Source organism: Eschscholzia californica, unplaced genomic scaffold (genome assembly GCF_041429995.1).
Source record: "Eschscholzia californica isolate CP2 unplaced genomic scaffold, dmEscCali1.0.p SCAF_3, whole genome shotgun sequence".
Taxonomy (NCBI): Eukaryota; Viridiplantae; Streptophyta; class Magnoliopsida; order Ranunculales; family Papaveraceae; genus Eschscholzia; species Eschscholzia californica.
This window is the reverse complement of record NW_028238420.1, coordinates 21,084,012-21,156,100: the sequence shown is the minus strand read 5'-3', so window position 1 is coordinate 21,156,100 and position 72,089 is coordinate 21,084,012. Positions and strand designations below refer to the sequence as shown.

Below are 72,089 nucleotides of genomic sequence, written 5' to 3'. Positions count from 1 at the left end.
GAGAGTTTAAGTCATCCGATTAAATTGGAGTGATGAAAACTTGAGTCAAATACTAAATAACCATCAAAGGAGTTGAGAAAACGTTTCCCAACTCGCTCCATGGAACACATCTGAGGGATGGTGGATTCAGTGGGAGTAATCGAACATTGCTATGCATAATTCGATCAAAGATGGGTTTAAGCCAGTCTTCCGAATATTTTGGGACATATTCTATAAACGATTGTTTTCACACTTACCAAAGTCCGTCTAACAGCTAAGCTTGTAAAAGCATTACAAAACTAGCTAATATCTGACGCAATTTCTTTTGAAAGAAATTTGGGCTTCTTCCACAACCAATTAAGAGAACAAAGTGTTTGTTGCTCATGATAGTATTCTTCTAATAATTAGCACACCTGGTCGTCTGGGAGAAAAACACTAATTATTACAAGAATAAGTGGGAGAAAAGTACAAGTCGATTTAATTCGATCATGAGAAAAATCATGGAGGGTCATGAAGAACAATCATGAAACTTGTACAAGACGATTAAAGTCGACCAAGAGCAACAAACTGCGGCTCCTCAGAAAAGGAGAGGTTAAAGACATGATCTTATAAACCCACCGCACAAAAGTGAATGTCATTCGCCGGAGAACTCTCAAAACAAGTGAAAGTGTCTCTAAAGGAATATCTTAAAGTAATTGAGAAAATTCCAAATTGTTATTCAAAAGCCCTAAAAGGTCAAATCTCAAAGACACAGAAAATAAAGGTTATTTCTAAAGAGATAAAAGACCTGCGCAGAAACGGAAACTGACTCTAGATTTTGGCTAGAACCCAAAATCATCGTGGAATCCATATCTCGTCGAGACATGAAGCTTGATAATTTAAGTCAACAAAAGACCTAAATTGGTTTTCCAAAATAGAAAACTGAGAAGGATGGAAACATTCGTGTTTCCCGAAACGAGACAAGAAGAATAAAGATTCTTCCAATCAAGTTATGTCCACAAGCATGCTTCAGAAATCTATCGACGGATTAAAAGCACGCAAGAGTTAGAATCTTCGATTCAAAAGGCAATCAGAGAAATTTGATTCCTGGAGAATGAAGAAAATCTTGAATCACGAGTTTCAAGAAGGTAAGTGGGAGTAAACAAACCTTCCGGGTCCGTATGCAGAGTACATACAAAAGATTGAGTACGACATAAGGTGTTGTATAACAGTAACGAACTGACTCAATAAAGGACCACACACAAAAGGATAAAATGCCATTTTGGGCATCTGAAGATCTATAAGCATAGATCAAAAGGATGATAGGATTAGAGAGACTCAGTACGCTGAGATGCTTGAGATCCGAAACAGAAAATCTAAGACTCGGAAAGTCTAAAAGAATTTCGACCCAAAAACTCATGACAGAGGGCGTTGCAAAACTCGGAGTCTAAAAGACACCGATGAGCTAGCACGCATGAGAGAGACATTTATGTTCGAAAACATAAAGTCAATCATATTGGACATGATTAGCATTTAAACATCCGAATTCGGATTGGAAAACCGAAACACTACTTAGTACATCCTAGAAGGCTAAAGGATGAAGTAGTACAAAGTTGAACATGTCATCGTAGCAAACTTCCAGACATGGAAGGAAAGTAGGCTAAAAGTGTTTTAAGCCGGGAACTGTTGCAAATACTACACAAAGAATTAAAGGCCTTAACTCTAGTAAAGATTACTAGATATTATCAAGGTTGAAGATAGTAATCTTCAAATTAATTGATAATAAGCAAAGTTTAAAACCGACTACCACGGTAGTCAAACTAAACTGTCACCTAAGACATAGTATGAGATTCATACACAGTCTAAGGCATGAGGTGTAATTTTAAACCTCGACAAGTAAAACTGAGTGGGTAAAAGGAGTTTTACGGAAGAGGCTCAGATTTACAACTCTCGTTATCAGAAATAATAAGAATTATTTCACCAGTCGTCTAAACTTGGTTTAGTGTTTAAACGACAGTCCATCGATAATAAAACATTCCGAATAGGTTTGTCAGATACGTGATCTGATGAATGAAACCCTATTAAGTGAACTTGGAATATTTATTATCAAAAATCCCTGGTCCAGGTCATTGCATGGACAACAATGACTCACGAAGACTAGCACGGGAGTCGATGGGTTAGCGCAGTTTCATGGGCTATAGGAATAGTATATTCTATTCGACTACGTGGGTGTATAAAAGGTTTATACACTGGATAACCCTCAAATGAGAAGTACATCATTCGTGATGAACGTCAATACTTCTCATAAAGACAATTGGAGAGATTCCTCAAAACATGAGTGCTCCACTCATCTTATGTAAGGAATGCCCGACTTTGGTTCCGTTAAACGCCGCGCCGTAAAAGGAGGTTATAAAGACGGATACTGGGAAGGACAGGATAGACATGAAGTTAAGTGGGAGCGCAAGAATGGATTGTGTCACTCTAATCACATTAGGTACAAAGTGTCTCAAGGCCACTTGATGAGTAGCAACTGAAAATGCGTGGCCGCGCTCAAACGGATTAAAAGTTAATCGTTTGTCCTTTACAGTTGTACTCGGATATCAAGAAAGTCTGAATGATGTGACGTATCAGATGGGATACTAAATTGACACGGGAATCGAGGCATTGCACTTGTTCTAAGTCCAAGTGGGAGTCTGAAGGAGTTGAAGGAGATGTCCTTCGACCAAGGTGACAATGCGAACAATTTGTCGGATAGGACAATTGATGTGGAAGATCATCAAGTCCGATTGATTTAGGGATCGTAGAGTTGTAGCTAGAGACCAACTACGATCGTGGAATTACGAAGTAATTCGCGGCTAACTTCGATCGGATCCTACAACGGGTTACACATAAGAGTGACAAATTGATCTAGGATATGACTAGTGGGAGTGAGATATAATCATGGGAGTGTCCCATAAACATATCTCATAGGCCTAAAAAGGAATTAGGCAAAGATAGTACAAAAAGGCCAAAAACAGGGTTTTTGGGCCTAGGCCGATTCGGGCACTTTTAGCGCTCGGATTGGGCTGATTTTTGGAGGGACGTTTCCTTATGTTATGAACATTAAATCTGCAAATTTTGGCTGGGTTTGGACGTCATATCCTTAGGGAATTGAGAAAATACCAATAGTTGCTATTTTCGACTATTTCCCTAAATCTTATTCTAAAGGGTGTTTTAGGAAACCTAAAAGGAGGTGGATTCTTATTAGGGTTCTATATAAACACTCTTAGGGCAGAGAATAAGGTGTGGAATTTCTCTCTAAGCTTTCTTACTCTACCACATCAAGTAGAGAGGAGAAAGTGAGCTAATTCCCATTACTATCAATCTAGTCAAAGAAGAAGGTGTTCTTCTTTTCCAACCACCATTGGTGTGCTAGCTATACAACAAGGTGGGAGATCAAATTGATTGCTCGTGTCCCAAGTAGAGGAGCTACACTTGAAGCTCTTGGTCTTCTTCAATCAATTCAACTAGTTCGAGGGAAAAACGATTAAGGTAATCTACTATCTCCATTAGATTAATTACTAGTTTTGCATGTGATCCTGGGAATACTAGTGTAGACATTAGATGTCATATTTCCGCTATAAACACTAGTAGAAGGGTGTAAATCCCAACATTGTCTTCGAGGTTAGGACTGACGAGTAAAGGCATGGTCAGCAGGTGCGACTTAAGGTCTTGGAAGGCTCGTTGGACTGGTCGTCCACTCGAATTGCAACACATTTCCGAGAGTTTAGAAGAAAGGCAAGGCTTTGTCTCCCATCTTGCTCAAAAAGCGGGAAACAAAGGCTAACCTTCATGTCAGTCTTTGGGACTCTTTAGGCTTTCTAGGGATGGGCATATCAATCAAGGTTGTGATTTTGGCCGGACTCGCCTCTATTCCCCGATGATTGACCATAAACCCCAGGAATTTTCCTAATGTTACTCCGAACGCACATTTTTCTTGGTTCAGATTCATATTGTAGGCCTGGAGCCTGTCGAAGGTTAGTTTGAAGTTGGGTACCAGGTTTCTTCTGACCTTGCCTTTTACGATCATGTCATCAACATAGCATTCCACAGTCTTTCTGAGTTGCTCCTCAAAAATTTTGTTTACTAGCTGCTAATACGTCGCCCCGTCGTTCTTTAAGCTGAAAGGCATTTGTTGATAACAATACAAACCTTGATTTATTAAGAAGGCGGTGTGCTCATAATCCGTCCAATGCAAGGCTATTTGGCGTTATCCCCCAAACGCATCCATCAAGCTGAGTAACTCGAGCCCTGGCGTAGAGTCTACTAGTTGGTCGATGGATGGTAAAGGAAAACTGTCTTTGTGGCAGGCCTTACTCAAGCTAGTGTAATTCACGCACATCCTCCATGTGTTGTTCTTCTTGGGCACGAGTACCGCATTGGCGAGGCAATTAGGATAGTGTGCTTCTCGTATTACTCCAGAAACTAGAAGCTTGTCAACCTATTTGGCAATCCGCTTGCTTTTCCGATGCAAAATTCCTGTTCTTTTGTTTGACAGGCATGCAACCGTCCCTAATATTCAATATATGATTGATAGACGGTGTGGATGAACCGGTTTAGATCCACCCCTCAGGGTTAAGACTACTCTTCGGTAGTTGGAAGATTTAGGGTTTCCTTTTCGTGTTTATCTTATATCTCGGATGTTTAGAAGTTCCTATTTTCAAGGACTTTTCGTAGATATCCTGTCGAGTTGATAGATTTTCTAGGAGATGTCTACTCATTTGAGCCTCTTGAAGCCCAAGTTAAGTAAATACTTAAGATCTTGGTCGACTGAGATCTTTGGGAAGATCTGATATTACGTCGGTAAGCATGTGGCACGCTTTTGCCTTTCCATGTTTAGGCTTAAGCTGTCGGCCTTGCTTACGCAGACCACGCAGCTCTTCTCACAAATCTCAGAGCAGACTTGGTTGTATTTGAGGTAGGAGTGGAGCTCCTTAGATGGTCTTGCCGGCCTCCCGATTCTAGACTTAGGTGGCGGACTTCTTCGAGCTCAGCGATCCTATTGCCTTCAGACGGGTTGACCCGTTGGCCTTTCTGGTCTTTCCTTGACTTACTGATGATAGTCAACATGTGGCCATTTTACGTATCATCACGACCAAAGGGAAGAAGCGGTCCCCAAACTTAGAAGATGTAAAGGCCACTATGTTTGACAAAGTAGCACAGAGATTAACATCTCACGTAGAGTGCCTATATGTATGTATGAGATTGTGGGTGAGATGTCAAACTAAAACCTAAGGATTTTGCAATTTATAGTCTTTATGTGAGTAACGACTCCAGATGGTGGAACATTATTTCGATTCCCACGTATTCGCCTCTCTCAGACTGACCAGAGCCCGACATGGCGATGTCACATCTGGAGACCTCCCTACTATGCCAATCTAGTCAAAGTAAGGCGTAGAAACGTGATGACTTAAACCAACCTCTTCGCTTGCCTCGAGGGAAAAGCAAAGTTCTAGGTATCTAAGAGACCCGTATTGACTTCCAACAATCTATGAGGTAAGGGTTGTGCTTTGGTGGAAAGCTCTTTTGGATCCACCCTGCGAGTATTGAGTGCTTGATCATGGCCATGTGAGGCTTTGCACATGCCTCTCAGGTCAACACGTTAGCTCCTTGTTTAGTCAAAAAATCTGCAGAGCCCTTGGACAGTTATCAAAAAACCTGCGGAGCCCAGCAACATTTGATTCAGCTACCCGATCCAACGGTCAGGTAGCTGAATGATCAGCTAAAAACCCACCGGTCCAACGATCACCCCTTACTTAATTATCAAAAAACCTGCGGAGCCAAGCGACATTTGGTTCAACTAAAGACCCACTAGTTTGGTTTGGTTGGTTTGATTAGTTGAGCTTCTTTCACTCAACCCTAGCTATTTTATGTAATATGTTTTTTGCTATGGATTAGCAACGTTGTACTAGATGAGAGACTCTAATAAATCAGATATGGATATCAGGTACTGTGTATCCGTAATGTTAACTTCTCGATATCACTCTATCGGTATTGAAATTTTATCGGTTTAATTAAATAAATATTGGTCGAGACTAGATTCTTAAGGGTTCGTAATGTGAAATCGAAGGCATACAAAATTCTCAATTTACCTTTATGTAATTGTGTTTGGAGGAGTCTGGTCCTAATGGTGTTTTATTTTATTGGCCACAATTTTGTGGCATCCAAAATATTCACAAAAACTTAAAAGACTTTGGTCAAGAGATTTACCACAAAGTGACTTAGGGAGGCAACCTTATTTTTTCCCTAATCTTCATCTAACACCGGCCTGGCCACTAGCACTGGGGACAACAACCACCACCACCACTTTCAGCCACAACCCTCATTATCTTCATCTCTCTTCTCCACTTTCTCTGTCTCCTTCCTTCTTTCTCTCTCTACAACCAACAAAAGACCCTTTGTCGTCTAAATCCTTTCGTCAATGAAGGGGATTACTATCATCAAATAAGGTGAAAATCGCACAGAGAAGGAAGAAAGGAGAGCACAAAGAGGTAAGGTATGAAAATAATTATGGTTGTGGGTGGATTTGGTGGTAGTGGTTGCGAACAGTGGTTGTGAACAGTGGCAGTGGCCAGTAGCAGTGGTCGTGAGGGTGAAGATGAAGATTAAAAGTCGAAAACCAAAATAAATTTTGTGACTCAAAATAAAATTACCTTCTAACTAGATTAAAAGTCAAATGTGATTGGCCGGCCAAAAAGTCCTTACGCCCAAAGAATATATTGGTTGCCGCAAAGCAGCGGCCCTGTTATTCGATATCTAAGACATAGGACAACCGAATTCTTAACCATTGGATTCGGACATAAATAGCTTGCCTTTTGACTTACATGACAAGTGATTTTCCTTGAGATTTTTAACTGTATTAGGTGAACATGTAACGAACCAAAAATGTAAAACCCTTAAAGAGAGAAGATTCATCTCTTCAACTTTCGTTTAGTCATCAGAGAAAAACAGGTGGTTGTGGTTGTCAACTTGATCAAGAAGAAGCTGAATCAGCAGCTGCCGCTGCTTGGGCTGCTCTCTTTTTGGCAAAATACTCGTCAGCTCGAGCAAGGTTTTTAGAGACTGATGGTTTGACCCATTTCTTTCGGCCTGGTAGTACTGTAAGTGAACAACCAGCAGCTTCGAGCTTTTCTTTCGCAGATGCCGAAAAGGACCGAGCTTTAATGTTCAGCTTCACTCTCAATTCGCCAGTTCCAAGAATCTGTAATGTGCAACTAAGATTAGCGAAATTTGCATAAAATACAGAAGATTCTTTCTTGCATACTATATCAAGTAGTTTGTTGACAAACATGGACAACAAATTCACAACAGAAATAATGAAATATCACTAGTGAAATGGAAAGCTTTTGTCAAGTACATCATCAACTGACAGAGACTTTGGGACAAACATAATTATAGTTTGCAGTGTAGGTGATGCAACTCAATATCTGAAAGCAACTACGGGGTTAACCATAATGAATAAAACAACAGAGTTCAAATAAACCTTCAAATGATTGAATATGACTTGAATAAACTAGTCCTTAATCTTTGAAATCAAATAAACTCCAAATCCAGAAAAACAAAGAACAATTACCAACAATGTATCTGATGGGGTTAAATCAGCTTGTAGCTTCCATTTATGGGACTCTTTCCCTCTTCTCTACTGACTTTGGAAATCCTTTTCTTAGTCAAATGAAATAGAAACTACCAAAGCATAAACCTAAGTTTTAGGATGTCAGCAACAAACGAAAGTAGCATAAATTCAATAAATAGCTAAAAGATTTTTAACTAGACGGAAACTCTTTGGCTATTGGTCGGCTGGGCAAGTGGTTTGGGCGTGGGATCCTTGGAGGCAGTTCTTGTTATCATCCCACTCCTTCAGGAATTTCATGCTATTTATTGGAAAGATTATTTTTAATAGCCAAAATGGCGTTGGTTCAATTGTAATTAAGAAAATCGAACCAAGACTAAGTGATTCTATATTTCTTTAGAATCACCTCCATCTTTACTTTTCACCTTAATTCTTCAAGGGTGGTTAGGATGCTTAGATTTGACGTTTTACGCTATTAGTGTATTCTAAAGAAAGAAGTGGGCTCCCTTGTGCGCGAGGACTTGCAGTATCAGTAATTTTTTGTTATGTTTTTCAACAGCTGCTGTATTTATTCTTCTCAATAAGATCTTCTTTCGTCGGTTGTGAATGACCCTATGATGAACCATTGGACAGCCTTTTTCTGTTAAACCTTGCATGACATTTGATTCCACAATGGGTTCTTGATGGAATTCCTCTTCAGTCTTGTCTTCCATGTGGTCAAAAGCGTTGGACAGACCCACTGAAGTGCAGACTAGTTGACGGTTGAAGGTGGTCAACTCACTTCAGAGTTCAGTTGTGCTTCCTCTAGTTTCCTCAGGTGTAGTAAACTAGGCGCGCCTAGTCGACCACTTCAGCTTGACTAGGGGGAACCCCTTGTCGAGTTGAATTGAGCTTATTTTTCTTTTTCTCCAAACCCAGGTCCACAACACTCGGACTATTGTTGTCAAAATACAGACTCTGGAGAACAAAATCACTAGATACCACTAACTTGCGACTAAAAGAGAAGCAAAGGAAGAAGGGTCTGTACAACTACTACTTGATCACCCAAGCAGGTTAATGTTTTCTGTTTTTCATTTTTTTGCGTTCCATTCTCCTCCTGCTTAGTATCGCCATGAATACTTGAATGTGTCTTGTATTACAATATCAATAATTAGAACTTAGAAATATAAAAGATAAATATGATCAATAATTATAGAAAAAAAACATAAAATAAGTAGTGGACGAAGGGATGAAGGTATCGGCGTCCCTTCCCCCATGCTAAGAGGCTCTCGCCTAGGCGATCTAAGGCAAGACAAGAGGCTCATTAAATAATTTTGAAAGATCACCATACTTGAGCATATCCGATATAGCAGCCCGTAATGTGGCTAAATTGATCAGTAATCAGACCTTTAATTCAAAAAGGCACTTGCTAATCTTTATATATATTTAATTCAAAACCAATTTCTAGAAAAAAAAAAACTGTGACTAATTAAGTCATCTACAAACAAATTCGCTATTTTCTCCTAACAATGTTAAGCGGGTTTCCATATATTTGATCGACAACCAACAATATCTTTGTTCTGTTCGTTAGGCATAATGTCAGACACTTTTCTCCGCCTTCCCAAGTATATATCTTTGTTCTTTGAAAAATCGAAGTATAGGTTAACCTTAAGGAAAAATTTAATTTAATTTACATAAAGTAGCCATTTTACTTCACCACAAAGGTGACTGCAGATAAAAGCCAGATCTGTGTAGAGTTCAAACAGTTGGAAACCATCCCTTGTTTACGGATAACTTAATTCGATTAATTCCCTGTCCAAGTCTAGTTTTTAAGCAATGAAAATCAAGTATATTTTGCTCATTATCTACCATACTCTTTTTCTCTCCGAAAAAAATTACTTACAGCTGAAGATTGGTAATAGAAAAACATCATTAGGAAATTAGAAGTTAAGTTGAGCTAGGAAATTGGCAATTCATCATGTTGTTGTTTAATTCCTGTACTTCGGGAGGTGGTCGGAAAACATTTTTTTAATCGAGAAGTGACTTAGAGAACAACAAAATATGTTTTGGACTTCGTAAGAAATTAAATAAACACATCTATAAAATACGTACCTTTAAAGGGAGCTTTCTTTCTCTTCCAGATGGATTAATCAAACCCTTCTTTTTCAAGGACTCGAGTGATACCTCTTCACCTTCTTTAAATCCAGCAGTTTCTATGTCTTTTAAGTTCACAGGAACATACTTAGGTAGCCCCGCGCTCATACCTTAATAGCAAACAGATAACAATTAGTGCATAATTTCTTCATCAATTAGTGAAACAAGTAATCCACTTAAACGGCCAGTTTCATCACCCAAAAACTGTTCATAGTAAAAAAAATTGTAAACTTGAATTATAATAGCTCTATACTTGAAATTAAAATTGACAAGCTTACGGAACCATGGTTGGGTTTCCTGTCCTAGCATTTAATACTTTCAGATATACATTAGTTTCCATATGCTTCTAGTTTTGAATTGTGATATATAAAGTACTTAGAAATTTTTTATCCTAGTGCCATAAAATACATACAATTTTGTGTGCTTGACACTCCTTACATCTGGACAAACACAACTACACGAGTGAGCTTGAGCAACCATTTTTATTCATCAATCGAATTTGTTTCAATCTCTACTTTTTCTATCTTCAAACTACAAATAGACAGTATGCTGCAGGTGGAAAAGTCTAGCAAAGTCAAGGATTGACTACTACAACGACAGCGGGATAATCGAGCAAACTGGCTTCTAAGTTGAAATCCATATAGCTCATCATTTACTAACTCAAAACCCAAAACTAACTAATAATGCAACCCTAGAACTCGTTCCAAACCAATGTCACATTTCTGAGCAATCCAGTTTAGTTCAGTCTTATCAAACTACCCATAATTATAATTCTTGAATCCAAGATTGAACAATCCAGCAATTATTTGTAAATGTGAGAATGAAAGATATGGAAGAAGTACAATTACCTCCAGCAATACCCCTCAATTTGGGTAACCGACGGTAAAGAGGCATTTGACCACCCTCAAATCCTCTCATAATACCAGGACCTGACCTTGATTTCTGACCTCTCATACCAAATCCACAACTGTTACCTTGTCCAGCTGAAATACCCCTTCCTTTTCTCTTTTGCCTCTTTCTTGAACCAGGTTGAGGTCCAAGATTATCCAGTCGAAGCCGGACATTTGAACCTTCTACACTAACAGCAGATGAAGATGAAGACGTAGCTGTTACCAGTAGTACTGATTTTTGCTGTTTGTTTCTGAGAGACGGCAATCGAGATGAACTGGTCTTAAGGGTAACCACATTTCCCTGCAAAGAAACAAAGGTGCATGATTATTTGTTTGTTAGAATAGAGCGAGAAAAATATAAATTCTGTGGGAGAGAGTACCTTGAATGGTGAGGAAGGGAGAAAACGAAGGGCTGTGAGTTTAGAGGGTGATAATGAGGTCGATGAAAGAGAAAGAAGAACTGAAGGACTAGCCATGGGTGTAAATGGCTATAGCTGAAGGAAGAGAGAATAAGTTTCTATCTATCGACTTTCAGAATGGAAATGGATAGGGTAGTGTTTATCTATCTACTCTCAGAATGGAAATGGATAGGGTAGTGTGAATGAGGACGACTGTCCGTCTCTTCTCTCTTAAGAATTGAAAAGCTTGGGGCAAGCCCTTATAGAAATTTGCTCAAATATGCCAATTTGCGGGACTTTGAGCAATTTTGTCCCAAACTAAGGAATTTTTTTGCAAAAACACTGTTTTTCAAAGTTTCAAACTTTTGCTTTCCTCTTTAACCCTTAAACGAAAGGAAATTTAGAATTTCTAGATTTCAATACTTTTATCCCCAATTCCCCCAAAATCAGATTTTAACGGAGTTCTTCATTTCTCTCTCTTCAATCCCTCTAGTAGCTCGAAATCTCTCAATTGAAGAACCATTTTTCTTGCACCAAATCATTCTATCTAGTCCAACTAACTCGATTTATCTCCATTTTTCTATCTATCTATCTTCTTGAAGATACCCAAGGTTTGATCCAAAAGATTGAGAAGTTCCCACTCTCTCTCTCTTTAGGCCAAAATCTATAAATTCTCTTCTATATCAATTTGAAACAAGTATTTCAACTCTAACTCTACACAATGTTGTATGTTTAAGTTTAATTTTGTGTTGTGTGAATGGATTAAAGCCTATCTTTTGGTTTTTTTTTTTTTTACCAAAATCTATGGTTTATACTATAAACAAATCAGTGTGTTTAATTGTGTTTTTGATATTGAATGAAAGAAATGATACTTGATGAAATTAGGTTGGATTTTGGTTAGAATATTTTGGTGAGAATCAGTCGGACCAGTTCGATTTTATTTGAAGGCAATCGACATTCAGTGACCAAAATTGACTCCAGTAAGCTGTTATTCCTTCTGGAGATCAAATCTATGGGTAAATGTTGTTGTGTTTGAGTCAGAACGACACGATCGCACCGATTTGATGCCCAGAAGTTTGTGGAGTAAATTTCGGTTAGTCCATGTCGAAATTATTTGTAAGACGTCGATATTGTGAGATCGAACAGTGGTTAAGGTCTCTGTCATCAATTTACATGCGTAGTAAGCTTAGGCAGAATGCTAGAATAAGTCTTACTTCCTTTATTTTTTGCAGAAGCGATCATTCAGAGCATGCGTAGTAAGCTTAGGCAGAATGCATTAGTAAGCTAGGCTCTATGTTAACAATAATAACTAATCAATTTTTTAGGACAATCGAAAACGAGAAGAGCAAACAGGAAAACAACTCAACAGTCAGAAATAGAAAGGGCACGACGGTTCAGAGAAATAAGGGAAAAATCCAATTCATAAGAAGGGTCTATTACAGAAGAAATTGCAATCAAAATACATCAAAGAGTATGATCATTCGAACTTACTACAGAAGAAATTGCTAAAAATTAAAAGAAGTTGAAGGTAAGGAAGTGCCTAGAGGATCAAGGTCACCCCTATCTTGTAGATCCTCTGGGAACAGGAACGCCGTGACTGGCACCTGGGTAAACAACCATTTTTGGGGTTGGACCCAAATTGGTATTCCGGGTAACTATCTCCATTGTCGGAAAAGTTACCTTTAACTATTTCCATCGTCGGAAAAACACCCTCCAAGCAGGAAGCTAGTATGAAGTCAAATAGAGGCCTCATCTCGAATCTCCAATGAAAACAGAAGGAAGGGAACAAGGTTGAAATATATCTGCGAACGAAGGACCTGATCTTCTCTAAACTTTTGATGATGAGGAGTTAAGAGAACCAAAGTATGTTATTTATACTAGAAAAGAATAGCCAAAAGACTTCTCGAAAACAGACGAAGACCAAATGCGCCTTGGGAACACGCAAGGGAATGATGACCGATGGATACACACAGCTTAAGACCGATCGGCAGATGGCATATCAGCGGATTTCAAGGAGACGTGATAGTCTCACCACTAGCAAGACACCACGTGTCCACGCATGCCAAAAGATCAGCGCCGAAAATGGGCAGTCAGAAAATCAAATACGCGACATCACAGAATCACGTATGGAAAGGAAATTAATTACTCGGGCAAAAGTTATAACGTGCTTCGAAAAGACGAACCACGCGTCAAACAGTCTAAGGCAGACACGACTCAAGTCAGTTTTGGAAAATATGGTTGTAGGGGAAGAAAGATTTACTACCCGCAACCCCCATAAGCTCAGTGCAAATTAGCTCAGGAACGCGCAGCTCTGGAAAATTAGAAGAAAGGCCAAGCTTCACGAAATAGCTCTGGCTCAGGTAAAATCCTCGACTTCAGGATCTTCAAATGTTTAAAACACACGAGTTACTTCTACTCCCCAGTCTCATTACTTTCGAATAAGGAGTGGCGAGACTCACGATGATGCATAAAATGTCCAGACGTTGACTAACGTCTGAAGAGTCAAGATCAGACCTGAAGTGTACTGGGTCAACCCGGCTTAAGGTAGCTGGACCGCTGAGCCCCTGATGGTCCACCAAATATTCCCCTAACTGGGAGGTCGACCAGAAGAAACCAGCCCTGCAAAATGCCCTTGGCATGGACAGATCAGCCCTGGGGTCTTTAGAGGAGTAAGGGGGTTCCACACAGATCCGACCAATGTCTTACGCCTAGAACTGGGGAGGTAGCAGCGCTAGGAGGCTACCGACTTAATCCCGAATCTTCCAGAAAGATCTCAGCCGGCTACACATCTCAAAGTGTTTAAGTCAGTTTGAACTCCACGTAACTAAAGGAGGAAACTTCTCCTCTAGGATCTATCACATCGGCAAGATATCTACGAAGGATCCTTGAATTTAGGAACTTCCAATTATCAGAGATCCGAGATAGACCCTAAGAGAAACCCTAGATACTCAAGAGAGGAAACTTCCTCTTTGGTCTGAAGGCAACCGCCTCACGGCTGCAGCTAATCATAGTCAGCCTACACATCGCCTATAAAAGGCCCCCCACATCGTCCTTCAAAGGAAACGATCTCTTTACCCTAAAGGATCACCCAGAACTCAGAGTTCTCATAACTCGCCCCGAAAAGGATCAACCAATATTCATTCTTTTACTGCAAAGAACACCCTGACTGGCTTGAGCGTCGGAGCGGTTTTCGAATCCTTTGCAGGTTTTCCCCCCTTTGGGAGCAGACGAACAGAAGCAAGGAGCAAAGAGCAGGAGCAAGGAGCAGGGAAAAGGAGGCTGAGCAGAAAGCAGAGCAGGAGTCAGGAACTCTAAGCCGAGCAACACCCAGCTTAACAGACTAATCAAACATAACGGAGGCTGTCATGCATCAACTCCCGATTTCATGCTGATCTAACGGAAAGCCATTTTTTGACATCAGCAGTTTATGTGATGGCGAAATACGAGATAGAGAAGTTTGATGGAAGTAACGATTTTAATCTTTGGAAGATTAAGACGCGAGCAGTATTAGTTCAACAGGGTCTGCTGAAGATGTTGAATGAGAAGGATGCACTCGCTGAATCACTTTCAGAAGCAGAGAAGGAAGATCTCATGGAGAGAGCTCATGGTCAGATTTCTACTCTGTTTGAGCAATGAGGTCTTGCGGGAAGTAGCGACGGAAACTACAGCCGATGGGCTATGGAGTAAGCTGAAGACAAGGTATATCACGAAATCTCTAACTAATAGTTTGTATCTAAAGAAGAAATTATTTAATTTACATATGTTAGAAGGAGAATCTTTGAAATACCATATGGATGAACTCAACCGAGTACTCTTAAATTTGACAAATATAGATGTCAAATTTGTAGAAGAAGAAGAAGATAAGGCAGTACTATTGCTAGCATCCTTGCCACCATCATATGAAAGCTTTGTTGACTCTTTTATATATGGTAAAACAACTACAACCTTTGAGGATGTTAAAGCAGCATTGAACTCAAAGGAGTTGAGATGAAGGTCAATTGAAGAAAGCAGTTCAGGTGATGGTTTGGTGGTAAGGGGAAGGACGCAGTATTTAGGCGATGGGAAGGGTCGGTCTAGGTCTAAATCGAAACCTAGAAAGTACAGGTGCTTTAACTGTAAGAAGGAGAGACACTTCAAGAAGAATTGTCCTGAGCTTAGGAAGAAGCTAGGTGAGGCAGCCATCATAGAAGAAGATGATGGCAGTGTCTTGGCAATCATTGAAGAATGTGATGAAGCTATGGTTTTGGCAATCAATGCCTGTTTCGCTGAAGATAGGTGGTTTTTGGATACTGGTTGTACATTCCATGTATGTCCTCATAAGAAATGGTTTTCCACTTACACAGCCATTAATGGCGGTAAGGTGTTAATGGGAAACGACGCTCCTTGTAAGGTGGTTGGAATTGGTACAACTCAGATCAAGATGCACGATGGTGTTGTGAGGACTATAACAGACATCAGACATGTTCCAGATTTGAAGAAGAATCTAATCTCTTTGGAATTCTGGATGATAATGGTTTGCAAGTATACTGGTGAAGGTGGTGTTCTTCGGTTTTCTAAGGGGAGTCTTACAGTTATGAAGGGGTTGAAAAACAATGGTCTATATGTGCTACAAGGTCACATTGTTACCGGATCTGTAGCGGTATCATCATCAGACAAGGAAGTTGAGACTACCAAGCTATGGCATATGCGGTTAGGGCATACCAGTGAAAGGGGAATGGCTATACTGAGCAAACAGGGTTTACTCTGTGGGCAAAAGGTTGGAAAATGGAATTCTGTGAACATTCCTTCTTCGAGAAGCAGTGTCGGGTAAAGTTCAGTACAACGGTTCATACTACCAAAGGAACTCTGGATTACATCCATTCAGAGCTTTGAGGTCCCACCTGGGTTAGCTCACGTGGTGGGGTAGATACATGTTAACCTTGATAGATGATTTTTCCAGGAAAGTATGGGTCTACATACTGAAACGTAAAGATGAGGCATTCGTCAAGTTCAAGCAGTAGAATACCTTGATTGAGAAGCAGACTGGGAAATCGATCAAACGCTTGAGGACTGACAATGGCATGGAATTTTACAGAAACGAGTTTAATAGGTTCTGTGTAGACCAAGGATTGTAAGACACCATACGGTCAAAAAGACACCACAGCAGAATGTGAAGGAGTTGAAGGAGATGTCCTTCGACCAAGGTGACAATGCGAACAATTTGTCGGATAGGAGAATTGATGTGGAAGATCATCAAGTCCGATTGATTTAGGGATCGTAGAGTTGTAGCTAGAGACCAACTACGATCGTCGAATTACGAAGTAATTCGCGGCTAACTTCGATCGGATCCTACAACGGGTTACACATAAGAGTGACAAATTGATCTAGGATATGACTAGTGGGAGTGAGATATAATCATGGGAGTGTCCCATAAACATATCTCATAGGCCTAAAAAGGAATTAGGCAAAGATAGTACAAAAAGGTCAAAAACAGGGTTTTTGGGCCTAGGCCGATTCGGGCACTTTTAGCGCTCGGATTGGGCTGATTTTTGGAGGGACGTTTCCTTATGTTATGAACATTAAATCTGCCAATTTTGGCTGGGTTTGGACGTCATATCCTTAGGGAATTGAGAAAATACCAATAGTTGCTATTTTCGACTATTTCCCTAAATCTTATTCTAAAGGGTGTTTTAGGAAACCTAAAAGGAGGTGGATTCTTATTAGGGTTCTATATAAACACTCTTAGGGCAGAGAATAAGGTGTGGAATTTCTCTCTAAGCTTTCTTACTCTACCACATCAAGTAGAGAGGAGAAAGTGAGCTAATTCCCATTACTATCAATCTAGTCAAAGAAGAAGGTGTTCTTCTTTTCCAACCACCATTGGTGTGCTAGCTATACAACAAGGTGGGAGATCAAATTGATTGCTCGTGTCCCAAGTAGAGGAGCTACACTTGAAGCTCTTGGTCTTCTTCAATCAATTCAACTAGTTCGAGGGAAAAGCGATTAAGGTAATCTACTATCTCCATTAGATTAATTACTAGTTTTGCATGTGATCCTGGGAATACTAGTGTAGACATTAGATGTCATATTTCCGCTATAAACACTAGTAGAAGGGTGTAAATCCCTACAGTGGCGTCAGAGCCTCTTGCTATTAACTAGTTTTTGCTAAGAATCGAACTAATTCATATGTTTGATAGTTTGAAAATTGAGTTTATAAAAGTATTTTAAAAGGTGTTTTAAAAGGTATTTTTAACTCATAATTTGATAGGATTCAATAAATTTTCAAATTGAGAATCACATTGATGATTAAAAGTGTTTTAAAAGTCTCAATTTGATTGAATTTCAAACTAATCCATGCTTGATTAAATTGATAGTTATGTTTAAAAAGATTTTAAAACATAAAATTTGATTAATTTTGAATTGGATTCAAAGATTTTTCAAAATTGATTTCAAAATTGTTCTTTGAAAAATTTCAAAAACCTAGATTTTGATCCAAAATTGGTTTGATTAAGAGTTGTTTTTAAGTTTTGGAAACTTTTGAAAAACAAAATTTTGGAATTTTAGAATTTTAGAAGTGTTCTAAAAAGAGTAGTTTTGACTTTAGGAAGCTCTCAAAACAAATTTGGAAAAATTTAAAAGTTTCTAAAAGTTTTAAAATTTTTTTTAGAAGTGTTCTAAAAGGAATTTCAAAAATTTAAGAAAAGTTTTAAAATTGGAAAATAGCAACTTAGAGTTGCATAAGAAAAAAAAAAAAAAAAAATTTTCTTTTTGGAAACTAGGGTTTTGAAAAACCCTAGTGTCCGGCCAGGAAGCTTCCTGGCCGGACCAGAAGCTCCTGGATGCGTCCTCTGGACGCGTCCAGAGCAGCTGCTGAGACGAATCTTGAAGACGCGACCAGCAGCTGCGACAGAAGCTTCTGGACGCGTCTTTGAGACGCGTCCAGAGCAGCTACTAAGGACGCGTCTAGAAGACGCGTCCAGGTCGCGTCTAAGACGCGACCAGCAGCTGCGAAGGAGCTTCCTGGACGCGTCTAGGACGCGTCCAGAGCACTCGACCAGACGCGTCTTGGAGACGCGTCTGGGAGGTTCTGGGTGTCTCGGACTAGTCCGAGACACCTAGTGCTGGTCCGGTCCAGTACCAGACACGTCTAGGACGCGTCTGGTACATGGACTAGCGTCCTGGCTCCGGCCAGGACGAGACCAGGCCTTGATAGGCCTCGGCCAGGACATGCCGGCCCTATGGGCCGTGCTATGTCCGGACCTTGTCCGAGCCCTTTTTGGGCTTGGGCCGGGACTTGTCTAGGACTTGTCCCGGGCTTTTTTCGAGGCTTTTCGGACCACGAAAAGGGACCATCATTCGAGTGGGAGTTTTTGCCAAAATTTTTTCCGATTCCAACCAAATAATTCCAAAATCAATCCGGGCCATCCAATAGCCCAAAACGGATTTCTCTTTAAATTGATTTATGAAATCATTAAGAATCGAACCAATATTTTTTCCGAAATTGACCCGGGCTTTCTCGAGCCCAAAACGGAGTTTTTCTTAAAGATGAGTTTAGAAATCATAAAAGATAAAACCGGAAAGCACCATTAGTAGAATTCCTCGAATTTAGACTTAAGGTCCGTAATGTGACATGTGATGTCAACAAAAGTATCTCCCAAGATAATCATGCATATATAATTCTTAGCCTTGATATATATTATATGATTGCATGTGATGTGAATGCGGGAAACTAGTATGGCCATAGATTTATTTCTTTATTCTTGTTTTAAGCACGGATGGGTGCATGCTTTGTAATTAATTTTAATTTCAAGTTTATACGATCTGCGAATCGTTAGAGTCTTGTAATTAGAGTTTAGGGTCTATGAGTCCATTGAAGAAACTCGAGGATGAAATCCAAAGGCGAGTGGGAGAAATCAATGGAGGTTCAAAGATGGCGATCTAAGACGAACCAAAAGGCGAAACAAGAAGAAAACCAAGGGTGATTAGATCTTCTAGGTTAGGGGCCATACTAGGATCCATGTCTGCTTGATTTACTTTCTCGCGCGCATTTACTTACTTATTTACGCTTTATGTCGTGGATGTTAGTTAGGCTAAATAGTTCACTATAACAAACGCCAGACTAGCGTAAAAGTCCCCAAAAGTAATCTTGAGTAATCGCCTATCCAGATTAAGACACTCGTTGCGCCCTTGTTCGAGGAAGGTGGGTCGGCCTTCGCAGAGTACCTCCTCTACCTTGGGACAATGCGGGTAGGTCTATAGAAGAGGCCTACACGTCTAAATGGTTCTACTCAACGAGATCAGCAAGAGAGTCTTGGATACTCGAGGCAAAAGGATAGATTAGTCATTCATTAATGAAATCTATCAACCAAGAGTCATAAGGTATGATCAGTGAAGTAGTTCGCTCACCCGGAACGACGGAGTCAAAGGGTAGGGCCTTCGTCCGCTTTACTTCGAAGAACTGGGGTCTTGGAATCACTTATTCAATCGGGGACGATTTTATATTGAATAATGTGGGAAAACTAATGTTTTTCAAAAACGATAACGAGTTTTAAAACTTTGCCATTACTTTATGTAGTTTTAAAGATGACACAAGGAAACAAGTTCGACCTTGGAACATACCTAAGGAAGGTGTTAAACGAAAACATCCATGAAGGAAGGAATCGGGAGATACTTCAAATATTGGATGGAGAGTTTAAAAACAAGCTAAATGTCTCAGACTATCCATTTTTGGATTTTTTTTGACTGCTAAGGAAATAGAGCATCAAGAGGATGATCAAAAGAGGGCAGAACCAGAATCAATGACTTCTCGATTGTTATCAGCCATGGAGGCTACTCTTAACGAGAAACCTCTGAACATGGAAGTCCCCTCCATCACTCCGAAAACTGAGGATTCAATCCGAAGCAAAGCGAGAGTGGAGAGGTTTGATACAACCAGTAAATTATTGCGTCTGCGCCTCGAGAAAGGAAAACCAGTAGGTCCTCATGTTCGGCAAATGATAGAACTCTTTGCTAAACTAGAAGAGCTGGGTTCTCCTGTTAGCCAATCGGCGGCTAATGACATGATCCTCTATTCACTTCATGAAGGGTTCAATCTATTTAAGATGGAATATGCGATGAATGGATGGAACAAGCCTTTAGATGTAACGTCCCGTGCTTTCGATTCAGAAAATATAAGACTAAGGTTAGGCAAAGGGCCATTTGAAGTTTAGAGAAAGTTAGGACAAGGAGTAAATAAACAACTGGTGCAGAATTTAGGATGTTTTCTGCGACCAGGAAATATTTAGGGGCTGCTTTGCAACTTGATAGAAATTGAGGGACTAAACTGTAAATTCGAGTGGATAAGTTTTTTTTTTTTTTTTTTTGAAACCGAGTGGATAAGTTGTAAACCAAAAAAAATCAGATTTTCTTTCTCTCTTTAAACCGACTGAGATTAGGGCTTAAGCTCAAGGGAAGAAATTGAGTAAGATTGAGAGTTTGGGTGAATTTTAAAGAGAAATTTTGAGTTCAATCAAGAAGTAAGTGTTGTTCTTAAGCTTTTTTGTTTAGGTTTTTGATGGAAACTTAATTTTCTCTCTCTATGATGTTGAATTGAGTTTTAATGGTAGTTTTCTTCATGATTTGAAGAACTTGGTGAATTGAGGAGGAATTACAAGAGACTAATCAAGAGGAAACTATCTAAATCAATTTTATTGGAATCAAGGTAAGGAATTTTGATCCCTATGGTTGTATAATGAATTTTTAAGGGTATTTCCTTACCTTTATGTGTGATTCTATGATGTTAGTTAACTTAAAGAGTTATGAAGTTATGTATGAAGAATCAAGTGGATGAATAGGTCAAGACTTGATGAAAAACAGTAGGTTTAAGAACAAAACTGCTACTGTTTTTGGGTGTTTAGACAGTCCTAAAGGCTTCGGAAGAATTTCGAGTCTTCATAGATATTATAGCTCGTCTCGTTCCGATTCCAGAAACATATTATAATGATTATTCGGAGTTCGGATGAGGATGATATAATGGTTAGAGTATGCAGCATACGAGCAGTAAAACTGATGCACTGCTGCGTATCTTTTACGTTTTTCCGGTATGTTTTAGTCGTAATTAGGAGAAGACACCTGAGAGTGAAACGCTAGGAGTGAAGTTAACTTTCCGAAAACTTAAGAATCAGTTGAATCGGATTAAGGACTAAAGAGTATTGTTTGTTTGAGTGCGCAGTGCGCAATTAAGACTACTTTGTGTGTTTATGCATTTTGGATACGGTTCATTCGGATTTTAGCAAAGAGAACCGATAGAACATGTTAAGGGCATAAATATACTTTAAGCGATATATGATTCAACTTAATTGAGTATGACAACGAAAGTTTTTAAATGGTCGAAAGTACTCGGTATAGTCGATTTCGTTACAAGGAACAACTTCGGAATAGTTTGGTTTATAACGGAACCTAATATAGGTTGGATTTGTATATTGAGGGTGTGAATAAGGTATTCGTGTTGTCAGAGTGAAGGTGACTCTTGTGACCTCGGAATCACATAATAGACTTTATGGAATCGTCCAATGGTTTAGGACGCAAGCTAAGTAATGAATGTTATATCGTTTATGGGTTCTTCAGATATATTGTCTTCTTAGTTTGCAAGATCTCCTCAGACAGTTTTCTGACTGTCAATTGACCGTCTTGTTCCTTGTACTTTCAGCAGGAGGCGAATACTACGTAGAAGAGAGACCCGAGGAGTCCGAATCTCAGGTGGACGACAACGAACCGGAAGTGTACTACATCTGAGGTAGGATCTTATGAATCTTACTTGGAGCACGGGTATTCCCCGTTACACCATTTTATATATATATTTAGTTTTTATCTTTTTATTTTGGGATATTTAGTAAACGCCCCCCACTTATTTAGCAATATTAGGACTTCACCCCTAAAAAAATTATCGTTCAGGCGTTAACCCCCATTGCTCCTTTTTCCGTCAAAATCTCGTTATTTAGTGGGCGTGCGAGTCACGTGCTTGTCATCGGACCAAAATACCCCCGTCCTAACTTTTAGTATATGACCCCCATTTATTTAGCGATATTAGGATTACACCCCCAACCAAAATAGTTTGGTTAGTTGTTGAAGGACGATCTGAAAATCGATTTAACATGAATGAATTTCTTCCTTAATTTTTTTTCTTTGATTGATTCTCCTTCTCCTTCTTCAATTTCTTCTACATTTATTCTAGATTTCAATTCTTCTCTAGCAAAATCTTCTAAGATTTCATCTTTTTTTTGAAACCCATGTCTAAGCAATGGACAACTCCTTAAAATAGGACTAGAAGATTCAATATCAGATTTTTGTGAAAAACAATTATAAAACAGAGACTTTTGAAACCAATTACACCATTTTTGGGTACAACTACTACTAGTTGTTCTTCCATTCTTTTTCGGGTTCTGTTTGGTGGATATTATAACTTGAACTTGACCCATACAAGTAATTTTAGGGTACAACTACCTCGGACTGGTAAAGACACGATCCACCCTACCATCGGAAGGTATTAGCTCGGGATAAACTATTCTAATGGACAAGGTATTTTGGTCGGGGGTGTAGTCCTAATATAGCTAAATAAATGGTGGGTCATATACTAAAAATTAGGACAGGGGTATTTTGGTCCGATAACAAACACACAACTCGCACGCCCACTACATAACGAGATTTTGACGGAAAAAGAGGCAATGGGGGTTAACGCCTGAACGATAATGTTTTTAGGGGTGAAGTCCTAATATTGCTAAATAAGTGAGGGGCATTTACTAAATATCCCTTTTATTTTTCTTTTCCGTTCTTTAGTTAAAATTATGACATAATATGCTATGGTGGGAATGTATGTGGTGTGGTGTGTGTTATGGATGTTTATCTTTTAAAAACAAATTGGTTTTTCTGAAAACTAATCACGTGGTGGCGGAATCGCTTGAACTGCGTGATCTTTTTGTATGAATTGTGAACACGTGGTGGCGGAATCGCTTGAGCTGCGTGTATAACATGGTGGCGGAATCGCCTGGACCGTGTTACGTGTAATGATTGTTTGACGCCGGGCATTGGTTGGTCCCCTTGTTTATTTTTCTGTTATGGATTAGCCATGAATTCATGTCAAGGGTTACACTCGGTGCATGCGCAGCCGTTTGGTAACGACCATTCCAGTTTACTCAGAATGGGGTCCGAGAGAGATTGGGAGTTGGGGTATTCCGACCCTTGGAGTGATTAGGGGACTGACCAGTGCCATGTTTGTTTATTTATTCTGCTAAGCCACTGGTGTTTGTGGTTTGAATTCTGTATGATATGTGATTGATACTTACAACATTTTCACCGAAATGAAATAGGGTGCTTACCCGAGTTTTCGTAATAAGAAAATACTTAATCCCTGAAAGTGGAAACTTGTAAAAGCTTGGCTTTAAACAGGGTTTACCCTACCTTGAGATGCGAGAACGTTCTTCTCCTTTGGTGGATGTTACCTGTTAGGAGAGCTCTGTTCTTGTAGCTTTGGGAGTCACTCAGATCATTTAATATTATTATAGGTTCATGCATATGTTTGGGTATTCTTCGAATGGTTAATGAGTTACCTTGCGAGGGAGCGTCAGATCTGGCCGGAGGTAGGACGCGCCTCAAGACGAGATAATTGTATCGCCGTGGGTATATGGCTCTACTTCACGACGATACTCTTATAGTCGTCTGGGTAAGTCATAGCATATTCTAAGCGTATTGTTGTTTGAGTGGGATTTATTATTCGATGCGTATTGAGATCACAAGTTAGCCCGATGGGCGATGATGACGAAGGGAGAGTTACGGAAGCTCTTACCGGGGTATTACGTGGATCCATGTGTACACTGCAGTAGTCAACTGTTCGATAAGGCGCCGCCTGCCTACGTACTAACAAAGGCCTAACGGTTCTTCCTAGCCGAATAGTAGGTGACCCCGACTGAGGGCGTATTCAGTCATGATCTTGGTAAGCTAGAAGAATTATCTTGCTGTATTGCCTTGCTTGATGTGCATAATATCTATTTGTACTATTGTATCACCTAAACTATTGTTTATTAAAATGTTGATGTGTGGTGCGGGTAGGATGTCTAGGTATCCTACTGAGCTAACTTTCGAGTTATCTCACTCCTTCATTTGTTTTTGTTCAGGTACTATAGTTCCAGATCGATCTAATCTTGCTTGTGAGCAACTGGTGATGTGAGATCGATTTGTTTTTGTATATTTTGAAGTTATGTATATTATCAGAACGAAGAATATATATGTATCACTGTAGTATATAGTAGGTGCGAGATGTTTGGGGTTTGTAGTTTGTTTTGTCGTGATATGAGTTTATGTGCATGTATATATGTATGTTTTGGCAGGTTTTACAAGTTTTACAGACTCAATTTACAGAGGAAACTCTGCCGAAATTTAGTCTCGTCTTTTTTGACTTTTAGTTCGTTTTCAAAAACTATGATTTCTTATTAGATTTCCGCTGCTTCATTTTATTTGTTTGATAACAGAGATAAGTGTGTTGGCTTTGGTTTATTTTAGAAACTCTGTTTAAGCGAGACTGAGACTTAGTTTCTTTTATAAACTGCCGGGCAAACCGTGTCTCGGAACACGGGGGGCCACATTAGAGGAACTTGATGCAATGCTTCAGGCAGTAGAACGACTAACAATGGACTTGGAGCCAAAGAATAAGATTCTTGTGGCTCAAGAGAACAAGAGGCAGAAGAAGAAACCCGCGTTAAAAGGAAAAGGCAAACGTATTGCTAAACCTCAAAACAAAGGTATTCAATCTACGTCAAGATGTTTCTACTGCAGTGGCATAGGCCACTGGAAAAGAAACTGCCCTAAGTTCTTGGAGGACAAAAAGAATGGAACAGTGGCTTCCAATTCAGGTATAAACAGTTAACTTATCAAATACTGAAAATTCCCAAACCTTGGTATATGATACCTAAAATTGCCCTTTCATTGTGAATGTACAGGCGCAGCTGGGAACTGAGTATTTGGCTAAGGAAGACAAGATCCAAGAGGGAGCAGAAGCCTCGACTGCTAAGGATGCTGAAAGGGATCGAAGTCTACTTTAGGCACTATTCTAGATTAATCATTTTTCTAGTTTTTTAACATCATCTCTGTACTAAGTATTATGGAGAATCAATAAAGAACTTTATTTCTAAATTGAGATGTTAATAAGTGCTAAATTTAACAAACTATACCAAAAGATTCTAAAATTGGTCAAAAACCTATAAGATAGGTTCATCCCAATCGGAAAGGGATGAGGACAACAAGTCCACTATAACCAAAACATGAATCAAACTGACAAGAAAGAAAGCCTTGAGTCAAAAACAGAGATTGATCTTCAAACGTACTTCTAACCTATCCATATTTGGAGTGTCCAAAAGGATTAAGATGAAGAACACGAATCAAACTCTATCCTCCAAAATCCATTTAGTCTAGACATAGCTTCTCACAAAACTACCAAAATTCCGTCTAACATCTAAGCTTGTAAAAGCATTACAAAAACTAGCTAATATCTGACGCAATTTCTTTTGAAAGAAATTTGGGCTTCTTCCACAACCAATCAAGAGAACAAAGTGTTTGTTGCTCATGATAGTATTCTTCTAATAATTAGCACACCTGGTCGTCTGGGAGAAAAACACTAATTATTACAAGAATAAGTGGGAGAAAAGTACAAGTCGATTTAATTCGATCATGAGAAAAATCATGGAGGGTCATGAAGAACAATCATGAAACTTGTACAAGACGATTAAAGTCGACCAAGAGCAACAAACTGCGGCTCCTCGGAAAAGGAAAGGTTAAAGACATGATCTTATAAACCCACCGCACAAAAGCGAATGTCATTCGCCGGAGAACTCTCAAAACAAGTGAAAGTGTCTCTAAAGGAATATCTTAAAGTAATTGAGAAAATTCCAAATTGTTGTTCAAAAGCCCTAAAAGGTCAAATCTCAAAGACACAGAAAATAAAGTTTATTTCTGAAGAGATAAAAGACCTACGCAGAAACGGAAACTGACTCTAGATTTTGGCTAGAACCCAAAATCATCGTGGAATCCATATCTCGTCAAGACATGAAGCTTGATAATTTAAGTCAACAAAATACCTAAATTGGTTTTCCAAAATAGAAAACTGAGAAGGATGGAAACATTCGTGTTTCCCGAAACGAGACAAGAAGAATAAAGATTCTTCCAATCAAGTTATGTCCACAAGCATGCTTCAGAAATCTATCGACGGATTAAAAGCACGCAAGAGTTAGAATCTTCGATTCAAAAGGCAATCAGAGAAATTTTGATTCCTGGAGAATGAAGAAAATCTTGAATCACGAGTTTCAAGAAGGTAAGTGGGAGTAAACAAACCTTCCGGGTCCGTATGCAGAGTACATACAAAAGATTGAGTGCGACATAAGGTGTTGTATAACAGTAACGAACTGACTCAATAAAGGACCACACACAAAAGGATAAAATGCCATTTTGGGCATCTGAAGATCTATAAGCATAGATCAAAAGGATGATAGGATTAGAGAGACTCAGTACGCTGAGATGCTTGAGATCCGAAACAGAAAATCTAAGACTCGGAAAGTCTAAAAGAATTTCGACCCAAAAACTCATGACAGAGGGCGTTGCAAAACTCGGAGTCTAAAAGACACCGATGAGCTAGCACGCATGAGAGAGACATTTATGTCCGAAAACATAAAGTCAATCATGTTGGACATGATTAGCATTTAAACATCCGAATTCGGATTAGAAAACCGAAACACTACTTAGTACATCCTAGAAGGCTAAAGGATGAAGTAGTACAAAGTTGAACATGTCATCGTAGCAAACTTCCAGACATGGAAGGAAAGTAGGCTAAAAGTGTTTTAAGCCGGGAACTGTTGCAAATACTACACAAAGAATTAAAGGCCTTAACTCTAGTAAAGATTACTAGATATTATCAAGGTTGAAGATAGTAATCTTCAAATTAATTGATAATAAGCAAAGTTTAAAACCGACTACCACGGTAGTCAAACTAAACTGTCACCTAAGACATAGTATGAGATTCATACACAGTCTAAGGCATGAGGTATAAATTTTAAACCTCGACAAGTAAAACTGAGTGGGTAAAAGGAGTTTTACGGAAGAGGCTCAGATTTACAACTCTCGTTATCAGAAATAATAAGAATTATTTCACCAGTCGTCTAAACTTGGTTTAGTGTTTAAACGACAGTCCATCGATAATAAAACGTTCCGAATAGGTTTGTCAGATACGTGATCTGATGAATGAAACCCTATTAAGTGAACTTGGAATAATTATTATCAAAAATCCCTGGTCCAGGTCATTGCATGGACAACAATGACTCACGAAGACTAGCACGGGAGTCGATGGGTTAGCGCAGTTTCATGGGCTATAGGAATAGTATATTCTGTTCGACTACGTGGGTGTATAAAAGGTTTATACACTGGATAACCCTCAAATGAGAAGTACATCATTCGTGATGAACGTCAATACTTCTCATAAAGACAATTGGAGAGATTCCTCAAAACATGAGTGCTCCACTCATCTTATGTAAGGAATGCCCGACTTTGGTTCCGTTAAACGCCGCGCCGTAAAAGGAGGTTATAAAGACGGATACTGGGAAGGACAGGATAGACATGAAGTTAAGTGGGAGCGCAAGAATGGATTGTGTCACCCTAATCACATTAGGTACAAAGTGTCTCAAGGCCACTTGATGAGTAGCAACTGAAAATGCGTGGCCGCGCTCAAACGGATTAAAAGTTAATCGTTTGTCTTTTACAGTTGTACTCGGATATCAAGAAAGTCTGAATGATGTGACGTATCAGATGGGATACTAAATTGACACGGAATCGAGGCATTGCACTTGTTCTAAGTCCAAGTGGGAGTCTGAAGGAGTTGAAGGAGATGTCCTTCAACCAAGGTGACAATGCGAACAATTTGTCGGATAGGACAATTGATGTGGAAGATCATCAAGTCCGATTGATTTAGGGATCGTAGAGTTGTAGCTAGAGACCAACTACGATCGTCGAATTACGAAATAATTCGCGGCTAACTTCGATCGGATCCTACAACGGGTTACACATAAGAGTGACAAATTGATCTAGGATATGACTAGTGGGAGTGAGATATAATCATGGGAGTGTCCCATAAACATATCTCATAGGCCTAAAAAGGAATTAGGCAAAGATAGTACAAAAAGGCCAAAAACAGGGTTTTTGGGCCTAGGCCGATTCGGGCACTTTTAGGGCTCGGATTGGGCTGATTTTTGGAGGGACGTTTCCTTATGTTATGAAAATTAAATATGCCAATTTTGGCTGGGGTTGGACGTCATCTCCTTAGGGAATTGAGAAAATACCAATAGTTGCTATTTTCGACTATTTCCCTAAATCTTATTCTAAAGGGTGTTTTGGGAAACCTAAAAGGAGGTGGATTCTTATTAGGGTTCTATATAAACACTCTTAGGGCAGAGAATAAGGTGTGGAATTTCTCTCTAAGCTTTCTTACTCTACCACATCAAGTAGAGAGGAGAAAGTGAGCTAATTCCCATTAACTATCAATCTAGTCAAAGAAGAAGGTGTTCTTCTTTTCCAACCACCATTGGTGTGCTAGCTATACAACAAGGTGGGAGATCAAATTGATTGCTCGTGTCCCAAGTAAAGGAGCTACACTTGAAGCTCTTGGTCTTCTTCAATCAATTCAACTAGTTCGTTGGAAAAGCGATTAAGGTAATCTACTATCTCCATTAGATTAATTACTAGTTTTGCATGTGATCCTGGGAATACTAGTGTAGACATTAGATGTCATATTTCCGCTATAAACACTAGTAGAAGGGTGTAAATCCCTACAGAATGGTGTGGCGGAACGTATGAACAGAACTCTATTGGAATGAGCTCGTTGTATGCTTTCAAATGCAGGGTTGTCAGAGGTGTTCTAGGCTGAAGCAGTGAACACAGCAGCGTATCTGGTGAATATTTTACCCTGTATATATATTGAGTGTAAAACTCCTAATGAGGTGTGGTCTGGTTATCCTGCGAAGTATGAGAACTTACGGATTTTTAGTTGCCCGCCTTATGTACATGTTAAGGAAGGTAAGCTGAATCCGAGGGCTAAGAAATGCGTATTTCTTGGTTATGAGCCTGGGGTGAAAGGTTATCGGTTGTGGAATCCGGATGGAAAATCAAAGAAGTTTCTTATTAGTAGAGATGTTACTTTTGATGAGTTAGCCATGGTAACTCAGAAGGTAACGCATGTAGATGCTCGGGAGGGTGTTGGTAAACAGGTGGAGCAGGAAGATCACGGAGAACAGGTGGAGTTTGAGATAGACACTCTAGAAGAGGTTCGGCCTCAGATAGATGAGCAAGCTGAGGAAGATGAATCAGAGCTGGATCATTACAGTGTTGCGAGGAACAGGGGAAGGAGAGACATTCGGGCATAGGAAAGGTATGGAATGACAGATATGGTTGCATTTGCACTTAGTGTGGGAGAAAACATTAATGGAGGTGAACCATGCACCTACAAAGAAGCTAGGAGGAGTGATGAATCTAGGCAATGGTCTTTGGCCATGAATGAAGTGATCGAGTTTCTTCGGAAGAACCGGGCCTGGGAATTAGCTGAGCAGCCTAAGGGTCAGAAGATTGTCGGTAGCAAATGGGTTTTCAAGAAGAAGGAAGGAATCTCAAGGGTGGAAGATGCACGATACAAAACACGGTTAGTAGCTAAGGGGTTTACACAGCGAGAAGGGATATACTTCAATGAGGTATTTTCTCCTGTTGTTAAACATAGCTCTATTAGAGTATTACTTGTTATGGTTGCTTTGTATGATATGGAATTGGAGCAGCTTGATGTTAAGACTGCGTTTTTACATGAAGAGTTGGAGGAACAAATCTATATGCGCCAACTAGAGGGGTTTGAGATTGTCGGGAAAGAAGACCAGGTCTGTTTGCTGAAGAAGTCCCTTTATGGACTGAAATAGTCTCCTAGGCAGTGATATAAGCGTTTTGACACGTTTATAGTAATAAACAACTATGACAGAAGCAGGTATGATAGTTGTGTGTACTACAGAAAACTATTAGATGGTTTTTATGTGTATCTACTCATGTATGTAGATGACATGCTGATAGCTTGCAAGGATATGTCGAAAATCCACATGTTAAATGATCAGTTAAAGGGTGAGTTTGATATGAAAGACTTGGGTGCCTCAAGGAAGATGTTGGATATCGAGATACGGAGACACAAACCTGCTGGGAAACTGTTCTTGTCTCAGAAAACGTATGTCAAGAAGGTGTTGGAACGTTTTGGTATGACTGAGGCAAAACCTGTTGGTACTCCATTGGCAGCACACTTCAAGCTTTTCAGGAAGACTGTCACCGACAACTGATGACGAGACAGAGTACATGTCTTGGGTGCCTTATGCAAATGCAGTAGGTAGTATTATGTATGCTATGGTGTGCACAAGGCCTGATATTTCACATGTTGTTAGTGTAGTAAGCAGATACATCGGCAGACCTGGAAGAGGTCATTGGCAGGCTGTGAAATGTGAAATGGATACTGCGGTATCTGGGAGGAACTGCGGAGCTTAAGCTGGTTTACGACAGAAGGGCTGACACTTCTGGTTCGGTAGTTGGATTTGTAGATTTGGATTTTTCGGGGAATCTTGATAAGAAAAGGTCGCTGACGGGCTATACGTTCACACTCTGCGGGAGTGCCATTAGTTGGAGAGCAGTGCTGCCGCCGGTAATAGCTCTCTGTCTACAACGGAAGCTGAGTACATACCAGCAACAGAGGCAGTGAAGGAGGCAATATGGCTGAGTGGTTTAGTTCGGGATTTGGGCCTGAAGCAGGAGGTGACAGAGGTCTACTTCGACAACCAGAGTGCTATTCATTTGACCAAAATCAAATGTATCACGAGAGAACTAAACACATTGACGTCAGGTATCACTTTATCAAAGACGTGATTGAAGAAGGGAAGATCACGATGAAGAAGGTTTCTATGGCCGATAATCCAGCGGATATGTTGACCAAGGCAGTTACAACTTTCAAGTTTAAGCATTGCTTAGACTTGATTAGGATTTCCAGATGTTACTCCTAGCAAGGTTGAAACGACGACGACTCAGAGGCGTTGAGCTATAATGGTGGCAGATTTAAGTCAAGAGGAGCATATTCAAGTCGAGAAGAACATATTCAGGTCAAGGTGGAGAATTGTTGGAAGTGACTTGAATATGGGTTGATATCGAACCCGGCTTACGACAGGCAATGGTAATTGCCTGTCGAAACCGAAGATTTCGACGTCGAATTTTGGACCTGTTAGCGGAGCTGATTACTGAGACAGAGTTGGTATGCGAAGCAGGGCTCCGAGGCAGAGCTAGACTCCGAGACAGAGCTAGAATGCGAAGCTAGGCTTATGTCGGTTATTAGTGTTAGCGCATCCATGTGTAATCCGAATTTAGAAAGAGAGTCGGTGAGGTGGTGGGATCAGGGTTTAGTGGCTATATAAACTAAACCCTAAGGAGATGTCAGTAGCACAATCTCACGAAATCGAGTAATCCAAAACAATCAATATGAAATAAAGAATAATCACACAGAATCCGAGATTTACGTGGTTCGGTTGGTGAGACCTACTCCACGGTGACAACGACACGATGATTTCCACTTTGATAAGCAAACAAGTTACACAAGTGATTCGTGAGAATTCGACTTCTCATATCTCCTAGGGTTTTAGTTTATATATCTACTAAAACCCTAATCCCACCGCCTCACCGACCCTCTCTTTCGAAATCCGAAATACACATGCATACGCTAACACTAATAACCGACATAAGCACAACTCTGCATTCCAACTCTTTCTCAAAGATCAGCTCTGCTCAGAGCCCCGCTTCGCATACCAGTCGTGTCTCAGTAATCAACTTCACTAACGCGTCCAAAATTTGGCCTTGTAAGCGGGTTGGCGGGTCGTAAACCGGGTTTAATATTGTCGGAAGTGATATCGAACCCGGTTTACGCCAACCCGAATTTTAGACTCATTAGCGGAGCTGATTACTGAGACAGAGCTGGTATGCGAAGTAGGGCTCCGAGGCAGAGCTAGACTCTAAGACAAAGCTAGAATGCGAAGCTAGGCTTATGTCGGTTATTAGTGTTAGCGTATCCATGTGTAATTCGGATTTAGAGAGAGAGTCGGTGAGGCGATGGGATCAGGGTTTAGTGGTTATATAAACTAAACTCTAAGGAGATATAAGTAGCATAATCACACGAAATCTCTTGTGTAACTTGTTTGCTTATTATAGTGGAAATCATCGCGCCGTTGTCGCCGTGGAGTAGGTCCAACCTAACCACGTAAATCTCTGTGTTCTGTTCTTGATTGTTCTTTATTTCCTATTGCTTCTGCTTGATTACTCGTATTGATCACATTATACCCCAATTGGCATAACAGATATCAACCCATATTCAAGCCACTTTCAACAGCTTGTACCTTCCCTAACAATCTTAGTTAGCTTCCCTTTTCTGATCAATGTCAATTTTGTGGCAATATTCTGCGGAATTTAGCTCTGTTGTAGTATTGATTGGGCTCAGGCCTTGTACCTCCCCTACTAGCTTCCCTTTTCTTATCAATGTCGATCCTCGGCAATGCTCTATAAGTAAAACAAACCAGCCGAAGGAGTGTTGGGGCTCAATGGTTGGTATGTTAGGATTCGGTCTTGGGAGTTGCCCTATGTTTTTCTTAACCAAAATCTTTAGGATCTATTTTTTTCTTTTATTCAAGGGATTGTACTTACTATACGGAAGCCTCGTCTTCTTGTAATTGTCTTTATTGCCCACTATTAGTTATCTCTCGTCCTTCATCTCCTTTCCTGGGGGATATTAATGTCCGATTGCACAAGGGTTGTATTTTTCTTATTTTCAAAGCTTCTCCTCAGACAATGTTACAATTTGCACGTTGGTTATCAAGTCCGCCAAGATCTGCGGCTCCTCTAATAAGAGAATTTCGGACTCCCTTTTCTAAGGTAGCTTTGGTAATATCATTGTTTAGGTGAAATACCTGCACTATCTCGCCTCTAAATTTCCACAAGTAGAGGTTTCTCCCTTCCCCTTAAGTATACTTAGTAGGTCTGTCGAACTCTTCTTTCGAATCTTGTTTCTACGAAAGCTTGTACAAAAAGTTGTGGCCAGCTCTTCGAATCACCTAATGAATCTCCGTACTAACGAAGTGTACCAAGACCTCGTCGCCCATTTCAGTGGGGAAGACTCAACACATGGTTGGCTTGTCCGTAGTTGCTAGGCTTATTAACCTAACATAGTCATTCACGAACACCTCTGGGTCAATAGAGCGTTCATATATCTTTAGAGCAGGGCATTTGAAATCCTAACGATTTTTGGCGTTTAGTATTCCTATGCCGAAAGGCGGCAGTGTTAACTTATTCATTTTGGGAGTTTCTTTCTCGACCATCTTATTTTTCATCTCAACTGGTTGTTGAACCATCAAAGGGTTGAAGGTTGTGCTTCTTCCTTTGATAATTATGTTCTCTGAGTAGGAGTTGAGGAGCTTTATCTCTTTATTTTAAGGCATATGTTGCCTCTTCGTGTTCCTTCTGAAGCCTCTTTATCTCTTTCTATATCTCCTCTACTTTTTTTTTCCTTTTTTTTTCTCAGAGCTTTTTAGTAACCTCTACGTCGTCACAGGTGATGAGGGGAGTCACCGGGGAAGTTGGTGTGGCAAACATATTTCTTACGAGGGATGGGGAGACTCTTTTTTTTGCCTCGGCCTCTCTTTGCCTTCTCAGCTGATCTGGCTCTTCATGTACCTTCAAAAGGGTCGGTTGTATTATAGCCTAGGCGTTTGCATCGCATTTCTTTTCCTCCCTCTACTTGGGTACTTCTTCTACTCAATCTCTATCGTCAGACATAGCGATGACAACTTTGATTGCTCGAATATTGTGAAGTTTGTTGGATTTGTGACAACGAACTCTTAGGGTTGCGAAAGTGATGATGTCGCAAAGTATCTTCCTCGAATTTATCTCGAGTGTGGTCCTTGTTACCTCCAACTGATTTTTCATCTTTGTCGCCGGTGACTCGATTTTGGAAGGGGGTAGACTAATGAAGGCACTTTGACGCTTAAGTCAGTTCAGTGTTGAAGGTTGAAAGTCAATGAGAAGATAAAGTGTAAGGATCAGATTCATTTTCCGTGCAAACGGTGTCGTTTGTACTGGCTTGTATGGTGATGGTTGATCAACAACTTAATAAGGGTCTTGAGGCAATTTAAGAGTCTTGTATTCCTTTTCTGTCCCAATTTAAGGGTCACGTATTCCTTTTCCGTTTGTCCCACATTAAGAGTCTCATTCTTCTTTTATCGTATTAAATTCCTAGTTTTTCCAATTATACACGTGTTGACAATAATGTATTTATTACTTAATTAAAAAAAATTGTATTTTGCAGTAATCTAATAGAGTGAGATAAGAATAATTTGTGTTTATGGAAACTAATCTTATACATAGTGCTACTAATTCTTTTGAATTCCAAAAAACATGTTATAAATTAATATGGGTAAAAATGGAAAGTAAATTTGTGATAAAAAGTTACATTTTCAGAATGAGACTTTTAATTTGGGACCGAGAGAGTATTATAGTTTGATTTCGGTACTTTAATTTTAATTCGTGTAGTAATTCCTCATCAAATAAGAATTAAAATTGCAAGCCACAAACCCCTCTTCATTCTCTACCATATACCTCTCCAAATTTTGTCTTGTTTTCTTGCTCTTGGAGGTCACCTCTCTTTCAAATCCGTTTTAAGTCAAAATCATAATTTTTTAGAGTCACACATTGAGAAGATGATAGTTCAATCTCTCTGGAATCTTAAAAATCGCTAACATTTTATTATCACAAAAAAAATCGTCATTATGGAAAAAAAACAAAGAAGCCTACATATCGATTCCTTATTATCATAGTTTAACTTTCATTTCTTAAGTTTCAAGATAATGTTTTATGAGAATAAGAGGCTTGTCAAACAAAAGAAGTTATGCATGAAAAATGTTAGGCCAATCATATATTGAGATCATACTTTGGATTAAGATTTATAAATGATTTAACCTTTCATAGTAGTTTCAAAAAAAATTAACTAAAAGGTTTTTTCAATTTTTTTGTTTTTTCATACATAATAACTCTGTTTGAAATTTGACATAGGCCCCTAAATTCTCAATCATAGCCTTGCGGTTAAAGTTGGATTCAGGTGTCAGAGCTCTTTCTGATCCATCATCTAGTAGCTCTACAAAGGATTTGCTCGTGCGTGTGTGAGACTTAGCAATTGTCATTTAGGTCAATCAATTGACCTATTGACTAGTCAAAACTGACCAATCTATTATATAAAACAGAAGGGAAAACGATGACTGGGACAAACATCCTTATTTAATTATGCATATTGTCTAGAAGCCCTTCTCAATATTTAAAATATAGTCCTTCGTAGAAATAAAGTTACCTATTTAAAAAACAATAATCCTTTCCTTCTTAGAAATAAAATAACTAATTTAAGAAAAAAAGAAACAAAATAAATTTCAAAGGTTAAAGAAAGAAATTAAAATCTCTCTCTCTCTCAATAAAATAATAACTAATTTAAGAGAAAAGAAACAAAAAAATAATAACTAACAAAAATCTCTCTATCTCTCAATAAAATATAAAATAAATTTCGTAACGTTTGATTGATATAAGTGTCCGTGCCCTAGGGCACGGGAAAAAAAGAAACAAAATAAATTTCAAGGGTTAAAAAAAGAAATTAAAATCTCTCTCTCTCAATAAAATAATAACTAATTTAAGAGAAAAAAAAACAAAAAAATAATACAAAAAAATAATACAAAAAAATAATAACTAATAAAAATCTCTCAATAAAATATAACGATAAATTTCGTAACATTTGATTGATACAAGTGTCCGTGCACTTAGGGCACGGGATATAAAATAATCTATTTAAAAAAATAATCTATTTAAAAAAATAACTGTGTCCTTATTAGAAATAAAATAATTAATTTAGGGTAAGAAAGTTTCTACTCAGCTTTCCATGAGAGGAGTTCTACATATATTTGGGAACGTCTCTACTCAAATTTGGGGAAAGTGTCTACTCAATCCTCAAGTATTTATGGTGAAAATAAGAGGAGTTTTACTCAAATTTTAATTGAACTTCACTTTAGACTTTAGGGTTTTAATCTTCACTTTCTCTTCATTGAACTTCAATTCTATTATGATTTCTGGTGAGTACTCAACTATGTCTTCTAATCATTATTCTTCTTATGCATATTTATCTTAAATTATCGTCTTCATTGTAAATTACAAAGATTGCTGGAGAGCCTATAAAATCTCCATAGATAAGTTGGTTAATAATGAAACAACTATTACGGAATAACACATATGCAGATTGAGTTTAAGAAAACTAGAGAAAGTTCTGGTAGGCCCACATGCGACACATATGCAGACACATAAATTTACTATCATTGTTGTTAATTAACTATCATTGTTCTCCAATAAGGTTTTGGTAAATTAACATAGAGTTTTTTTTTTTTACTATCATTGTTGTAAATCCATTGTTAAGTTGTTTGTTGTAGGCACATATGTGGAGAAACAATAATCCTTTCCTTCCTAGAAATAAAAATTCTAATTTAAGAAAAAAAAAACAAAATAAATTTTAAGGGTTAAAAAAAGAAATTAAAATCTCTCCCTCTCAATAAAATAATAACTAATTTAAGAGAAAATAAACAAAAATAATAACTACAATAAATATCTCTCTCTCTTAATAAAATAATAACTAACTAAAATCAACCTCTCAAGTGTTCGTGCCCTAGGGCACGGGATATACCTAGTTAATATTAATTTCAGTAAGAAAAAAAGAGAAAAAATGAATGATAAAAAAGTACAAAAAGTGTTATATATACCATCAATTAAGTGAGACGCCTTCAACTAAACAAATCATTTTTCGGAACTCAAATCAATAATAATTTAGGGGAGCATCTTTAAAACTTCCGTATCCACCTATATTTTCATTCGGGAGATGCTACAATTACTTAGAAAACGACATAATGACGTGGAGGCCACTAAAAGAAAGTTTTTTAAAATTTGACTGCGGTGGAGACCGTTTTTATTTGTCAATGAGCTAATGTCATTATCCATTACCCGTTATTATTTAGAGTTACTCTTTAACTCAACCATAGTTTTAAACGGCCTGATTTTGTTTACCAAAGGAAAGACTGCCTGATTTCAGTCCAGTGATTATAACCCCCTACACCTGTTGGATGGTAGTCCTAACAAAAGAAGGCTAATGAGCCATTTGGCCATAAAAGTGGTTTATAAAAAATAAGGGGGTGGAAAGAGACAGAAATCCAATAAAAGAGGGAGCTTTTTGAGTGAAAATAGAGAGAGAAAATGAGCTTTCTCTGTAAATTCCATCCCCAAAATGGCATTTTACTGTCCCTAATTTCTGACAAACAGTTGGCGTGCAGGTTGGTTGCCGATCCAGGCTGCGTCCTCCCATCCCTCTCGTTTCTCTCTCTCTCTCTCTCTCTATATATCTCTCTCCAATAAAACCAACAACAAATCGTGTAAAGTCTTCTCTCTCTAGACCTAGACGTCCCAACTTGTTCTTTCTCTCCTTTTTCTTCTCCATCAGCTCAGTAAAAAGGTTTTTTCGTCTCTGAAACTGGCACTCTCTGGTGTTAGTAGTAATTATTGCAACTCTCTTAATTTCAAACTGGGTATTATGGAATCATTCAGTTTTCTTCCTCAAAACTGTGAAAGAAATGACAAACAAAAAATCATTGTCATTATGGGTGCAACTGGTACTGGAAAAACCCGTCTCTCCATTGATTTAGCAACTCGATTTTCACCATCTGAAATCATCAACTCAGACAAAATGCAACTCTATCGTGGCCTTTATATTACTACTAACAAGATACCAATGCATGAACGACTCGGTATTCCTCATCACCTCATTGACGAGTTCGACACATCTGATGGTGAGTTATCTCCTTCCGATTTTCGTTCACTAGCTGCTTCAGTAGTTTCAGACATTTCTTCTAGAAAAAACTTACCCATTTTAGTGGGTGGGTCAAATTCATTAATTCATGCATTTTTAACGGATCAACTTGACTCGGACACAGATAGTTCATCAGTACTATTTGATTACGAATCGGTCTCTTCTGAGTTACGCTATGACTGTTGTTTCCTTTGGATTGATGTTTCATTACCTGTTCTTAAAGAGTATCTCTCTCAACGTGTTGATGAGATGTTTGAATCTGGAATGTTTGAGGAGTTGGCTGAGTTTTATGAATCGGAAGGGAATGATATTGACTCAGCTCCTCGAATCGGGATTAGGAAATCAATTGGTGTTCCAGAGTTTGAACGTTTCTTTAAGTATTTCCCACCAGGGTCAGAGATTTTATCGACGGAAAGTGAAGAAGACGACGGTGGTGGTGGTGGTGGTGGTAGCGGCGGCGGGGGAAGGGGAATGATGGGTGACGCTGTTATCGATGCGGATGTCGCGAGAATGCTTTTCAAAGAGGCAGTACAGGCTATAAAAGACAATACTTATGAGCTAGCTAAACGACAGGTAGGAAAGATCCAACGGCTGAGATCAGCTGGATGGAACATTCATAAGTTGAATGCGACTGAGGTATTCCGATCGGTGGTAAGTGGGTCAGATCTCGGCGAGTTGTCAGATATTTGGGATAAGGAAATCTTGTCATCAAGCGTCAAGATTGTGAAACAATTCTTAGTGGAGTAGTTTTTTACTAAGGGTTTCTTTTTTCTTTCGAAGTTAGAAAAGAAAGAAAAAGAAGAACATACATATAACACTGAAGTATAGTAACCTAAGTTTTGATTTTGGGGGAAGATTGAACTGGTTGGGATTTGGTTAGCAACCTAACAATATTATATATTGAGTTATTGCCTAACGCAGTATTACATTTTGTTTTTGTTTTTTGGAAATAGTAAGACTAGAATTCTGACCGCTTCAATCATGTTACTAATTTACTAAAGTGAACTTCACTCTTACGTCATAGTCTAGAGATGAACCAATATTATCTAATATATTGTATTTTCTTTGTTATTATTGGTTTAATGAATATACAAAATAAAAATTGAGGAAGAAGAGACTAAAAATCTTATTAACTGAAAGAAAGAAACAAATGGGGAATGTGTTATTCCAACCAGACTCGTAAATGTGTATGTGTTTTACATATGGATAATAAACACATAAATTAAGATAGCTATGGTGACTGTTTATCTATGTTGCTTTTTTTGTAGAGTTAATTCCTATATGGCCCCCTACTTTGTGATCAGCTTCCTTTATGACCCCCTTTTTTTTGTAAATTCAAATATGACCCCCTATTTTCATGGAAATGTCCTAACTACCCTTCCTTTAAATCTTTTTTCAAAATAAAATCAAAAAAACAAACATAATTCCACCTCACTTCCCTCTCCACCACTTATCTCTCTCCACCTCACCTCTCTTCCCAAATCATCTTTCTCTCTCTCCAACTCACCTCTCTCTCTCTCTCCACCTCACTCTATCTTCTCCGATAAAGGTCGCCGGCCGGAATTTTTTTTTTTTACTCTCATCTCCCTCTCTCTAAAAACTCCGGCGAAGGGAAAAAGAGTGTAAGAAGAGAAAGTGAGTGGGAAGGTAGAGAGAGAAGAAGAAGAAGAAGAAAGGAATTAAAGCGTGAACTCTTCTTCTACTCCTCCTTCTCCTTCACATCTATCTTCCTCATTCCAAAACAACTTCCTTCAATCTTCTCTCTCTCGGTCTTAATCTCTGGTTTTAGAGAGAGAGAGAAATACTACTTTGAAGAAAAGATGGCCGACGAGAAAAAACCTGCCGTTTCCAATTTTGGTGCTTGGGCGATGAACGTTGTTAGCTCCGTTGGCATTATCATGGCTAACAAACAACTCATGTCTTCTAGCGGTTACGCTTTCAACTTCGGTTCGTCTCATCTTCTTTCTATCTTACTTTAAATCAATCAGATCTGAGATATCATCTACTTGATTGACAATGATTTCAATTAGTTCTTCTGTTTTGAATTCACATAAACAATAACAGATTATCTGGATCCTGTTTGTTATCCCCTCATGTTTTATTTGATTTTTTGGATCTGAAATTACTTTTCAATTCAACACGTAATTGAAGTATACGGTTCTTCAAATTTGTGTGTTTGTCAGCTTCAATCTTATGATTCGACTATCCGATTTGAATTCTGGACTGGTTTTTCGTTCTCTCTGTGGCCAATTTCACCAAATTAGGGTTGTTTATTTTGAGTTCAGCAATGTTTGGTTTGTTGAAGAACAGACCAGATCTGGTCTGTTCTTCAACAGACCCGTACTCCGGCGAAGGGAATCCCCTTCGCCGGAGTTTTTAGAGAGAGAGAGAGATGAGAGTAAAAAAAAAAATTTTTTTTTTTTTAGGTTGAAGGTCGCCGGCCGGAAAATTTTCCGGTCGGCGACTTTCATCGGAGAAGATAGAGTGAGGTGGAGAGAGAGAGGTGAGGTGGAGAGAGAAAAATGTGAGTTGGAGAGAGAGAAAGATGATTTGGGAAGAGAGGTGAGGTGGAGAGAGATAAGTGGTGGAGAGGGAAGTGAGGTGGAATTATGTTTGTTTTTTTGATTTTATTTTGAAAAAAGATTTATAGGAAGGGTAGTTAGGACATTTCCATGAAAATAGGGGGCCATATTTGAATTTACGAAAAAAAGGGGGCCATAAAGGAAGCTGGTCACAAAGTAGGGGGCCATATAGGAATTAACTCTTTTTTGTATAAGCACTTGCATAAAAGGATAGACGGGTAACTGCTTAACCTATTTTTAAGTGCAATTGGCATTTACCTTTTCTTTTGTTCTATTAGTATGTACTATTTGTGAACGTTAGAAAATCAAATATCGATAGGTAGCTACTAGAAATTTGGGCTTTAGACATAAGAAATTTGGGCTTTAGACATAACGATGGACGAAGTAATGGTTGGATCTGTTTACATGCAAACGACAAGTTTAATCGTGAAGCCTTGAGATAACGAGCTGGTGTCGCCAAAGAGAGCTCTGACTGTAAATTAAGCAAACTAATAAGTAACAGGAAACTGGGTCGAAGACCCAAATTTTAACTTTTGTATGTTAAAAAGACAAGTTGTATTTTTTTTTTGTTAAAAATCCAAAATTTTTATTTTTTTGGATTAAAAAACTCAAATTTATTTATATTTTGTTTGCTTAAAACCCCAATATTTTTCGTAAAGGTGTTGCAGAACTGTTGCAAGGTATTGCAAAGGTGTTGCAAAGCTGTTGCAAATGTGTTGCAAGTCTTTTGCAAAGTTGTCACAAGGTGTTGCAAAAAGTGTTGCAAAGCTGTTGCAGATTAAAAAAAAACCTAGGGAGCTGAAGACAAAAAATATTGACTGGTCTTTTTTCACCAAAACAAAAAATCTATAGGGAGTTTTGACCAAACTTCCCAATAAGTAAACCACTAAGGGTATCATCGTGTTGTATCGTGGGATAATGAGTCGACTCATAAAGTAGCCAGAGCTTCGACTCTATAGGGTAGTTTGTCAGGTTAGTCTCTTGAAACAGGTCGACTGGATATCCCAACAGATATTCAGAAATATACTGGAACTTGGAGGTAGGTTATCGTCTTCTCGAGAATCTACTAGAAGATGGCAAGTGCGAGAGGGGAGATTGAATTAGTAGACTTCATAAGAGGATATTCGGGTTGTAAAATTCTAAAGAGGACACTTTGAGGCACAAATTCTAGTCGACAAACGGTGTTGCTCGGAGCTTTCCTCCTATCTACAGACATCTCATAGGCATGTGGAGTCTATCAAATTCAAAATATTTGTAGTCTAGGACGACTATGAACCCTAAATAAGACTCGTTTAAGTCGTCGATATGTTTCCTGTAGCAATTCGGCCCTGTGATGGTGTAACCTCGACTCTGGACTCTTTGTAGTGTGCAACGAGTTAAAGATACTCAAGGCGTCATGGAGTCCTTGAGTAACCTAGTCAAAATGTACGTAGCAATATGTTGGTGATTGAGGTTGACTCAACAATAGGGTGCCTGGAGAATTATTACCCTTGACATGTGAGTATTTCTCTAAATGGACGTTAACTTGGGCCTTGAAGGCATAGGACTCAAGCGGGTCAAATCATTGCCTTGTTGGGGAATGTTCAAGTAACAGATAAATCGAGGTAGTACAATTAAGGAGAAAATTGAGGGGCCCAGGTGATGCGTTTTCCCGGAAGCGTGAGTACAGAGTGAAAGGGGAGTATCGTAACAGAGTAACTAGGAAGATCTGGATCACCACACTTTGATAAAGTTGCCACCACAAAGTGATAAAGAAACCGGTTGAGCTAACACCACACCTGGATAAACTTTCCACCACCAGATGATAAAGACGCTCGAAATCCACCACCAATGGCTCTTCCAAAACCAGAGGATAAAGGAAATGGTCTAAACAGATCCAAAGTCACAAAGACTCTACAATTTGTCAATTCAATATTCTCTGAGTTTTCCATTCATAATAAGCCTCATTATATAGAGAAGAATACATTAAATGGGGAAATAAAAGCTAGTCTAAATGCATAGAAACTAGATACATTGGAAACAACTTAGTTTAAATGCATGAATATAGAAAGATTAGACTAAACTTAATGCTGATTAATAAAACGAAAATGACTCTTCAAGTCTTCGAGAATCTTCTTTAAAGACCATAATTATCCATTTGATTGGTCCAACTTGAGTAAAGTAACGCTCGGACCCCGGGTAGGAATATCGGCTTATCACAATGCTGCTTGTTCCAGAACTGTTTCATGATCCAGAACTGTTTGGGTCAGCTCGGGCTGATCTAGCTCCGATGCTCCCGCATCAGACTGTCCGGGTTGGAAAGGATTTGTCCTCGAATCTCATAGATCCTCATCTTCAAAATATGGAGAAAGATCACCTACATTGAATGTAGCCGAAACACCATAGTCACCTGGAAGCTCTAGTTTGTAAGCATTATCACCAATTTTCTCAAGTAACTTAAAAGGACCCTCTCCTCTTGACATCAACTTCGACTTGCGTTTGTTTGGAAACCTCTCCTTTCTTGGTGTAACCAGACCAGATTACCTAGTTCAAAGGACTTAACACGTCTGTTTTTGTGGGCCTTTTTCCTGTACTTCTCATTGGCTCTTTCAATTTCTGTTCGAACATTCGCATGTAGCTTCTTCATTGTAGTGACCCTTGTCTTTGCTTCAAAATCTGCCTTACGGATTTTAGAGCGTTCATGTTATAGAATCTGAGTAAAACAAAGTACTTAGTTGACTAAGGCAAATACATCGTCTTTAGGATTGTCACGTGGACGGATTCGAAAACCCTAGGTTCCCCTTTTCTGAATATCAACTTATTTGTTTTCTCTTGAGTTTATTTGCTATTTTTATTTGCTTGAATCAAATAATCATTACTCAACTTTTGAAATCATCATAGTTTTAAGATTAGAATTGAGTTTGACTTAGTCTCTGAGGAACGAACCGGTCTTACCGAGAAATTACAACTTGACACCCGTGCACATGCGGGTGTAGACCTATTTAGGAAACTTTTTAAAACCCATCTCACCATTTTCGTAGGGAATCACGATTGCACTTAGCCCGTGCAACAAGCCGTTAAACCTCTAGGTTACCCAAGAGGACGAGTTTTGTCTCGTGAGGGTTTGCAGTGAATATTCCCACAAAATTCAAAGATCAAAAATGCAAAAGGGTCTAAATATGATGTGGACTAAAAATGTTCATCCGGTAAATTTTCGAAAGTTAATAGAAATGAAATCCAAATTAATCGAACCACACAAACGCTAAAAATCTTTTCACTAGTAATCAAGACTCGAAGTGTACGTGACCAGCCAATATAAGTATCATTTCGGTTCTGAAAAGACAAGACCTTGATTACCGTCTCGATACATTTCGCCTCGACTACTGCCTCACGGTCATACACTCAAAAATCAAAGTCACTCAAGAATGGTTCACTCTATGTGTTGGTATGAATATGAAGGAAAACTCAAGACATGAAAAAGACGGACTAAAATTTTGTGGACGACTGATCTCAAAGAAGGAAACAACCACTAATATGGAATGGGGAAGCTAACCAACTCTTCTCACCTGATCTACTATCTAACAATGCTTCCTAGAGCTAGATAGACGCTAATGAGGATGTGACTAGAACTCCTGAGAACTCGACGTCTTCAAATCTTCAAGAACTACTTCAAGGGATAAACACTCAAACAAAACTACACAAACACTTTTTTCTTTCACCATTTTTTTTTTGCTACTGACTCTGGTAATAAAACTCAAAATACATAACATACTTTCTTCACATTATTCTTTCCTTGGGTAAAATTCTATTCACTTTGCTTCATGCCTTATTCTCATGATTCTAAATGATGAAGTTCCTATCTTCCTATAGTTGACACTGTTTTCAAGTTTCTCAGACTACAAGAGAAGGTTTGCATTCCTGATGACATCCCTAGTGGTTGTAAAATTTGAACTCAAGAGATCAACTGAGTTCTAATGAATATTGCGAGGTTGAGTAGCTCTTCATTCTACTCAGAATTAGCTCAGAAGAGATCACTCAAAACAAAAGAAAGGCTCAGAATCTCACATGGGTTAAGTCTCCATTAATGATCGATTAAGTTCTCTTAGAAAAGTCAATTCTTCACCTATCTAACACTCACATGGCTAGTGCACAGACAACTTCAGGACTCGAAATTCGTGGAAAAACCCTTAGCAAAAGCATAGTACAACCAACTAGACTCTATAAATATTAACAAGCAAAAACAACTAGACTCACGTTTCTAATCCAAAAATTTAAAATTTTGAACCCTTTTGAATTATTAATCCCCAATCCCCAAACTTAAACCAAACATTGTCCTCAATGTTCTGAAGACTATGCAATAACAGGATTAGGGAAAGATGTTACCAGATTCAGAAGTCCTATGCATTGGTTGCCTCCCAGAAAGCGCTAAGTTTAACGTCTTCAGCCAGACGAAACTGATCATAGCAGATCAGTTTGGATAGACAAGATCTTCGATAGAAACGTCCTCTGTATCGGTCAACATCTCTAAAAATGGTTTCAGCCGTTGTCCATTCACTTTGGACACACTACCATTTCTGTCTCCAATGTCGACTGCACCATAAGGATACACAAACTTGACCGTGAAAGGCCCTGACCATCTAGAACGGAGTTTACCAGGAAATAAATGCAAACGTGTGTTATATAATAAAACTTTCTGACCCGGTGAAAATGTTTTTCTTAAAATAATTTTATCATGCAACATTTTCATCTTATGTTTATATAACCTAGCACTCTCATATGCATCATTTCTCAACTCCTCCAACTCACTGAGTTGCAACTTTCTCTCTCTACCCGCCTTGTCAAGCGAAAAATTCAATTGCTTGATAGCCCAATATGCTCTGTGCTCTAACTCAACGGGTAAGTGGCATGCTCTGCCATACACTAGTCTATATGGAGACATTCCAATAGGGGTCTTAAACGATGTACGGTAAGCCCATAGTGCATCGGTTAGTCGTAAAGACCAATCCTTCCTATTGGTGTTAACCGTTTTCTCTAGAATGCGTTTAATCTCCCTATTTGACACCTCGACTTGACCACTAGTCTGTGGATGATATGGGGTAGACACTTTATGGGTAATACCATATTTATTCATCAAAAGCTCAAACTGCCTATTACAAAAGTGTGTGCCCTCGTCACTAATAATTGCCCGCGGTGTACCAAAACGTGAAAGTATGTTTTCCTTCAAGAAAGTGATCACAACTTTGTGATCATTCGTTTTGCAAGCAACTGCCTCTATCCACTTAGACACATAGTCAACTGCCACTAGGATGTATAGATTTCCAAATGAATTTGGGAAGGGACCCATGAAATCGATGCCCCACACATCAAAGACCTCAACTACCAAAATAGGATTAAGGGGCATCATGTTCCTACATGAAATGCTTCCCAACTTTTGGCATCGTTCACATGCCAAACAATATGCATGGGTATCCTTAAATATAGACGGCCAGTAAAAACCACATTGTAGAATTTTGGCAGCCGTCTTTTTACTACTAAAATGCCCTCCACATGCATGATCATGACAAAAGGAAATGATTTTCGATTGTGCCTCATCAGGAACACATCTCCTAATGATCTGGTCGGGACAATACTTAAATAAGTATGAGTCGTCCTGAAGAACCGTTTCACCTCAGCTAAAAATTTATCACGATCTTGCTTGGTCCAGTGTTTGGGTATTTGACCAGTAGCAAGATAGTTCACTATATCAGCAAACCAAGGTAATCGGGAGACACTAAAGAGTTGCTCATCAGGAAAGCTCTCTCTCATGGGTAACTTGTCTTTTACAGACTCGACTACAAGTCTAGACAAGTGGTCTGCTACTAAATTTTCGGAACCCTTTTTGTCCCGAATTTCTATGTCAAATTCCTGTAGCAGCAGTATCCATCTAACCAGCCTAGGTTTTGCATCCTTTTTAGAAAGGAGATATTTTAATGCAGCATGATCAGAGAATATAATGACCTTAGACCCAACGAGATATGATCTGAACTTCTCTAAGGCATACATTACAGCTAACAACTCTTTTTCAGTGGTAGAGTAGTTTAGCTGTGCATCATTCAACGTCTTACTGGCATAGTATATAACGTGAAGAAGTTTATTCTCACGTTGACCTAACACGACTCCAATGGCATAATCAGATGCATCACACATGATCTCAAATGAAGTACTCCAGTTGGGAGGTTGAACAATAGGGGCGGAAGTAAGCATAAGTTTAAGTTTTTCAAAGGCTTCTAAGCAAGGACCATCAAAGACAAATTTGTTCTCTTTTGCCAAAAGATTACAAAGAGGTCTAGATATCTTGCTGAAATCTTTGATAAACCGCCGATAAAATCCAGCATATCCTAAGAACGATATATCTTTGACCGGTTTAGGGACTGGGAGGCTTTTTATCAACTCAACTTTTGCTTTATCTACTTCAATGCCCTTTTCAGAAATGACATGCCCTAAGACTATTCCTGAGCGAACCATAAAGTGACATTTCTCCCAATTGAGAACTAGGTTCTTCTCTTTGCATCGAACCAACACGAGTGTGAGGTGATGCAAACATTGATCGAATGATGAGCCAAAGACTGAAAAATCATCCATAAAGACCTCGAGAAACCTCTCTACCATATCTGAAAATATGCTCATCATACATCGTTGAAAAGTGGCGGGTGCATTACACAACCCAAAAGACATCCGACGATAAGCATAAGTTCCAAATGGACAGGTAAAAGTGATTTTCTCTTGGTCTTCAAGGGCTATAGGAATCTGATTATAGCCAGAATAGCCATCTAAAAAACAGTAGTAGCTATGCCCAGCTAGTCTCTCTAACATCTGATCAATGAAAGGAAGAGGAAAATGGTCTTTCCTCGTGACCGTGTTCAATTTCCTGTAGTCAACACAAACACGCCACCCAGTGGTCATCCTGGTGGGTATTAACTCATTTGACTCGTTCTTGACTACATTAATGCCTGATTTCTTGGGTACAGTTTGAACAGGACTGACCCAAGTACTATCTGAAATAGGGCATATGATACCCGCACCTAATAATTTCAGGACTTCATCTCTAACTACCTCCTTCATGTGAGGGTTAAGTCTACTTTGCATTTCCCTTGACAGTTTAGCATCTTCCTCTAGATAGATATGGTGCATGCAAACAGAAGGACTTATACCCTTTAAATCTGATATTGAACACCCTAAGGCCTCTTTATGGTTTCTAAGGACATCTAACAGTCTACTCTCCTGTTCTTTTTCTAACTCAGAAGCAATAATGACAGGTAGAGTTTCAGATGGGCCTAGAAACGAATACTTTAAGTTGTCAGGCAAGGGTTTCAATTCTAAGGAAGGTGGTTTTTCTGTGGCTGTAGATGATAGTTGATTTGTCTCTAAAGTTGGCAAGTCAATTGGCTTTGACAAAATGAGGGGTTCAACTTTCGCTTTCCACTTATCAGTATCCAGTAATGGGGTAGAATCCAGCAAAGCATTTACCTCATTGATACTTCCCTCCTCATCAAAGTCTAAGCCAAAATGAGCCAACAGTGTTTCTAAGGGATCCTCGGATAAAGTTTCAGGTAAAGAATCCTGAACGAACATATCTATCAGATTCAAGTCGCTAAAATCCTCAACATCATCTGGAAAAGGTCCAGCTTTATAGATGTTCATCTCTACAGTCATGTTTCCAAAAGATAATTTTAAGAGTCCACTCCTACAATATATGACAGCATCAGATGTAGCTAAGAATGACCGTCCTAAAATGACGGGAATTTGACTTTGGGTATCACGAACTGGTTCGGTATCCAAGATGATGAAATCCACAAGAAAGATGAATTCACCAACTTTTATCAAAACATCTCCCACTATTCCACGTGGTCGCCTAATAGACCGATCCGCCAGCTGGAGAACTACAGGAGTGGGTTTTATTTCTCCTAAACATAACTGTAAGTACACCGAGTAAGGAAGAAGGTTAACATTAGCACCTAGATCTAATAATGCTCGTTCGATCTCATGTTCCCCTATGGTGCATGGTAATGTAGGACTTCCTGGGTCTTTGTACTTAGATGGAAGGGTTTGTTGGATAATAGAACTCACTTGATTAGTCAAGAAGACTTTCTTATGCACGTTCATCTTACGCTTTCTAGTACATATGTCTTTAAGGAACTTAGCGTAAGATGAAATCTGTTTAATAACATCTAATAATGGAATGTTAACACTAACCTGTTTGAACATTTCCATTATCTCCTCAAACTGAGACTTCTTCTTAGGTTCTACCAGACGCTGAGGATAAGGGGCTCTAGGAACATATGGCTCAGGCACAATGGGTAGGTTTTCAGACTCAAGAGCCTTCACAGGCTCTTTACTAGGGGTACTAATTGGTAAGGTTGGTGGTTCAGAGTTTGGTTCACTATCTTCAGGAACTCCTACCTTATTGTCAATTGCCCTACCACTTCTAAGGGTGGTTACTGCATTGGCCTGGTCCATCGACATTTTACCCTTCGGATTTGGCTCTGGTTGACTAGGAAATATACCCTGTTCTCTCTGCCTAAGGGCTTCTGTAAGTTGACCTACCTCGGTTCTTAGACTAGATATAGTCTGGTTGGTCTGTTGTGCAAACTCTATTTGGGCCTTAGCTAGCTGCTTCATGGTTTCCTCTAAAGACTCCTTGTTCTGGGGAGGATATTGGGTACTAGATTGACCCTGGTTTTGAGCATAAGGATTCCTAGGAGCATTAAACCCAGGAGGGTTCATTGAACTACTAATCTGACCCTGACCCTGACCCTTTGACCAAGAAAAATTGGGGTGATTTCTCCAACCCGGATTATAAGTGTTCGAATAAGGATCATATTTCTAACGGTTATCTTGCCTAGAGTTTAGATAAAGAGCATTAGCATGCTCTTTCTCGTTAGGAACAAAGAATAGGGTACACTTATTTCCAGTATGAGATGGGTCTCCACAGACCGAGCACGGATAAGAGATGGATTCATTTCCAACACTCATGGCTTGAGTGGGATCCTCCCTGAATGCTTTAGGCTGACCAAGTTCTAGGGCTTCTATCCTTCTCGTCATGGCGGCGAGTTTAAGATCTGACTCATCAACTCTATAGATGCCACCTTTATTCGGAGTAGGATTAGCCCTAGTAGGAGGTCCTCTAGAAGTTTCCCATTGCTGGGATTTCTCTGCCAACTCTTCTAGAAATGCCATACACTCATCAGCGGTTTTACTGATGAACCCGCCACTACAGAATGATTTTACCATGGATGTAGTTGGGTAATCTAGTCCGTCATAGAGAATCTGGACTAATCTTATTTTTTCAAAACCATGGTGTGGACACTGTAGTAAGATTTCTTTAAATCTCTCAAGATATTTATAGAGAGATTCTCCTTCTTGTTGCACAAAACTGTTAAGACTTTGCCTTAAAGAGGTAGTTTTGTGTTTCGGGAAGAATTTCGGAAGGAATGCACTGCTCAATTCTTCCCATGTAGTAATGGAATGGGGTTGTAAGGCATACAACCAAGATTTTGCTTTCTCCTTCAGTGAGAAAGGGAACAACCTAAGTCTCGATATTTCGTCAGGCATATTGGGGAAATTCATAGTCCCACAGATTTCTTCGAAATCCCTAACATGGTAGTAGGGATTCTCGTTCTCAACCCCACGGAAAACAGGGAGCATTTGAATAGTGCTCGGTTTCAACTCGAATTGAGTTGTGCATTGGGGTAACTGTATGCATGACGGTTGACACGTTCTAGTGGGATTCATGTAATCCCTGAGTGTCATAGGCTGATTTCCATCCCTGGCTTGGTTTAGATTTTCACCCATAGTGTCACTCAAAGAGAGATTCGCTAAAAGATTACTTAAATGTGCTTCTCTACTGATGAAACGACCTCTCTTATCACGATATCTATTGGGCATAAACTAGAGCCCAACGACCAAGGATATTCGAACCAAAGAATCACTACGAGGAACCTATAGGAAAGCAAACACAATCAGGCTGACTCCACCAAGCAACCTAAACAAAATCTAGACAATAGACAGGTTTGTCAGATTCACCCTACAAATCTAGACAGCTCCTACTTCGTAACAAAGCTTGAACTATAATGTTTATGAGGGTTACTCCGTCCAAGTACTACGATCAAACAACTCCTGGAGACGACCAACGATAAACGTTGTGATAGCCGTCCAACCTGGTAACGTTTCCTCTTCTCGAGGCGACCTTATAAAGAGTTGAATGAACTTCCCCTTTAGGAATGCCCAAATAAATATTAAGTCCCTGAATCGTTTCAAAGATCCTATGAGCTCGAGATCTTAAAGGCTAATGTCTAAATCAGATTTTAGCTTTTTAGGTGAGGTTTAGAATCGTGAATGTTGTTACCTATGTGGGCAAGAGAACGGTGATGAAATCCGTCTCCTATCTTGTAACTGGGTTAGTGCCCTTACTAGAATGATTACACTAAACAGTTCGGTCACAGCAATTAAGCACACGAATTCACACAAATACCCATTGACAGGAGATTCGTGGGTGTTCAAGAAATTTACCTCCCGTTCAAGACGAGCGATGACCTTTGTAGATGACCCGCGAGTGTTCCAACCCGAGGCTTCGTTTTGGTTTTCGGTTACAATTTAATTAAGCCCTCCAATTTAGGGTCAAAACTTAAAAAATAAATAAATAAAAAAATAAAACTAGAAAGTCTAAAAGTCTCTCTCTCACCAAAAAAATTAAAAATAACAAAAAAATAAAAAATAAAATGTAAATTCTTCTTCTTGAGCTCCTCTCCTTGTTGCGCCTTCTCCTTCGCTCCTTAGTGCTTTTTTTATACCAAAAACGGAAAAGAAAGTAAAAGTGTCCAAAAATAAAAAAACTTACCAAAAATAGAAATAAAATTAGATTAAATTTAAACTAAGTCCCCGGCAGCGGCGCCAAAAACTTGATGGGCCTAAAAAGTTTCCTAAATAGGTCTACACCCGCAAGTGCACGGGTGTCAAGTTGTAATTTCTCGGTAAGAACGGTTCGTTCCTCAGAGACTAAGTCAAACTCAATTCTAATCTTAAAACTATGATGATTTCAAAAGTTGAGTAATGATTATTTGATTCAAGCAAATAAAAATAGCTAATAAACTCAAAAGAGAACAAATAAGTTGATATTCAGAAAAGGGGAACCTAGGGTTTTCGAATCCGTCCACGTGACAATCCTAAAGACGATGTATTTGCCTTAGGCAACTAAGTACTTTGTTTTACTCAGATTCTATAACATGAACGCTCTAAAATCCGGAAAATGTTATCGTTAAAAGCAATAAAGTTTTTAAAAGATACTAAAATTTTAATCTAAACATTAATTGACTTGCATATAAATCAAAACGATAACATTCTCATTATGGACTTCATCTAAAACCCTAGATAGACAAGATTTAGCTACTCATGCTAGAAGAGATAAACATTTACTCCCTCTGTCCCAAATTAAGAGTCCCGTATTGGTAATCCAACTTATTTTCATAGTTTTTCTTCTTCCAAGTTTACCCTTATTTATTTGATAACTTTTGTTAGAGTAATTCAAGGATTATCAATCAAATTTGACCATTAGTCATGTAAAGTAACTATATTAATCTAGAAGAAAGAATTTGTTGATTGGAAAAATCAATTTTTGTATTGGAAAGTGTCAAATGCCTTAATTAGCTTAATTAATGCACCATGTATGAAAATATTAAAGAAAGGGTATTCATGGAAAAATAAGGGATTTTATATGATATATTAGGAATGAGACTCTTAATTTGGGACATCCCAAAAAGGAATAGTGGACTCTTAATTTGGGACGGAGGGAGTATAATTTATATAAATAAAAGAGTAAAGAAACTTAACTTTTCTTCTGTTTCCAAACCAAACAGGGCCTTAAGGAAGCGATTTCCTTCTGTTTTTCCAAGAATTCTGCCAAACGCACCCTCCTGGAAAACGATTTTCTCGTCTTCCCGGAAATGGATTCTCCGAGAGAAAAATATTTTCCCACTGTATTTTATCTCTAAGTTCTCTGTTTCTCTCTCTCTTTCTACTTATAACTCTCTGTAATCTCTTTATCTTTATGTATTCTATCTCTCTCTCACCAAGAAAACAGAATATAAAATGAAAATCGAAAACAAAATAAAGATAAACTTTTATCACAACCGAGTCTCTCTCTCTCTCTACAATATCTCTCTGTCTCTTTATCTTTATGTATTCTATCTCTCTCTCACCAAGAAAACAGAATATAAAATGAAAATCGAAAACAAAATAAAGATAAACTTTTATCACAACCGAGTCTCTCTCTCTCTCTCTACAATATCTCTCTGTCTCTCTCTCTAACTTTCTCTCTTCCTCTGTAATCTCTCTCTCTCTCTCTCACTAAGAAACTAAGATTACAAGAAGAGAAACAAAAATCAGAAATCAAGATAAGCTCTCGGTTCTCTCTCTCTCTACTGTTCTTTTTGCTCTCTGAAAAACCTACTCTATTTCTTCTTTAAAACCGTGTTGATAATCCTTCTCCCTCTCCTGTTTTTATGTTCTCTAAGTCGTCCCTTATCTCTCTGCTTCTCCTCTGTTTTATAGACCAACCAAATAAAATAATCGAGATCTCCTCCTTTGTTTCTGTTTTGATTTTTGAATCGAATCGAATCTCTCGGTTCTCTCTCTAAATACCAATCGAGTCCAATCTCATCCTTATCTCCAGCTAGCCGAAATCTCTCTTTCTGTTTCTCTATTCTAAAATCCATCCTCTCGGTTTCTCTCTAAAACTGTTTTGAACAGTTTCCAAATGAAGCCGAGAGAGAAGGAAAATTCTGTTTCAAATATGGCTGCTTGGTGTGAGATCGATCTGGTGTATCGCGAGCTACATAAAGAAGTTGAGACAATCCATCGGATAGAACTATTGTACACGTGCCACAGTAACTTCCACTGGATCGCGTGTGGAGCATTGAGGGTCAGCTGTGTCTGAACACTGAATCAGTCCCGAACAGCAATCACGTATTTAACCCACCTGTCCCAATATCAATACCGAAAGAATACCGCTTACGACCAGATTATTCTGCCTTCCGCTAGATCTGCACCACGTGTCATCTAGTTGACTGGGTTACAATCTTTGACTCCAATCTTTGACTTGGGCTAACTCTCTCCTCTGGACTCCAATTCAACTCCCGTTTTCGCCGCTGGACTCGTCTTGAACTCTACTTTCATCCGAGCATCAAAATTTCCAAAATCAGAAAATGACCAAACTGCCCCTCATGTGTGTCTTTCTCCCGATTTTAACTGTTTTTCACACCGAACTCCGTAAAAGACACCTGAGAAGGAAAATCAAACAAATGATCAGAGTAACCTGCTCTAACTGGACTAACTAACCCGAGTTAATAGATTCAGATGGGACATTTTCATTTCTCATCACCTTAAACACCAAAGGTATTGAAATCAGATCAATAGGAGTAAGTGGATTAAGACCATACACAATCTCAAAAGGTGAACGTCTTGTAGTGTAGCTTGTTGACCTATTATAAGCAAACTCAGCTTGCCCTAGCTTCAGATCCCATTCCTTCAAGTTCTTCTTTATCAAGCCTCTCAAAAGAGTAGTTAAGGTTCTATTTGTCACCTCTATTTGACCATCAGTTTGTGGATGACAAGAAGTACTAAAAAGGAGCTTAGTACCAAGTACTCTCTATAAAGTCTTTCAAAAATAGCTCAGAAACTTTGAATCACGATCAGAAACAATGGTTATAGGAATACCATGAAGCATACGACCTCCTTGAAATACAAGTCAGCAACCATACTAGCATCATCAGTCTTGTGACAAGGAATAAAATGTGCCATTTTGTTGAATCGGTGAACTACCACCATGATAGAATCTTTTCCCCTCTGAGTTCTTGGTACTCCCACAATAAAATCCATGCTCACATCATCCCAAGGCTGTACCGGAATAGGTAAAGGGGTGTACAGACCTGGTTGGAAATGGCTTTTCATCCTTTGACACGTGGCACACCGTTCTATGATTGAATGAACATCGCGTACCATCTTGGGCCATTAGAAATGCTCCTGAAGCATGTCCATTGTTTTGTTGATCCGAAAATCATGTGCTTCACAATTCAGCAACTCCCGAACAAAACTCCTTGGCACGCAGAGCTGGTTTCCTTTAAAAAGAAATTCATCTTGCAAATGGTACTGATTTGTAACTCCCTTTTTGCACTCATTATAGACTTCAACAAATTCTAGGTCTTCATTATATAGAGTCTTCAACAAATCAAATCCAGTAATTCGAGAATCCAGAATAGAGATTAAAGCATACCTCCTTGAGAGTGCATCATCAACAATATTCGTTTTTCCAGCCTTGTACTTTGACATAAATGAGAAGGATTGTAGAAATTCTACCCATTTAGCATGTTGGTTGTTCAACTTGTGCTGGTTGTTTATGAATCTCAGTGCCTCATGATCAGAATGCAAAATGAACTGACCTGGCATCAAATAATGCTCCCAATGAGTCAAAGCTCTCACAATAGCATAAAACTCCTTATCATAGGTTGAGTAGTTTTTCTGTGCCCCTGTGAGTTTCTCACTCAAATAAGCAATGGGACGTTGTCCTTGGATAAGAACAACTCCTATACCAACTCCACTAGCATCACACTCAACTTCAAACACTTGATTAAAATCTGGAAGTGCTAAAATAGGTGCTTCACATAGCTTCTGTTTCACCACTTCAAATGCCTTTTGGGCAGCACTACTCCATTCCAACTTGTCCTTCTTCAAGCATTCAGTTAGTGGTGCCACGACAATGCTGAAATTCTTCACAAAGCGTCGATAGAATGAGACAAGTCCATGAAAGCTTCTTACATCAGATTGGGTTGCCGGAACTGGCCAACTCGTTATAGCTTCAACTTTGCTTTCATCAACTGAAATGCCCTTATCTGAAACAATATAACCAAGAAACACAATGATAAAAGTAAAGAACTCACACTTCTCTGGCTTAGCATATAGCTTGTTTCTTCTCAACACCTTGAAAACTTCCATGAGGTGTTCAGCATGTTCTTCTTCAGTTTTGCTGTAGACAAGAATATCATCAAAATAAACCACCACAAACTTTCCAATTAAATCACGCAGAACCTGATTCATTAGTCTCATGAAAGTGTTGGGTGCATTGGATAATCCAAATGACATGACTAGGCATTCAAACTGTCCATTTTTCGTAATGAATGCAGTCTTCCACTCATCACCTTCCTTCATTCTGATCTAGTGATATCCACACCTTAGATCAATCTTTGGAAATACCTTTGAGCCATTCAGCTCATCTAGCATGTCATCCAACCAGGGTATAGGATAACGATTCTTGATGGTTATCTTGTTAATAGCTTGGCTGTCTACGCACATCCTCATCGAACCATCTTTTTTTGGTACAAGCAGAGCTGGTACAGAACATGGACTCATGCTCTCTCTGACATACCCTCGATCAATCAGCTCTTGCACTTGTTTTTGCAACTCCTTAGCTTCTTCTGGATTGCATCTATAAGCTGGACGATTTGGCAAAGGTCCACCAGGTAATAAATCAATTTGATGCTCAATACCCCGGTTTGGAGGTAGTCCGGGTGGTAAATCTTTAGGAAAACATCACGGAACTCATTCATCAATGTCAACATCAACGGATGAGAAATTACTTCAGCTCCCTCATTCTTTTTAAACACCAGCAAAGCAAAAACCTCGTTGCCCTTACCCATCCTTTTCATGATTTTGGTTTCACCCAAAACACATGTTCTCCTTGCATTTCTCTGCTGCAGACTTAGCACACATAGTAGGTGACGATGGTGTCAATGTAATGTGCTTCTTATCCTTATGAAAAGAATAAGTGTTCTTGTACCCATCATGTACATCCCTTCTATCAAACTCCCAAGGTCTGCCAAGCAATAGATGACAAGCATCCATTGGAATAACATCACAGACCACCTCATCATGGTAGTTCTTCCCAATAGAAAAGGAAATCACAACCTTTTTAGAAACTTGCAACTTGCTTCCATCAGTCAACCACTTCAGCTTGTATGGTTGTTAATGCTTTATAGTTGGCAAACTCAGCTTCTCCACAAGTGTACTAGATGCCACATTAGTACAACTTCCACTATCAATGATCAAACTGCAGACTTTTCCTTTGTTTGTGCACCGGCTCTGGAAAATAGCTTCTCGTTGCTCTTCTTCCGTATTAGGAATAGAATGCAACACCCTTCGAATCGCCAACAATTCTCCTTAATCAGGTTGCTCAAATTCACATCCATAGGCTTTGCTGAATTTTAAATTTTTGTCTTTTTGCTGTTGCTACTAACATCACCTTTAACAACACCTTTTGAAGACGAAACAACACTATAGGGTTTGGTGTATTGCTTCTTGCTCGTCTTAATCTGATTCTCCACCTTGATAGCAAGCTTCTTTGCATCATCAAGAGTCCAGAAAGGTTTCTGCTCCACCTTGGTTGAAATCTCATCATTCAAACCATGTACAAAGCGTACAATAGTCCTCTCTTGGGGTTCTTGAATATCACAACGTAATTGCAGAAGATCAAACTCCCTTGTATACTCTTATAATGTCCTCTTCTCTTGCTGCAAGTGTGTAAGATTTAGGTACAAATCTTGTTTGTAATCTTCAGGTAAAAATCTCCTCTTCATAAGTCGTTTCAGCTTGTCCCAAGACCTGATTCTGGTCTTGCCTTCTCTTAAACGTTGCGACTTAAGAGTATCCCACCACATGCTAGCATAACCCTTGAGCCTCAAGGTTGCTATTTCATACCTTTTCTCATCATCATAAATATTATATTCAAATGCACGTTCCATTGATCTTAACCAATCTAGAAAGTCATCTGGATTTAGATTACCTTCAAAATAAGGAAAATCAACTTTGAATTCTTCTTGCCGAGTGTGTTGTTGATGTGGTCGATTATCTCTTCTTCTCCCACGTCCAGAACTAACACTATGATCATCATTAGAACTAAGAGAAACACGTCCATCTTCATCAGAAGGTGAATGGTTATCTCCATCTCTTTGTCTTCTTGGTTGCGCTTGCATATTCATGCCATTAAAAGCCTGAATCATTTGTTGCATTTGCTGCCTCATTTCCTCCATTTCTCTACCAATACGCTCAGCGTGTGCTTGGTCGAGAGTCAATCCTCTTGGAAATCCCATTTTATCAAAACAAGGGATTTATAATTTCACTTGATACCACTTGAATTATAAGCTTCTGAATTATAATTTCACTTCACCAACCTGAATTAGAGCTCTGATACCACTTGATGCGTTTTCCCGGAAGCGTGAGTACGGAGTGAAAGGGGAGTATCGTAATATAGTAACTAGGAAGATCCGGATCACCACACTTTGATAAAGTTTCCATCACAAAGTGAGAAAGAAACCGGTTGAGCTAACACCACACATGGATAAAGTTTCCACCACCAGATGATAAAGACGCTCGAAATCCACCACCAATGACTCTTCCAAAACCAGAGGATAAAGGAAATGGTCTAAACAGATCCAAAGTCACAAAGACTTTACAATTTCTCAATTCAATATTCTCTGATTTTTCCATTCATAATAAGCCTCATTATATAGAGGAAAATACATTAAATGGGGAAATAAAAGCTAGTCTAAATGCATAGAAACTAGATACATTGGAAACATCTTAGTTTAAATGCATGAATATAGAAAGACTAGACTAAACTTAATGCTGATTAATAAAACGAAAATGACTCTTCAAGTCTTAGAGAATCTTCTTTAAAGACCATAATTATTTATTTGACTGGTCCAACTTCAGTAAAGTAATGTTTGGACCCTGGGTAGGAATATCGGCGTATCCCAGCGCTGCTTGTTCCAGAACTGTTTCATGATCCAGAGCTGTTTGGGTCAGTTCGGGTTGATCTAGCTCCGATGCTCCCGCATCATCAGGTGGAAATAACAGTCGGGCAGAGCGATTTCTCTCCTAGGTGGCGCCGCCTTCTGGTAGTGGTTACCGTCCTAGCGTTAGCAGTTCCTGACGGTTTCTTGGGCAGTTTCCAACAGTTCTTTCAGATTAGGATCCTTCGTTCTCGTTGATGAAGGGTTATGAGTGTATCTAATATACCTAATTGTCTAGTGTTGTAAGCGGAATCTCAAACATCTATATGTTTAACACTAGTTTCCAGGATCTATACATGAACATATCAATGAACTAGAATGGAAAGATGATTACCTCTTAATCGCTTTCCCACGAACTAAATCTCGACCAGTATTCGGAAGATAAGAGCTCCAAGTGTAGCTCCTCTACTTGAGACACCGAGTATATAACTTGAACTCCCTCCTTTCAGTCAGCTAGGACCTTCTTGAAGGTTGAGATGAAGAACTCCTTCTTCTTGACTAGATACTTGAGAAAACTTCTTTTCTCTCTCTCTCTCTGAGATGTATATTCTGAAACTCTTTCAGTTGACAATTCACACACTGAATTGTCTCTTGAGAAAACACCTCTCTCTCTCTTTAGGTTGTCTAATTAGGTATATATAGAAATCCTTAGAAAAGGTATTGGACCCAAACTAGGATTCCTAAAACCTAATTATATCCTAACTTCCAAAGTTACCCTTTTAGGGTCCCCTTGAGTGGCCGGCCAACATAGCCCTTTATGGGCTTCCTTGGCCGGCCCCTTGCCTTGGTCGGCCATCACATGGCCGGCCCACCTAAAGCCTTTCCGGGCCTCCCTTTCGGGCCCGGACATGTTTATCTCTCTTCGGACTTCTCCGAACTAATTGGACTTACCAATAATGGATCCAATCCACTTATTTGCCATTCTCTTTCTAGTCAATTCCCTCCGTTCAAATCATTACTCTTATGTGTAACCCTTGTAGGATCCGGTCTATGTTAGCCGCGGATTACCGAAGTTATCCGACGATCGTAGTTGGCTTCTAGCTAAGCATTACGACCCCTAATTGGACTGGACTAATGATCTTCCGAGTAAGGTCATTAAGATCCTATTCGCCAAATCGTACGCATTGTAACCTTGGTCGAAGGACATTTCTTCGTTAGGATACCATTCCTTCAGACCGAGAGAATATATCCTTCAGTTGATTCTTCTTCTCCATCATTATCACTCTTATTCTCATTCATTTCCTCTTCAAACTCTGATGAATCTTTCGAGTTCTTCCTTTTCTTGGATTTTGATGAACCTTTGGCAGAAAGGTTTTGAAGATTTACAGATCCGGCGAGGCTTTGGACAAATGCTTGATTCTGTCGAGGGTCCATAGATCCATCAAGGATTGAACCCAAAGGGTTTTGTATATGTTCTCCAGTGAGGGTTAGAATCCAGCGAGAAGTCACAGATCGGGTGAGGGATTGGGTTTTGTAGGCTTGAATCCAAACGGGGCTGGGGTTTGATAACCGATTTCTCCATGAATGCAAACTTTTAGATCTGAAGAACTTATAAGAAATAACCTACAATGGAGGGGCATGGATTAGGTTTCAAAGTTGACCTATACACTGTTTTGATTCGTGGAGAGGAGAAGATGGACTTCGGATCTGGTTCGTACATGAATAACAACGAAGATCTGGGTTAAAAGAATAAAATCACACGACTAGTATTGACAAAGTAATCTCTTCATCGGATTGGATTAATTTTAGTATCATCATATACCTACATTTAATAAGTATAATAATATTATCGATGATCTTCTAGGATCTTTAATTTGTGACCTTTAGGGTCTTTTTATTTTTATTATTGCTATCTTGTAATCCTTAGGGTCTCCTTATTGATCTTTCAAACTCCAAAACTCGGCAAAGTTTGGGTTTAGATTTAACACAGGTAGGGTTTCCACGTTATATAGTGGAGACTGATTCCAAAGCATTGGTATCTTCCTCCTCGGACGGCTTATACGACATCCCTCGGAGACTAGGGAATGAAATCAAACGTACATACGGGAGAATCCAGGCCTTACAAGCTACCATTCCGTTCACAAGAAGAGCAAGCACCACTGACGCGTTTTGACTTACAACATTCACTTTAAGTCCAAATTACCACCAACTTGTGTTATTGCTCCTTTCAAGTTCAATTTATTTGTGTAGTCCTTGATGTAATATTGTTACTATTTGTGGACTCTGTTCTTCGATGAATGAAATGTTAATTCAAAAAAAAAAAGTAACAGCTAAGTCGGCTAGCTAGACCTCAGAGACATTCATTTATAATTGGTTAGGCCTAAGTTGTGTTTAGACGGATGGGAATGGGCCTGCTATGACTTTTGTCCATTGCACTAATAACAAACTAGTTTTCTTTATCATCAATTTTCTTTGTAGCATTGTAGATAGAATGATCAACTGAATAACATTTTCATTTTTCAACATATGGTTGATCTCTTTAGGATGTTTCGATTTTATGTTTATAGATGTTCTCAACTTCACCGTGTCATCAACTATCATCATCACTAGGCTTTTGCGACTCTTGAAAATCCCTCGCCTGAGCACTTCTGAGAATCTTATGTAAATGCTACAGTGTCTTATGATCTAAAAAATGGTCATAAGTTGACTGAGGTCAATAGGTCAAGAAGTACCACAAGCCCAACGGGTCACCCCATATCAAGTCACCAGATAGGTAAATCTGATAGAGCTCTGCCACTCAAGCTCAAACTGGGGGATGGGTATAACTGTCTTAGCGCCTAAGCCCTGCTTTGGCTCTAAATACATTCAGGTTTGCCTTGAATTTCGGCAAAGATAAAGGAAGTCTGCATAAGAGGGGCCGATAGCTCAATCCCGAAATATAGGGAGGGGCAGAAGCGTGCCTAATGCTTTCCCAACTTATACCCGACCAAGATACTAGTCAACAAAGATCTTAAGTATTCAAATAACTTGAGATACAAGAGTCCGGGGTGGGTGGGGGGGCTTTCTCCACCAAATATACAAGATCAGAAACACGATCCATCTTAAATATCGAATATCCTTGAATAAAGGACTTTGCATTTATCAAATATCTGAGATAAACCCAAAGAAGGAATCTCGATATTTTACGACTACGAAATAGAAGTTCACTTCTAGACAGTGTATCAAATAACCTCATCAATGCCATCTATCTACAGTCGGTTAATCAAGCATATATAAAGCAACAAGCTCGTCTGAACAAGGCACAACGAGAATCACATGATGAATCTCAAGCTAATACAGTCAAAGGTGCAACCGTAAACTCGAAACTTCAATACTCATTAATTTAACTGCAAGAACACCTTCACTGACATGAGCCTCAGAGAGGTTTTCGAAATCTATGCAGGTTCCGGAAACCTATTCGCAACAAACCTGTTCCTAAGAGCAGATCGATTCAACAAAGCAGTCTCTTTATCCCGAAGTATAGCCTAAAGCCGAATTTAGATATCATCCGATTGATGTTAAAAGGAAGGAAGGTTGACTTCAGCAAAACTCATCTTCGTTCGGTAATCGAAATTACAAACTCGATTCTTGAAGGAATCAATCTTTACATCACTCTCGAAAAAACTACTTCGAAACCATCATTGTCTTCGGAAGCATACTTCACAGCCGAAGTCGCGCGCTTCAAAGAAGAAAAATGATGAGACATGGAAAACTTGCAAGTCATGCAGTCCAGTCTCTCAAAGGCTCAAGAAGAGGCAAATTCTTGAAAAAATCAAAGCAAGCTAAGAAACTCAACAGATCTACCCGTATCAAGTCATCAGAGAGGTTGAATCCGAAAGAAGTCTACCATTCAATCCCAAAATTAGGGGGTCAATACGATTATCCTAGGCGCTTAAACCTTGCTCTAGCTCAAATATAACCAGGGCTGCCTTGGGATTTCAGAGAAGATAAGAGGGGTCCACGTAAGTGGGGCTGAGACCTCAATCCCGAAATATGGGGGTAGAAGTGTGCCTAATAATTTTTCAACTTAATCCTGAATCTTATCAAAGATCTCAGTCGGTTGGAATCTTAAGTATTTTTTAAACTTGGGATACAAGAGTATTGTAGGGAGGAAACTTTCCCCACACAATATAAAGATCAGAAACTCGATCTATCTTAAATATCCTTGAATAAGGAAACTTGCATTTATTAAATATACGGGACTGGATTATCCGAAAGAGAAATCCTAATGTCTACGACTACGAAGTAGTATTCAATACAGTGGATCTCAACCGCCTCATCATAGATGCTCGATGTACTAAAGAAACTTATAACAGGTAACGAACTCGCCTTAAACAAGACAGAACACTAACAATCACAATCACAAGTATCGTATTCAAAGCGAATACCATCAATTAAAGGTTCGATTCCTAAACTCAAATTACTCAATGTCCATTACTTTTATTGCAAGATCATCCTAACTGGCTTGAGCGTTGGAGAGGTTTTTGAGTTCTTTACAGATTTCGTTCCCTAATTGGTGAGTAGCGAGCACGAGATTCAACGAAGCAGTATCAACTAGGGATGTCAACGGGTCGTGTTTAGGACGGTTCATCCCCTTCCCAATATCGTACCGTTAGCAAACAGGTTTTACCATAATCGTTCTAATAGTTAATCGAGGTGGGTATTCAATTACCATACCCGCTGCGATTAAAAATTGTTAAATCATTACCGCACCACCCGCCCCATTTAATATGAAATAAGTCGGGTCGGGTTCAAACAAAAAGTTTTGGGTTTTGTATCAAAAAAATTATTTTAGTTTAGAATATTATATATATGTGTTTTTTTGGAAATTGACTACGATCAACGATGGTCATTACAATGGCATTGATACACCAAAGATGTGATAAGCACAATAGCCGCCTAATTCAAATGGTTACAAGAACGGGCCTATAGCCCAACTAAACTATGGGTTAAAACCTAACATCATTATGTATAACTTAATAACCCAAGTTCAATAAACCATGAAACTTACCTGCTCTACCTCTAGGGTTTGGGCGAAGACCCGCTGATTCAGACCAAGTTGTCAACCCTAGTCTCGATACCTTGACTGATTATAGGATGACAAATTTTGACATCAGCACAGTCAGCTACAAAAAAATCTATAAAAAGTCGTAAAGCTTCGCCTTATAAATAAGTATGACTTAACAAAAAAAAAACGTCCTATCAATAGACATGACTATTAGTAACAAATTTTGAACTCAAATATTAGAAAGCTAATTTCTAATTTTAGAATTTAATTTAATTTAATAATGTGTCCAAAAATTTCAAAACTTTTGCCATTTTGGACTGTTCTCTCTAGATTTTGTTTCTACCAATGGAGTGAAAGCCTCTTAACAATCACCCAAGTCTAACAGATCACTCTCAACAAAAAAAAATGTCTAACAGATCACATGAAATAGTTGGCCTAAGCATTTTAACACGGATAACATGTAACACATAGACACCTAGTACGCATTATAGAGAATTTATAAACATTGAACATTTTACTATATTCTATTATGTTGATGCATTTATCTAGCAATATCTGAAGAATATAATACCATATCACTGTGCATGCCCTTGTTATATACAATTCACATTATGGGTGAAATGCATATAGTCCATATTGCTAAAATTATGGTCAATTTTGCACTCTCAACAGAAATAGTTGAATTTTCCACTTCAATTTGGGGTCCATTATCCACTTATCCGTCCATCTTGTTATTGGTAACTTGGTGCTTGCACTAATTGAGCACTCACTGTTTAAACAACCTCCAGGTTCATTGGTTAATTTCTTTCTAGCCACAGTTGACAAATTATTCTAATTCAACATGAACACCTAAATCTTTAAGTTGAAGCTCAATTTACCTAGTATAATTATTATACAGACTCTAAATCAATTTCTAGCGGTTCAACCGAATAACTTAACAGTTGATCCATAACGCTTGCTCATCATGAAGTATCTCAATGCCAACGGAAATTCCCGTTTAGTGATCTACAATCTATATGCCATCGAAAACCCAGGGACTGTTCCATTAGGGCACTAATATCACAAACAAAGGATTTTTGAGTCAACAGTCCAAAATTTGGGGGGTAAACCAAAAAAAAATCCACTCTTGCCCAAAAATTAGTTGCAGGTCCAAATGGCAGTTTTTTTTTATTCCCCTCTTGCCCTTGGACGGGACATGCTGACGTTTTCCTGAAAAAAAAAATGTCTGGTAACTAAAATAATTTACCAGTACACGAAAAATTCAAAGTTTCAAAATTTTTTGAAATTTTCAAACGAAATTTTAAATTCCCGCCCAGCAAACCATCTTTCCCGGTAAATAAAATAATTTCCCGTACACATTTTTGAAATTCTCAAACGAAATCTTTTTTTCAAAATTTTCAAATTTTCGAAAGTTTTCAAATTTTCAAACGAAATTTCAAATTCCCGGCCAAATTTTCAAATTCTTTTGAAAATTTTTAATTCCCGCCCAGCAAAAGTGTCTAGTACAGAAAAAAATTTCCAGTAAATAAAATAATTTCCCGGTCACAAAGTCTTTTTTTCGAAGTTTTGAATTTTTCAAATGAAATTTCAAATTCCCGCCCAAATTTTCAAATTTTTTTACGAAATTTCAAATTCCCGCCAGCAAAAATGTCTAGTACAGAAAAATATTTCCAGTAAATAAAATAATTTCCCGAAAAAAATTTCGTTTCCTGAGAATTTTTCGGTGGCAGTTCCGTAAATTTCTGAACAGTACACATTCTGATGGACGGGTTGTCAGATTATTTTTCAGAAAAAAAATCGTTTCCCAAGAAATTTCGATGGCAATTTTGTAATTTTCGATGGCAATTTTGTAATTTTCGATGGCAATTTTGTAATTTTCGATGGCATGAACGGTAAATACTTTATTTTCTAAGGGCCCTTTACGTAATTTTGACCCCCAAACTGACACATTAGACCTCCCTTTCATTTTTAGGCAACTTTGGGTTGGATTTTCATTTTGGCCCCCTTTTTGGACCAATGGCTCAATCCCTCACAAACAAATAATCAAACGAATAAGAAAGCCAAAAACCAAAAGCCAAAAACCAAATGGCAAAAGCTTAGATTACTAACTTACAATACAAAAGCATGATACATATATATTTCTTTACCTTCCACAATGCAAAGATTAAAACACTAAGCCATAATTACAAATAATAAACAGAACACTTTTAGTTATTTTAAAAAAACTATCGGCTTTTTTGCTTATTATATATATTTATGACTTTAAACTCGTACAGTTATTTTCTAATACACTGGCTTCCAGAACCCAATTGCAATACAATTGAATTTCAAGAGAAAGAGTTGGGAATCCCAAATCAGACTCCATACATTTTTGAACTTAAAACACCTCTGCTTATCCCTGAAAAGATCCTTCCACCTCTTACATCACCATTAATGGCGGACGAAACACCAACAGACGTTTCATGCAATTCTTGAATATTTGCACAACTTTTCCTTCCCATCATCACTCTTCTCTTCTCTGTATTCGCATTAGCTGATTTACTTCCTCCTCCTGATCCAAGTTTTGATATTCCCCTACTTTTCAAAGGCGGTGTTTTTGTCTCTGACACCACTGGTGGTGTTGGTTTTCGATTCTCTTTCCTCAAAATAGCAGAGAAATTCGGTACAGAACTACCAACAATCGATCTTCCACCATTTCTTCTATTCACCATCGGGGATACCACACATTCTCTTTCTTTTGATGGTAGCTGGGGTAGGGGTGGCGATGATAACTGCTGCGGTTGCTTGAATTCTAGCTTGTCATTTGGTTGCTGTTGTTGGATTCTCCGAAATTTCGATTCTCGAAATTCCGCATAAGCATTATATCTGGGCCCTCTTTGCAGAGTAAGTTTATAAAGTGATGAAGTTTTTCTAATTTCATCGGAAAGAGTTTGCATTTTAAGTGAGAGAAAAAAATTGGTTGAATCAATTACCGTGTTGTGAGATCCTGTGATGATCTGATTTCTTTCTTCTTAAGGGATAGAGAGAGAAAAGGGAAACTTTTAATCTCTGCTATAATTCACTCTGATTTCTGAGATATCCGCCATACTTAACAGATTTGTTAGGATTCCGATCTCCTTTATGTCGAATTGATTCTAAGTCTATTCTCTGGTTTTGGTTTACGAGAGTGAAGTTTGAGGAGTCTGTGTTGTAGTTTTTCTACAGACTTAGTCTTGTAGTAGGGAAGGGGCAGGAGAATAGAATCTCCAACGGTCGAATTATAAAGTACATCTCCAACGTTATTGTTTTGAGTGGGTTCCAGCTTCATATTATAAAAGTGAAAAGTAAAAGGGAGTATATATGGGGCCTATATGCTGTTGGCGCCCTTATGCAAACAAAATGTGTTTTATCTAGGGTTATTTCTCTAAAGGCCCCTACTTTGTGACCAGCTTCTCGTGAAGCCCCCTACTTTATCAAAAATACCAAGCAGGCCCATTTTTTTTCTTTTACCATTAAATGTTTGTTAGGTGCTGTTTGTTTTTTTTATTTTTCAGATCTGAAATCTGAATTGGATGTCAATTCAGATTTCAGATGTTTGTATTTTTAATTTAAGAAAATCTGAAAAGTCGTCTGAATAGAATCTTTGGCTGAATAGGCTGAAAAGTATTTTACATTTTTCAGACTTCTAAACAAGTCTGAAAACAATGTCCAATAGCTGAAATATGTTGAATGACCTTTATACCCTCGTAAATTAGAAATATTCTCAGTCAAATGCACCACCACCACCACCACCACCATCAATCGGACAACCACCACCATCAATCGGACAACCACCACCATCAATCGGACAACCACCAAGACCACCACCACCACCACCACCAAAGGAACAAACACACCACCGCCTCCACCACCACCAACCAGACCGTCGCCTCCACAAAATAGACCATGGAAGAGAAAAATTCAACCATGGAAGCCTCAATCGACTTTAGGTATGGGTTATGTCTGGTTCGCCTCAATCGACTTTGTTTTTCAACCATGGAAGCCCTAATGGACGTTCTCAGGTTTCCTCACCACCATTACCAACCATAAACGAGAAACACGACGCTTGGGGTCTTCTATTCGCAGCTGCCGGAAAAGTTGTAAGGATGAAGATGAACGATGAAATGACTCACTTCCATAACCATGGCAGAGGACTACTCGGTCCCCCAAGAAACCCTAGTCCAGTTTCTGCTCCTATCAAGAACAACCCAAATTTTGGGGTTTTTTCAAACCAGTCCCAGATTCAAGCTCAGGCTCTTACCCATCATCAGTTACAGAATATTCATGTAATTTTGTTACTGGGTTATGTGAGAAAGAGTGAGAGAGAGAGAGAGAGAGAGAAAGAGAGAGAAAACGACTGTTAGAGAGAGAGAGATGAACCTTTGTCGATCTACTATGAGAGAGAGCGATTTAGAGAGAAGGAAACGAAAACCTTCGTTGATGGTGAAAGAGGGAGAACGATTGAGTGAGAGAGGTAAACTGTAGAGATGGTGAAAGAGGGAGGGAAGAACTAGGGTTTTCTGGAAAAAGAGAGAAAGAAACTAGGGTTTTGTTTTTGCTAGAGATGGAGAAAGAGGGATATAAGAATTAGGGTTTTGTTTTCTTTTTATTCAGACCAGGGAGAGCTTAGGGCTTGTTTGTTAAAAATATGAAGTAAGGGTATTAATGCCAAAATACAAATTCAGATTTAATGATTCAGATAGGAAAAACAAACATCCTAACTTGTGAAATATTTAAGTCAATTCAGATTCAGCCATTTCAGTTCAGCCAATTCAGATTCAGCCAATTCAGATTCAGACATTAAAAAAAAAACAAACAGCACCTTACTCTCTCTCCTCAATCTCATCACCTCTCTCTGCCACGTCATCTACCACGCCACATCAACATCTTCTCCAATTGATCGCGGGTCGGCCAAAAATACCAGTGTAAGTATGAAGGTCGCCAGAATTTTTGGTCGGCCGGCGACTAATCGGAGAAGACGATGATGTGGCGTGGTAGATGATGTGGCAGAGAGAGGTGATGAGATGGAGGAGAGAGAGTAACAGACATTTAATGAAAACGGAAAAAATAGGACCTTCTGAGTATTTTTGATAAAGTAGTGGGCCTTTAGGTGAATAACCTTTTTATCTACGTGGAGATGGAGCACCAGCGGCAGTAATATCAGTTCTCTAGAGAGGAAAGTTACCCCTAAAACCGTCCACCAATTAGAAATAAATCTATTATACTAAAACAGCTCAGTTGGTTATCAAAAAGATAAGTATGATCGTCCATTTTTTTATTAGGAGTTTGATAAAGATTATGTTCAACGACTGCTATAAAATTCTCTACATGTAAATCGACTCAAAACAAAAAGATATTAGTGTCAATAATCGATTACAATCTCCCTCGGATTTTGTCAGACAGATCATAACAAAACTTTACAAATCCTCGGTAACACTCTAAATTTTAGAACTCAAGTGCTAATTGGAGATGCTCTTAAATTCGCCTTAAAGGAGCTCCTTTAACACTTACTCGCCACACCCTTAACACTTTCCTAAATTCGTTGCGACTTAATTTTTTTTTATCATGTTTCTTCTTTTAATTCCCCATAAAAATATAACTAGCATCATCTTCATCTTCTTCCTTTGGTGTAAATCTATTATAATAAATCAAAATAACATGTGATTTACCAGTATTAGCTATGAGGGATCTGCTGCATGGAAACCTAGTCCGTGAAAATAAATAATGCGATGCAAGTCTCATTTTTTTAGAATTTCTGGCAAAAAATTAAGTGACAACGAATTTAGGAAAGTTTTAAGGGACGGTGTGTAAGTGTTAAAGGAGCTCCCTCAAGGCGAATTTAAGAGCATCTCCAATTAGCACTTGAATTCTAAAATTTAGAGTGTTACCGAGGATTTGTAAAGTTTTGTTATGATCTCCAATGGATTACTCTATTAGAAACTCAATGATCGATGATGTAGAAGTAATTACCCAGTAGATAAAGTCTAGGTGACATCTTTTCTAGCAGATAAGAGTTCCCTGACTCTCTCGTAGATAAGAGTTACTCGACAATCAATCTTTATGAATTTAGAACCTTACTGCATAGTCTAGTGGGAGTAGGACCTTATCGTAGATATTCGTGGGGAGTAAAAGCTTCTTACTGACATCACAGTAAAAGCTTCTTACTGACATCACCTTCCAGTCATAATTATCATCTTTGATCATCGCCACCATTGCTTTCAAACACCCACTGTAAGTGTGTCATTTCTGTAGAGATATGTTCTGGATACTCTATGAGTTGAGCTACCAAGTACTCCAATGACGGTTATATCTTACTAGGGTATATCCCGTGCCCTAGGGCACAGACACTTGTATCAATCAAATGTTACGAAATTTATTGTTATATTTTATTGAAAGAGAGAGAGATTTTTATTAGTTATTATTTTTTTGTATTGTTTTTTTTGTTTCTTTTCTCTTAAATTAGTTATTATTTTATTGAAAGAGAGAGAGATTTTAATTTCTTTTTTTAACCCTTCAATTTTTTTTTCTTAAATTAGTTATTTTATTTCTAAGAAGGAAACGACTATTGTCTTTTAAATAGGTAACTTTAACTACGAAGGACTATATTTTAAATTTTGAGAAGGACTTCTAGACAATATCCTTTATTAAAAAAAGATGTTTGTCCTAGTCATCGTTTTCCCTTCTGTTTTATTGTGTAGATATCGGTTTCTTCTTATCTATCCAATGGCTAACTTGATAATCAGAGCCCCTTTGGCCAGCACTGCCCTAGTGTCTGTAGGCTTCACGATTGTTTGTTTCTCATTTGTTTGCATGTCCTTTCGCCACGTAGTCGGTGCTCACAACATACCCGACCTCTAGCTTTTGACCTGTAGCCTTTTCGATCGTCTGCAAATATCAACCTGATGATCAGACGATGAACTCTCATTGGTGTTTTTGATTGAATATAAGTGGGCAATGACCTATAAAAAACGGAGAAGACACTCCAATACCTCTGTTAACAGGTGTTTCTTGCAGTTTAAGGAAATAATTCAAGAGTCCGAGTGTAGAAGATAACTTGCGATCCCCTTTTAGAGAAAATCTGATATGCTTATATAGGTTTGGATGATCGCGAGAAAGAACTACTGAAATGATGCGGTGGTAAGATAGCAATCCTGATAGCCACGTGGGCATGGTCGTTTAAAGGATAATGTTTGATGAGTGCGTATCTTTCGACACTAAAAGATCCTCTGACACATAAAGGTTCGTGTATGAAAAGTTGATCTTTGGCGCTGTCCTACCCTCCACGTCATTGTTGGTTTCTTCAGGCAGATCTAAGCTCGAGGAAGCCGAGCTTACTTTAGCTGATCTTTCTACTTTGTGTCTCTGACTAGAGTAGTGACTCGGGTTGGGAAGTTGACCTGGTCCACCTTCCCTCTTCCTTCAAAGTAGAATAAGGCTCAAGGTCCGGAGCTGACTTCCGCAGATCTCCCTCCACTGTTTCGAGACCAAAGCAGAGCTCTTACCCTAGCTAGCTTGGATTCATATCTTTGAATTCAAGGTGTCTAGGGAACTCATGCCAACCTCCCATGTCATGGCTAAAGTGGCAGAGCCCCGTCGAATCCACCTCCCTGATGCCTTTGACGAGATTGGACTTTCATGTAACCTCAGTCAGTATGTTGATAAATGACTTCGTCAAGGCTGACAAATATTTGCCCCGGTAGTTAGTTGTGTTGTTCCTTTTTAATATATTTGTGATATTATGCACAAATGAATTCTTATTTTGATGGGAATTACGTATGCCAGTTTTCCCTATTAGGTTAAGGGAAAATTCGCTGATGTCAAAAATTGTCCATCCGGTTATCGGTCAGAGAGAAGAGACTTGATGCTAGATCACGTGTGAATGGAGGATTTTACTTCTTTGATTTCCGCTCATGCTTCTTGAAACCTCGGGGGAAAACTAGCAAAGAGTTCAGAAACCTCTCTGGCGCTCAAGGGAGTCAGATTGCCCTTTGTAGTGAAAGAATTGCGTATTGATTGATCCTTGTCGAATGTATTCAACGTGTAGTCAATGTACCTTCTCCGAGGTGGTTTGTCTTTGATGCCCTTTTATAGACTGCTTTGGACTGATTGTTGATAGACGATGAGATTGTGGTGGTCGAGATCCACTGTTTGAGATTTGGACTACTCTTCGGTAGTTTGGGGGTTTAGGGTTTCTTTTTTGTGTTCATCTCATATCCTGGATATTTATCAGTTTCTATGTTCAATGACCCTTACTAAATATCATGCCGAGTTAATAGATTTTCTAGGAGATGTTTCCTCCTTCGAGACTCCTGAAGCTCAAGTTAATTAAATATTTGAGATCTTGGTCGACTGAGATCTTTGAGAAGATTCCCGGTACTTCTCGCGAATCCCAGGACAAACCTGATTGTATTTGAGGCAGAGCAGAGCTGTAGCTCCTTAGATGATCTTGTCCATCTCCCGATTTTGAGCTTAGGTGGCAGACCTATTTGGACTCAGCGATCATGTTGCCTTGAGACGGATTGACCCTTTGGACTTTTGATCTTCTCTTGAGTTATTGACGACAGTCAACGGGTGACCATTTTATGTATCATCAAATGAGTATACTATTTTTTACTTGCATAGTTGCATTAGCCTATATCTTTTTGTCAAAGTAAAAAATCATTATGTGGCTGCATATAAAAA

General features: G+C 38.8%; 3 protein-coding genes, 1 long non-coding RNA gene and 1 pseudogene across 7 annotated transcripts; 2 read left to right on the top strand and 3 right to left on the bottom strand.

Moving 5' to 3' along the window:
• Positions 1-6,626: 6,626 nt before the first annotated feature.
• Positions 6,627-11,528, bottom strand: RPL15 (ribosomal protein L15). Its single transcript, XM_086671582.1, has 4 exons — positions 10,971-11,528; positions 10,549-10,891; positions 9,659-9,810; positions 6,627-7,198 (listed from the first exon to the last, which is right to left on the bottom strand). Exons 1-4 carry the CDS (start codon positions 11,064-11,066, stop codon positions 6,971-6,973), a joined length of 819 nt encoding a protein of 272 aa, XP_086527708.1. The 5' UTR covers positions 11,067-11,528; the 3' UTR covers positions 6,627-6,970.
• An 8,844-nt stretch (positions 11,529-20,372) lies between these two features.
• LOC147548995 (uncharacterized) lies at positions 20,373-24,327 on the top strand. Of its 4 annotated transcripts, none has more exons than XR_015238523.1 (4): positions 20,373-20,482; positions 20,592-20,667; positions 21,655-21,741; positions 24,116-24,327. It is a non-coding gene; the product is annotated as an uncharacterized LOC147548995 (long non-coding RNA). The 4 variants fall into 4 exon arrangements; XR_015238526.1 differs by having other exon boundaries at positions 20,379-20,482; positions 20,573-20,667; positions 21,658-21,741; XR_015238525.1 differs by having other exon boundaries at positions 20,379-20,482; positions 20,573-20,667.
• Positions 24,328-37,552: 13,225 nt separating this feature from the next.
• Positions 37,553-39,036, top strand: LOC147548994 (adenylate isopentenyltransferase-like). Its single transcript, XM_086670204.1, has one exon. It carries the CDS (start codon positions 37,690-37,692, stop codon positions 38,710-38,712), a length of 1,023 nt encoding a protein of 340 aa, XP_086526330.1. The 5' UTR covers positions 37,553-37,689; the 3' UTR covers positions 38,713-39,036.
• An 8,845-nt stretch (positions 39,037-47,881) lies between these two features.
• LOC147548993 (uncharacterized) lies at positions 47,882-50,399 on the bottom strand (annotated as a pseudogene).
• A 15,067-nt stretch (positions 50,400-65,466) lies between these two features.
• Positions 65,467-66,601, bottom strand: LOC147548992 (uncharacterized). Its single transcript, XM_086672317.1, has one exon. The coding sequence runs from the start codon at positions 66,323-66,325 to the stop codon at positions 65,744-65,746; it is 582 nt and encodes a 193-aa protein (XP_086528443.1). The 5' UTR covers positions 66,326-66,601; the 3' UTR covers positions 65,467-65,743.
• Between the last annotated feature and the right edge of the window lie 5,488 nt (positions 66,602-72,089).

Coding starts and splice junctions, on each gene's coding strand:
- LOC147548992 (XM_086672317.1), bottom strand. CDS start 66,325: ATGCAAACTCTTTCCGATGAAATTAGAAAAACTTCATCACTTTATAAA.
- LOC147548994 (XM_086670204.1), top strand. CDS start 37,690: ATGGAATCATTCAGTTTTCTTCCTCAAAACTGTGAAAGAAATGACAAA.
- RPL15 (XM_086671582.1), bottom strand. CDS start 11,066: ATGGCTAGTCCTTCAGTTCTTCTTTCTCTTTCATCGACCTCATTATCA. Junction 10,892..10,970: donor TCCCTTCCTCACCATTCAAG/GTACTCTCTCCC, acceptor GTTTCTTTGCAG/GGAAATGTGGTTACCCTTAA. Junction 7,199..9,658: donor AAAGAAAGCTCCCTTTAAAG/GTACGTATTTTA, acceptor TGCACATTACAG/ATTCTTGGAACTGGCGAATT.